This window comes from Silene latifolia, chromosome 6, assembly GCF_048544455.1.
Source record: "Silene latifolia isolate original U9 population chromosome 6, ASM4854445v1, whole genome shotgun sequence".
Taxonomy (NCBI): domain Eukaryota; kingdom Viridiplantae; phylum Streptophyta; class Magnoliopsida; order Caryophyllales; family Caryophyllaceae; genus Silene; species Silene latifolia.
In genome coordinates this window covers 135,234,007-135,306,095 of record NC_133531.1, presented here as the reverse complement: position 1 = coordinate 135,306,095, position 72,089 = coordinate 135,234,007, and the positions used below count along the sequence as shown (strand labels likewise).

Below are 72,089 nucleotides of genomic sequence, written 5' to 3'. Positions count from 1 at the left end.
TTTTTGAGTGTGAGAGAGATGAAGATGCGAAGGTTGAAGATGAATAAAGAATAGAAAGGGAAATAAACATAAGGGATCCGGTTTGTCCCACAGTGAAAATATTTTGGTGCGAAGGTAATAACAAGGGTTATATGTAAAAAAACCGTTGTTAAAAGTAATAACAACGGTTATATGTAAAAAACCGTTGTTAAAAGTAATAACAAGGGTTATACGTAAAAAATCGTTTTTAAAAGTAATAACAACGGTTATATGCAAAAAAATCGTTGTTAAAAGAAATAACAAGGGTTTTAAATAAATAACCGTTGTTATAACTTTTCAACTATTAACAACGGTTCTAAAATGAAACCCGTTGTGATTACTTATAACAACGGTTTTAAAGAAATAACTGTTGTTATTACTTTTCATAGAATTGCGCCAAAATATACTAACCTGACTAACAACGGTATTACATATAATGCGTTAATATGCGTTGTTAATGGGCCGTTATTATTGCCTATATTTGTAGTAGTGGGTGAGGCTGTAAATACGGCCGTGTACTTGATCAATAGAAGTCCTACAAAGGACTTATACAACAAAACACCATTTGAAGCATGGAGTGGAAGAAAACCATCTTTGAGACACTTGAAGGTGTTTGGATGTTACTCTCAAGTTCCGAAAGCAAATAGAAGAAAGTTGGATGAAGCAAGTGAAAAATGCATCTTTATTGGGTATAGTTCAATGTCGAAAGGGTACCGAGTTTGGAGCTTGAAAGACAACAAAGTTTTGATCAGCCGAGATGTGTTGTTTGATGAAAATGCTTCTTGGAATTGGAAGAAGAAGGGTATTGCAAATGGTGAAGTTCTTCAAGATAATGATGAATCAGATGTTGAAGAAGAGGAAGAGGAAAATGGTGAAGAGGAAGCTCATTCAACTCCAAATGGGAGTCCAATAGATAGTCCTCCAAATTCACCAAGTAGTTCTTCGACAAGTACAAATTCAAGTTCAAGGTCATCTTCTCCAGGTTCAGCGGGAAGAAGGGAAAATTTGCAAGATGTGTACGCTAGATGCAATTTTTGTGTCTTAGAACCAGAAGATTTTGAAGAAGCTTTCAAGGAAGAAGATTGGAAAAAAGCAATGGAAGAAGAGATTCTTGCCATTGAGAAGAACAAGACTTGGGAGCTAGTTGAGAAGCCAAGTGACAAGGAAATCATTGGTGTCAAATGGGTATACAAAGTTAAGTTGAATCCGGATGGTTCTGTCAAGAGAAAGAAGGAAAGGTTGGTGGCTAAAGACTATACACAACAGCCCGGAGTTGATTTTAATGAAACTTTTGCACTAGTTTCTAGGCTTGATACTATTCGAGCACTCATTTCCATAGCAGCCCAAAAATCATGGAAGCTTTATCAATTGGATGTAAAATCTGCGTTTTTAAATGGAGAATTGGAGGAAGAGATCTACGTGGAGCAGCCACAAGGTTTCTTACAAAAGGGGGAAGAGAGAAAAGTGTACAAGTTGAAGAAGGCATTGTATGGGTTGAAGCAAGCACCTCGTGCTTGGTATAGCAACATTGACTCTTATTTTGCTCAAACGGGATTCGAGAAGAGCAAAAGTGAGCCAACATTATTTGTGAAGGTTGAAGGTAAATCTATTCTCATTGTTGCTCTTTATGTGGATGATTTGCTTTATACCGGTAACAATGAAAAGATGATTCTTGAGTTCAAGAAGGATATGATGAAGAGATATGAGATGAATGATATGGGCTTGCTACATCATTTTCTTGGTATGGAGATTTCTCAAAATGAAGATGGTGTGTTTATTTGTCAAAAGAAGTATGCTGAAAATATTTTGGCAAAGTTTGGGATGCTTGATTGCAATCCTACGGCAACACCTCTCATTGTGAGTGAGAAGTTAATGAAAGATGATGGTGCGAAGAAGGTTGATGCCTCTCTCTATCGGAGTTTGGTTTGAAACTTGTTGTATCTCACGGCTACAAGGCCAGATATAATGTATGGTGCAAGTTTGTTGTCAAGATTTATGCAAGATCCAAGTCAAAATCATTTTGGAGAGGCAAAGAGATTGTTGAGGTATATCCGAGACACTACAAATTTTGGCATCAAGTATGAGAAGAGTCCAAGAATCAAGTTATTTGGTTATTGTGATAGTGATTGGGGAGGTTGTGTTGATGATATGAAGAGCACCTCCGGCTATGCATTTTCTCTTGGTTCGGGCATGTTTTCTTGGTCATCAAAGAAACAAAAATCTGTGGCTCAATCATCTGCCGAAGCTGAGTACATTTCAGCTGCAATAGCTACATCTCAAGCTATATGGCTACGAAGAATTTTGGAAGATATTGGTGAGGCTCAAAAGGATGCTACTACAATTTTTTGTGACAACAAATCCGCAATTGCAATGGCAAAGAATCCAGTTTATCATAGTCGCAGTCGTCATATTGCGATCAAACATCATTTCATTCGTGAAGCTATTGAAGAAGGTGAGATCGAGCTCAATTATTGCAAAAGTGAGGAGCAAGTGGCGGACATTTTTACGAAGGCACTTCCAAGGGAAATGTTCCAACAATTGAGGGAGCTTCTTGGAGTTGTGGCAGCACATTAAGGGGGAGTATGTTGACTAATGTGCATGCATAGTATATCAAAAGTCTTGGTTGGTTCATTGAATAGTCTAAGTTCATGAATAAAGTAGTACATGTATCTCTTAATGATAAGAATTGGGATCATGAAAAGTCATTCTAGAATTTTTCTTATGTCTAGTATAAATACCAATGTAATGGTTGATGCAAAATATGAGTTGAGTAATACAAAATATAGTATTCTCTTCTACATCTCCTACTCCATTTCTCTCTATAAAATTTCAGCCACTATAATCAATATTTTTACTACCTTCCGATCCTAACAAGCAGAATAACAAGACAGTAATTTCTCTTAAATTGATAATATAATATGCAACACATTCATTTATTTCATTATTAAACGTTTAATAAGATACACTCAACTCTCGCGCTCACCACACAAAAGCAAATACATGAATACTCCACTTGATCGATTTTTTTTAACATGAAATTGAAACGAAAAGCTTCGATTGAGATGAAGTTAGTTGATCCGAGTTAAGCTCCAACCGGACTAGGAGCCACAAAACCTACAAATAAAAGTAAGTTAGTTTCAAGTTTCAACTAACATTTAATAGATTAATAACGAAGATGAGCGAAAGTAAAGAAGAATACTTGGGCACAAGGTCTCAAATGAACCGTCAATGGCACAGAAAGTGAAGAGTTCAGTGGTTTCGGCTACAAAGTCGGGTTCTTGACCAAAAGCCTCGAAAATTAAGAGACAGAAGCAAGTCCTATCAGTGGCAGCTGTAGAACTTATGTCTGCGCAACAAGTTGCAATTTCGTCAGCTGTTTTAGTTGCATCGCAATCAGTAGCGATGTCCTTCAAATTCGAGGAGCAATCTTGTGCCCATGTCGAAGTTACTAGTGCCATTATCGCCAATGCCATCATTATTGTCTTCATGTTTTCCATTCTCTCTATTTTGTGTGTTTGTTTGTTTGTATGTATGTAATTATGTTCGAGTAAGTATGTATGTTTTTTGGTTGATGTGATTTTGTAGACAACCTTCCATCTAATTTATACACTATCGATTTTGAATTAATCAAAGACATAGTGTATAGTTATGCCTTTTTTTTTTTTTTTTTAATGATCGATGAAGGGTTCTTATTAACTTGTATAAATTAATGTCACAACTTAAGTATCTAGTGGCCTTTGGGCTTTGTCATTCGCTGACATGTTCTTCGTATAATCTTTCTTAATTAATCATTTAATACTTTCCACTTTTAACTTGTTGTGTAAGGCATATCGATCAGAACGATACGTTCTACTCTTTACTTGGTAGCTTAGGGCGTGTATTGTATGTAACTAATACATTTCTTTATCCTTTCCCTTTTTAATGTTGCTAGGTGTGACGATCCGCACACTTGAACCCTTAGATTTATTTATGCTTATGTAATTTCTTTTCCCTTGTACATTTGTAGTAAGTATTTTCTTAGTAGTTTTAGAATAGGTTTCCATAAATAGGTATATCGCTATTCTGAACTAAACTTGTAAATTCAATGTTTCCTGCTACCAGGACCAAATAATCAAATTTGCCTCTTTGAGAGGTGCTAGTCAATGAAAAACCGCTTCTCATCCAAAAGCTTGTTGTTGCTTGTCGCTTGCTTTCAATAATCGTATTGCTTACTTTTATTACTTTTGTGTGCCGGACTTGATAATCGTGACTAGGATTCCCGACACAGACCGACCCGAGACCCGAGTATCGTGCTAGTGGGCGATCACTCACTAGTACGAAGATCCTTGTCGCTTGCATCTTGCCTTGAGACGGGCAAGGGTGCGCGCCACGGTCCGGCAAAAGTAGCGGACCGTGACATTTGGTATCAGAGCCCGGTCTTCGGACGGGCGTCTGCAAGCCGCATTTGTTTATCGAGATCGAGAAAATGGGCGAAACAATCGAGGACCGAGTGGATGCCTTAGAGGACGCAATCGACGTCAAGCTTCCCAAACTCGAGGACATCGTGATGCGGATGGCCGCGAGCCTCGAGGAGTTGCAGAAGACGGTTTGTGACCTTGAGACGAAGGTAGACGGGATGGACATTCGCATCCAAGCGATCAGTGGTGCGATCCCCGACGATCGGGAGGAAGAGATCAATCATCTGCACCGAAAGGTCGAGATGTTAGAGAACACTTGTGCCACGCTCGTGAAAGCGGTGGGCAATGACGGGAAATCTATGGGGAGCCATAAGGTGAAGGCACCCCCACCTCGTGCCTACGATGGGGCGAGGGATTCGAAAGCGGTGGATAACTTTATCTTCGATATGGAGCAATACTTTCGAGTAAGTGGGCTCGACGAAGACGCGGAAGTTGTCACGGCAAGCATGTATCTAGTCGACGATGCCAAGATGTGGTGGAGGGCTAGGTACAAGGAAATCGATGCGGGCACGATTACGGTGACATCGTGGGCCAACTTCAAGAGGATCTTGAAGGATCACTTCTACCCCGAGAACACGGAGTTTGTTGCTCGGAAGAAGTTGAAGGAAATCAAGCACACCAAATCAATCCGGGAATATGTGAGGGAATTCTTAGCCTGCATGCTCGAGATTAGCGAAATGTCCGAGACGGATAGGACATTTGAGTTCATTGACGGGTTGAAGAGGTGGGCACAACAAGAGGTCATGAGGCAGAATCCCAAAACTCTGTCTTCGGCCATATCGGCTGCGGAGCGCCTACTCGACTTTCACGGAGAGCGAGAGGCACCAAGAGTGGTGGCACCAACGGGGAATACTGGTGCGTCACAGAGTGGGTACAATGGACAAAGGCCACAAAACAGCGCCATTTCCGTTGGGAACAGTCGGTTCCGCTCGCAAGGAAGTCAAGCCCAATCGGCGAGCACTACAAACTCGCCCTCAAGCTCGTCTTCGAAGGCGGGAAACTCTACTGCTTCCACAACGAAGAGACCGTTCGCGTGTTTTGTGTGCAAGGGTCCTCACAAGATGGCCGATTGTCCGAACCAAGCGGAGTTCAATGCCATGTTCAAGAAGATGCCGAAAGGGGCTCAAGAACGTCTTGATGGGGCGTTGGCCGTCTATCACCAAGAGTGTAACGAAGACTCGAGTGATGATGAAGACCAACCACAGATGGGCTCACTCCAACGGATCAGCGCGATGGGGAAATACGAAGATTCCTCCGCCAAGAAATCCAACGGGCTCATGTACGTGGACATGATGGTGAATGGGAAGCACGCACGAGCTTTGATCGACTCGGGTGCCTCCCACAACTTTGTTACGAAAGAAGAAGCTGATCGGTTGGGGCTAGTTTTGCGGGATGCTAACAAACGCCTGCTGAAGCGGTCAATGGGAAAATGAGACGCGTCCAAGGAGTGGCTAAGAAGGTCGCGGTCCAAGTGGGTGAGTGGGTGGGGGAGCTCGACTTCACCACCGTTCCGCTGGATGACTTCAAGTTAGTACTCGGGATGCAATTCTTTCAGAAAGCATTGGTGGTATTGAAACCGAGTGACGGATCGATGCTACTAATGGGGTCTATCGTAGTGAAGACGGTAGACAGCGACGAAGACAAGGGGCAGCATCGAATTTCGGCTATGAGGGTGATACCGACACCGAAACAAGGGATGCGACCTTGGAGAATGCCTAAAGGTTCGGTGGAGCCGAGGGCGAACAAGACCCAGGCTAACTACGATGCTAAGTGGCCTGGGGGACGAAAGAAGAGTCTACCCCCTCACCGAGGAGTAGACAATGAGGGCCGAGATGCCCAAAGAAGTAGGCCTCGTACCATCGGGGGCCGCGTCGATGTCTTGAGTCGACGTCTGGTTTGCGGGTCAGTCGACCCAAGAGATAAGGCCTCGTACCATCAGGGGGCCGCGTCGATGTGTTGAATCGACGTCCTGGTTTGCGGGTCAGTCGACCCAAGAGAGAAGGCCTCGTACCATTAGGGGGCCGCGCCGAAATGCTGATTCGGCGTCCTGGAGATCTCACATTCCCTTGAATGCAGTCTTTGAAGTGAGGAGAGACAAAGTGAAGGTCCGTTGGAGCCGCATTGGAGAAAGCCCGAGAGAGCACTTTTCAAGCAGCGGCAAAGTGGGCGTTCCCGAGAGACAAGGAGCACGTGGTGGACTTGGAGAACATGATGTTCGGCAGCTTCTATGTCAAGGAACTCCAGCCTATCCTTGAAGGGACGAAGAGGCCAGTCATTGTTTGGGACGAAGCGCACATTCAAGCCGAGTGGTACAAGCCAATCCCCAACACTGCATGGACAGTCAGAGCTCACCGAGGATGTCTCACTGAAGCACCGTTCAAGATTTTTTGTGTTGCCGAGGGCGGCAACAGATTAGGTGGGGGAGAGTGTGACGATCCGCACACTTGAACCCTTAGATTTATTTATGCTTATGTAATTTCTTTTCCCTTGTACATTTGTAGTAAGTATTTTCTTAGTAGTTTTAGAATAGGTTTCTGATGGGGCATATTCTGCACCGCTGACCAAGTCAACATATTGAGCAAGGTCAAAGATATCCACAGCAAGTCAACGACTTAGATAGCCTAGCCGATGCAGCCCATCGGCCGGTCAGCCTGGGTCTCGGCATGACAACTTGCCAGCCGGGGCACATACCCGCGTACTCGTATCCAAGACCCCTCGGCGGTGAGTCAACAGGGCCCGCCGGCCTGCCATAGAAACCTCGGCCGAGGGTAGATCGATCTTTCCACCCGCTAGCCACTTGGCCACTTGGCCACTACGTGACAAAAGGTGAAAGCCTATAAATACTCCTCAACCTTCATTGAGGAAAGGATCCAACGAATACACAACTAAACCTAAATACACTATTCATCTGGTAATATCTTCCTTATCTCTCTACAATATACATTCAGCCAAGTAACAACTTATCCTTTAAGTTTACTGACTTGAGCGTCGGAGTGAGTACGCTTGGCACCAAGCCAAGCCCTCAGTTCGTTCATTGTTGCAGGAGAGGCCGAGGGGAACGATTAAGACCAAAGGAGAATCCTACTCAAGACATCATTCAACAAGCCACGGGTGGTAACTATACTTGCTCTGGAATTACACCCGGAACAATTGGCGCCGTCTGTGGGGATAGACACTAGAAGCTAGTCACATTCATTCCCAAACAAAAAAAAAAACAACAAAAACCCACCCAAAAAGCTAAGATGTCAAAACAACAAGACGCAGTCGTGACCGACGAAACCGCATTCTACCACGATGATACTTTCAACAATTGAGGTCGTGCGGCCCTCCACCGGCGGAGTAATCCAACCGGAGTTCGGGATGCCAATAATACGGACACACCGCCGCTACCAACCAGGTCACCATCATGGGACATGTGGTTGACATAACAAAACCGAAAATGGTCCTGGACCTAATTAGTAATACGCCTGCTCACACTGTCACGCCGACAAGAGCGGCGGAAAACGCCCAGGAGACCAGGGCCCAAAACGTGACTCCGAGAAATTTGAACGGAGCACTGGGAGAAGCTGACCCAGCCAAGTCGCCGGGGGAGCCCAAAGTGGGCGTGGTAGACCTAAGTCCTTCCCGCACTCATGGGAGGACAGCGTCCCCGCAACACGAACGAGGCTTACCCCAAAGGAACCAGAGGAGTCCGACTCAGCAGAGTTGGAGAAGAAGTCCGAGTCGGAGAAGAAGTCCTTCCCGCTACGAGGAGAGGAGCCGGATTAGGAATGCGAGGAGCCGATCGCCGCGTGTCGTTCGACACGTGGTCAGACAGCCCCTCAACGCCTACGTCCTAGAAATCCAGGTGCCAACTAAGCTCAAGTTGCCACCCCTGTCATACAAAGGAGATAGTGATCCAAAATACCACGCCGAGGCTTTCGAGTCTTACATGTCGGTATGGGAGCAGCCCGATGAGTCCAGTGCCGAGTTTTCCCAACAACTTTGCATGGGATGGCTCAAAGTTGGTACAAAGGGCTTCCCGACGGCTCGGTATACTACTACGCCGACCTAAGGGACGCCTTTCTAGCCCAGTACTCTTGCAACAAGAGAAGGGCCGTGGAGACATCGGACCTCCTAACTATCAAACAGGAGGGGGGCGAGTCTCTACGAAGCTATGTGAAGAGGTTCGACGGAAAGGTCCAATGATTCGAGAAATTAATCCCGAATTGGCGGCCTTCGCGCTGATGAAAGGCCTCCCAAGGGGAGACTTGAAAAATGAGCTCATCAAGTGCGGAGGCCTGAACTTGGACGCCGCTAGGAAGATGGCCGACCAGGCCATCAAGGTAGAGGACTATCACAAGACCTGGGTAGGCCCCAGCGAGGCCGAGCACTCAGAAAAGAAGAGTCACCGGGAGGACAACCCGGATGAGAGACGCCGCGACAACAACGGGTCACGGTCCGATGAAAGACGCCGTGAGAATAATAGGTCACGGTCGGACAAACCTGCCAGGAGACAGGACTCGACAGGCGCCGGGTGGAGTTCGGAACGTACCACCGGAGGCGGTATAAGCGATAAAACCCCTCTCGTCGTATCGCCCGCCGAGGTCTTTGCCCCGAGCAAAAGCGAGGGCCGAGAGTGGGAGAGACCCCCAAGCCAAAAAGTGACGGTGACACGAGCCAAGATCTTGTGAGTACCATGGCCACACCGCCATTTAACCAACGATTGCCGGCATCTAAAGAATGCCATTGAAGAGCTGATCCGGAAGGGGAGCCTCGGCAAGTACGTTGCCAAAGGCCAAAAGATCGACGCCGAAGCGATTCGGGTAAGAAATCCGTCTTGAACGGATAGGGTGATCCACGTTGTCATCGGGGCAACGAGAACGGAGGGTCCGCTCACGGCACAAACGGCATCTGAACGAGCTATATCAGGCCATCAACTTTGTGCCCAACACAACGATCCCCGCTTCCAACATCCCCGATATAACCATCGGAAGGAAGGACTACGAAGGAGTCATCGCTCCTCACAAATGACCCACTTGTAGTCAATTTGGACATATCCAACCACCTGGTCAAGAGGTGCCCGATTGACACAAAGCGCGTACACGAACATCATGTTCGGGAGTGCTTCCTCGGCCTCGGCACTGAAAGTCAGGACTTGAGCCCCGCACCAACCCACTATACGACTTCTCCGGGGGCCGGCTGGTACCACCAATCGATCGGACTCCGGTGACGTTCGGCGAAAAGAATGCGGCTAAGAATGTCCTAGCCGAGTTCGTGGTCATCGACGGCTCGTCCGCCTACAACGTTCTCATAGGCCGAGTCACCCCGAGCGAGGCCGACGCAGTGATGTCCATCCGGGCCCTAACACCGATGTATGTCTCGGACCGGGGAAGCGCGCATAAGCTCGTCTCCAAAGACGAGAATGACGAGGTGGTCAACGTCCGGATAGCGCGGAGGATGCAACATGAAATCCCTCAAAGTGGCAAAGAAATCGAGAAAGGGAAAAGTCTATCCTTACAACGGGAGGGCGACCTCATGGATGTAACTAGCGGTGACTAGGACGTTGTGCCTTTGATAGGCCATTAGACGCCGGTAATCTCGGGAATACTCTATGTATCGGCGGAGGTGTCCAAAACAAAGTGGGCACCCCGACGCATGTTTTTACCTAAGTGAAAAACCATCCAAGTCTTCCATCAAAACGTTCATTCTTCCCATAGTCACTAGGAAGCGATGAGACGCCGACTCACACCGTCATACCGACAAGAGCGGCAGTCTTTATCAATAAGCGAATGTCGGCTCACACTTTGTCATACCGACAAGAGCGGCGATCTCCATGAAGAAGTAGGCGCCGTCGCAGTCACCCCAAGTAGTAGACGCCACGGCATTCACCCCAAGAGGTTGGACGCCGTCGCAATCACTCCAAGTGGTAGACGCCACGGCGATCTCCATGAAGAAGTAGGCGCTGTCGCAGTCACCCCAAGTAGTAGACGCCACGCAGCCACCCCAAGAGGTTGGACGCCGTCGCAGTCACTCCAAGTGGTAGACGCCACGGCGATCCTCCATGAAGAATTAGGCGCCGTCGCAGTCACCCCAAGTAGTAGACGCCACGGCAGCCACCCCAAGAGGTTTGACGCCGTCGCAGCACTCAAGTGGTAGACGCCACTAGCCTCCATGAAGAAGTAGGCGCCGTCGCAGTCACCCCAAGTAGTAGACGCCACGGCGATCACCCCAAGAGGTTGGACGCCGTCGCAGATCCTCCAAGTGGTAGACGCCACTAGCCGCCTCATGAAGAAATAGGCGCCCGTCGCAGACACCACGAGTGGTAGACGCCACGGCGATCGAAGAATAAGAAGCGATCTTTGGCTCACACCGTCACACCAACAAGAGCGGCGACGATCGGGTGATCTACAAAATTTAAAGAAAGCATCGCATCAACATACGTCGACATGCCGAAGAGCTCATCATCGGCGGCGGATGAACCGGCTAAATCGAGCCACCGGATAGATCGATGCGTGCTTGGCCTTCTTGGCCGAAGGGCGCATCTCCTCGTCGGCCAGCGAAGCAACGGCGGTAAAAGCGTCCTTTCTCTTACGGACAAGAGGAGACCCCTCCTCCTCGTCAGAGTCATCCCCATTAGAGATGTAAACGATCTCCACCGTCTCCTTCTGAACAGGGGGGATGGAAGGTGGAGCCGATGTCGACGCCATCACCGCCGAAGGCTTTGTTTTTCGGGTATGGCGCGGCATGTTACTAACAACCTTCGCCTGGGCCTCCACCGCATTTAAGCTTTTCACCGCCGGTCCATAAGATCATTCGGCGACGTCCTACTACGGTCATGGGCCGAGCCTTGGGGTGCGAGTTAGCAACGGTTTTGTCTTTGTGCGCCCCATTCTCCGGAGGATATCCTCAGACAAGTCCCGTCCAAAGTGGTCTGCGAAAAAAAAATAAAAGCAAGAATTAAGTAGAAGAAATAAATCGAAGTTCGAAAAACAGATCGAAGTTCGAAAAACAGGAACATTAAGAGCGGTGATGGGCCTCACACCGACCCCACTCACCCTGTGCTAGGGCCGGTATGAGGCCGACATGGCAGAGCGGCTCATCCTGAAGAATGATCTGCGTTGGGGGAATCCATTTTTTCGACACCACACCCTTGTCCGCCTCAAAAAGCCTCATCGCCAGCTTCTCATCCTCTTTAAGAGGGACCTTGCTGGCATCCATCTTAAGCTTCTTCCGGCTGACCCATCTGTCATGCTCCGCCTTAGTCTCACACCGCAAATTCACTTGGTGCTGAAAGGAGAGGGGCAGCGGATAGTCATCCGGCACCTTAACATACACCCACCGATCTCTCCAGTCTTTACAAGAAGTAAGTTTGTCAACAGAGACATAACCTTTCTCCGTGTGCACACTGTACCAACCGACGCGGCCGGATCGATTGTGGTGGAGATAATGAAGCCGGCGGAATAAATTCACCGTCGGGGCCTCCCCCTTGAAGAGACAAAGCCACACAAAGCCGACTATCGTCCTCATGGCCAACGGATGCAGTTGGGCCACAGCGACGTTCATAGCCTTAATGATGGCCATGACGTACTCATTCAGCGGAAACCGGAGCCCGAACTCCAAGTGTCGCATGTATACGCCGATGGCCCCGGCGGAGGGCAACAGACGGCGACCCTCCTCGGGGATAACAATCTTGTACTCTCCGCCAAAAAAGAAATGGCCCTCGAAAAATTTCTCACCGAACAAGCGCCAACTTATGGGTCCAAGTTCGGTCAACGCGTACCTTGCGAGACGTCACCGTGATCCATAACGTCTTGCCTCACCTCTTTGGGGACGAGCCTCTTGACATCATCACCAAAATCGTCTGCGTCATCATCGACATCAGAGTCATCCTCCCATTCCTCCAAAATTCGAGGATCGGCTTCGGGGGAAGGAGACACAGGGCCCCCGTGCCTTATCGGAGGGCGTCCAACTTCTCCCCCTCATCAAGACGCGACGGGGAACCCCCCGGCGCCGGCCTACTAGGCCCGGCATCAGCAGGAGACATGTTTACCATAAAGACTTACAAAATTAAGAAATGGGAAAGTTTGTTTGTTACCTTGAAGAAAAACAATCGCCGGAGTAACAATTCTGAAAAATCGAAGACAAAGAAAACCCTTGAAAATTTAGAGAGAAGAAAATTTTGGAGAACGAAATTGGTGGCCAATTTCACGGGATAACTGCCCTATTTATAGGGAAAAGCCCATGAAGAAGGACCAATCGAGAATGAAAACGACCCATGAAGCGTCAACCAATCAGCGTGCAGACACGTGTCGGACATGCAACCACGGGATGTCAATCGTTGCAACAGTTAGACGTCAATCAATGCAACAGTGACCAAGCGTCTTCAACACGCCTATTCACATCTCTCCGCCTATTCACCTTCCTCAACAAATTCCCAAGCATCTGTTCTCCGCCGGCCACATGGTCAACCAAGCTAAGTAGCGCCGGCCGGGGGCAATCAAAAACAACCGGCACACTCAATCCTGGTCTCGGCCAGCGTCACTTTCTTTTCCACATCGGATGCCCTTTACACATCCATGCGGAGGGGGGATATGGTACGGCCTAAGAAAGACCAGGCCGAGGTAAAAGAAGCCACCGCAGAAGAAGCCGATGCAGAAATTTTCCGCAAATTACTTACGCAGAATATACGCTCAAACGTACATCGGAGCCCATACCACGGCATAGACTACGCTTGGGGCAAATTGATGGGGCATATTCTGCACCGCTGACCAAGTCAACATATTGAGTAAGGTCAAAGATATCCACAGCAAGTCAACGACTTAGATAGCCTAGCCGATGCAGCCCATCGGCCGGTCAGCCTGGGTCTCGGCATGACAACTTGCCAGCCGGGGCACATACCCGCGTACTCGTATCCAAGACCCCTCGGCGGTGAGTCAACAGGGCCCGCCGGCCTGCCATAGAAACCTCGGCCGAGGGGTAGATCAGTCTTTCCACCTGCTAGCCACTTGGCCACTTGGCCACTACGTGACAAAAGGTGAAAGCCTATAAATACTCCTCAACCTTCATTGAGGAAATGATCCAACGAATACACAACTAAACCTAAATACACTATTCATCTGGTAATATCTTCCTTATCTCTCTACAATATACATTCAGCCAAGTAACAACTTATCCTTTAAGTTTACTGACTTGAGCGTCGGAGTGAGTACGCTTGGCACCAAGCCAAGCCCTCAGTTCGTTCATTGTTGCAGGAGAGGCCGAGGGGAACGATTAAGACCAAAGGAGAATCCTACTCAAGACATCATTCAACAAGCCACGGGTGGTAACTATACTTGCTCTGGAATTACACCCGGAACAGTTTCCATAAATAGGTATATCGCTATTCTGAACTAAACTTGTAAATTCAATGTTTCCTGCTACCAGGACCAAATAATCAAATTTGCCTCTTTGAGAGGTGCTAGTCAATGAAAAACCGCTTCTCATCCAAAAGCTTGTTGTTGCTTGTCGCTTGCTTTCAATAATCGTATTGCTTACTTTTATTGCTTTTGTGTGCCGGACTTGATAATCGTGACTAGGATTCCCGACACACACCGACCCGAGACCCGAGTATCGTGCTAGTGGGCGATCACTCACTAGTACGAAGATCCTTGTCGCTTGCATCTTGCCTTGAGACGGGCAAGGGTGCGCGCCACGGTCCGGCAAAAGTAGCGGACCGTGACACTAGGCCACCAGCTGCCGAATATATTTGGGAAAATACTTGCGTTTTTTCGGAGGACGTCCTCCTTACACACAAAAAAGTAAGACTAAAATAGGAATTAAATATTGTAAAATCCTCGTTTACCTGTTGCATACTAGCATGACCTTTCTCTGAAGCACAAATTCTTATTTAAGAAAAACATATCCGTATTATAGTTAAACGGGTTCAATCCTATCTTGCGAGTACTTTAAAAAAAGTACATTTAGTGTTATTGTCTATTTTTAGTTTAGTTTTGAGAATTCATTATTTATTTTAACGTAAATAATATCGAGTGTCCTTTTAAATTTAGTCATTTCAGGTTTCTTTTTTCAATTAGAGTTGTGTTTTTATCCGTCATTTTCAGGTCTGGTCAGTCCCGGGTCAACAAAGCTTTGGTCATGTTCGGGTCGAGTCGGGCTTCTGATCACATTCAAGGGTTGTAGGTCGGGTCAATTTCGGGTGTTGGGTTAGCCTTTTTGGGTCAGGTTGGTTTTACCAAGTCTAGTTGCAACCTAGGCATAGCCAGTGCCGTGCCGACTTCTTCCGGCCTATGCAAGCAAGACTGGGGCTGGGCCTCATTTGCATTTTATTTTTTCAGTGTTAGTCCTAGTCGACCTAAAAATGTGAGCACTAGCCGGGCCGGAGGGGGAAGCCGGGCCATGTCGAGTTGTGTTATGGATTGGCAGGGTTGGAGTTTCATGGCCAGAGTTGCGACTTGGGCCGAACTTGCACACGTCTACAACTCTACCACCAGCTACTTAGTATTTTTTTGATATAAAAGTACATATCATAGTAGGGTCTATTCAGGACCACTTCATAAAGTATTCTATGTACAAATAGAATTTGTTTATGGTTGATGAATGGTTCTTCGATTTAGAGATATTATCATTCTGTATAGTCATTAGTACTTTGCTTCCTCTTATCCCTATTAACGGCGATAACTCACCGACAAGTTAATATATGTTGAAATCTCTACGCATAGACCTAGTTTTATATGAAATGATCTTCGTATAAGAAAGTTAATTTAGAATAGAAGCTTTATTTTCATTAAAAGAGAACAACCGTATTTATACAAGTTGAGATGTAGAGCTTATCAACAATAACCTAGTTAGATAGCCTAATTTACCAGTTAAGGAAATTAGGAAACTATAACTTAACTAGATGATATGTTAGCTAAATACAAGGGAGAAATATCTAAAAGATTACTAACGAGATATTAACAATATTATGTAATCTTATCATGCCTCCGCAAGACGAATGACTTGTTAAAGAGACCGATCTTGGCTAGTAACATTTCGAGTCAAGCACGAGGCAATGACTTAGTGAGAGCGTCAGCCAATTGATCATCATTGTGAACCGTAGTGACGCACAAAGAACTAGATTTCACCTTTTCACGAATAAAATGAAAGTCGAGAGCGAGGTGCTTCATTTTCGAACTAAAGACGGGAGGCTCTCCCACATCATCACAAAATATGACAGGTGGTAGGTAAAATTACTAGGTGTCGTAATACTAGAATTAACTACCAAATTAACAATTTATAAGCCTAACTAAACTCTACTAACTTCGATCAAGCAATAAGGTAGTAAATTGGCAAGTTAGGGTCGAACCCAAGGGAAGGACTTTTGAACTAAAGACTTGAATTTTTAACTATATAACAACTAATTAGGACTCTATGGATTAATCAAGACACTAACCACAATCAAGACCTACTAATTATGGTTATCAATAAACAATGATTATGAACAATGATTAACATGTAGTATGACATAAATGGAGCAAGTTTGGTTTTAAAGTAGCATAAGAAAAAGTAAAGATGCAATTTTTTATCATAAAAGCAAAACAACAAACACTAGATATGCAACAATCAAATATGGGAAAGAACTTGATGTAATTCTCTCTTAGTAATCCAACAATGATAAAGTTTGACTATTTTCTCTCTATTGTTATCTATCCAATACTATCATCTCAAGAAATTGAAACACACACAACTAAACCATATATGTGAGTCCTTCAACTCCAACCACAACTCATTAAACCATGAATGAAAATTAGAATTGAGCATGGAGCTTTTGCCAAGAGATGTAAGCTAGAATCAAATCTTACTGGATTAAACCATGCTAGCAAGAAAAGACATGTAATTTCCTACTTGAAATATGAATCCTTTAAACCAAATCAACATACAACAAGTTTGCTCCAAACAATTCTAGATAGATTAAACCATTTCTCTAGAATTTGCAATAGTTAGGTAAATAAGATGCAAGAGTGATCAATTCATACATTCATCTACTCAACATAAAAAAATTTAAGAACAAAGGAAAGAACAATAGATAAATTAAGAGAGATTTAAGAGTCTTACAACATCAAAGTTGGATACTTTGATCAAATTACACCAAGTAAAGAAAGATTAGCCTTCCATAGTTTGCTTACAACCCATAAATTGAAGAAAGATTAACATGAATTAAGGAAAGATTAAGTTATAATTATTACAAGATTAAAGCCAAGTATGAGATATTAATGGTAAGGAGGTGGTTTTTAGATCTCCAAACATGGGGGTATTTATACCCTTGAATCTCCTTTTTAGGTCACAAACAAATGGGCTTTCGGAAATAGGAAAAAAGGAAAACCCGTCGTAATGATCAGGGGAAAACCGCAGGCTCCGGTGGCCACCGCAGGCTCCGGTGTGGGTCGCAGGCTCCGGTTGGTTTTAGCTTGCACCACAATCTCGCGAAAGCCATATCTCCCTTGCTCCGTAGTCAAATAAAGCATGAGACCTACCGTTGGAAAGCTAAGATCACAAGCTTTAACCTCCACTTGACCTTGCGTCGATACGAGGTCTAGAACTCGAGATATACTCATGACCCTTGTGAAACCGAGTTTTCAATTCTTCATTTTGGCTTTTCTTTGTGCATTCCAAGGCTTCATTTTCCTTTTATTTGCTTCTCTTGACTTTGCACTTATTCTCTTGGCTTACTTTTGGCTCTCCTTCTTCACATTGGTTGACCGTGGCTCGGGTTTGACTTCTAATTCGGTTTCTACATAACGGTATCTTCACCTCACCTTATCATCATGAAACACTTGAACTACCCTTGAGATGCAAATGTCAAAAACAAGTTCAATTGACTCAAGTTACAACCAAAGTGAATTGGCCGGGAAATATAACGATTAACACTCAAAACCGGCTTCACAACACATTTATACAACTAAAGTTACCTAATTAAGCCGACACTATTTGACTCTTTCAAATAACGCATAGACAGCTTAATTCGGCGTTAAAGGAGTAAACTTTCGAGCCAACCAATAGCGATCAATGGTGCGTTGCCTCTTTGAGCTCCAAGGGACGGGATTGCACCCTAGATACACAATATAAGCACCCGTGGACAGATAATTATCACGATCACCAGTCCGGTCCGTGTCGGAATAAGCATGAAGAGTAAGCGGAGAGGAGCGATGCAGCTTAAGACCAAAACGGATTGTACCAGCAAGATAACGAAGAAGACGCTTCAGGGCAGCCCAGTGAAGAGTAGTTGGTGAACTGAGGAATTGAGAGAGCTTACCAGTAGCATATGCAATGTCAGTCCGTGTCCAACCGAGATATTGTAAGCCTCCAACAAGAGTACGATATTGAGAAGGATCAGTAAGAGGCTCACCACCATCGAGACCAAGCTTTGTCAAGAGATCAAGAGGGGTCGACATAGGCTTAGAGTTAGTCATGGCATCACCGCGATCAAGAAGGTCGAAGATATATTTATGCTAACTAAGAACCAAACAATCAAGTACCGAACACACATCAACTCAGAGAAAGTAGGAGAGTGGGCCAAGATCTATCAAGGAAAAACATGAAGCAAGAGGTGGATATAAACGCAGCAACAGTAAAAGGAGCCGGACCTGTGACTATTATATCATCAACATGAATAAGAATATAAAGTGGGTTAGCATCCAATTTAATAAACAGAGAGATATGGACACCGAGTTAGTGAACCCAAGGTGAAGCAAGAAGGTGCACATCTCAGTATACCAAGCTCGGGAAGCTTGCTTAAGGCCATAAATGGCTTTATGAAGCCTACACACATGAGACGTTCGATCTTTATCGACAAAACCAGGAGGTTGCGCCATATAGATCACCTCGGCCTCAGTATACTCTTGTTGATGATTGCACAAGAGCAACCTGAGTATATTTGATGGAGAGAGAGTCTCAAATTCTTGGTTAAATCAAACAACATTATGAATTTGGTAAAACTCATTTCAATTCAAAAATTAAAATTCTAGATCTGTGGTGTCTTGATTTCTTTGCTATGCATGGCATCATTCATCATAAAAGCATGGTGGACAGGCCTCAATAAAATGGCATTGTAGAGAGAAAGCATATATAGGCACCTACTTGAGATTAGTAGGGAACTGAGTTTTCAAGCTGGCTAGCCATTGGGATATTGGGGAGACTGTGCAAAGACTATAGCCTACTTGATTAACAGGCTGCCTTTACCGGTTATCAAAAATAGGCCCCTTTATGAAGTGTTGTTTCACAAGGTCCCTGAATAAAATTCGATTAAGAGTTTTGGATGTCTAGGAATGGCATATAACCGTGACAGAAATAATGACAAACTAAAACCCAGAGGTGTTTCTTGCATTCTCATTGCTTATCGTTCACATCAGAAAGGATATCTAATAGAAGATCTAAACAGTAAGAAAATATATGGCACAAGGAATGTGGTCTTTTAATTTTTGAACACAGCTTCCCATACAATTCTGCTAGTGATGACAAGATAATAATACCTTGTCATGTTCAGATGCCAGGTGATAGCGGGTAGAGGTCGTCGTACCCGATCAAACAATTTAACTCGACTAGTAAGGGTAGTCGAGGTCGAACCACAAGGAGATCAAGTTTGAGTATTAGCTTTGTCTTAGATTATAAGTTAGCTACACAAATCATGAAATTGGACTAAATTAACTAACTTAGACTACTAAACTAAGTAAACAAGTAATGAAAAGTGATTTAAACAATAGAGGAAAGTCTAGGATCCGATCTCACCTCCGACATGTTCATTTACTATATCATGATCCCGTTATTTAGTTATTGAGGTAATGTGTAAGGAGGAGATGTCTCTAATTCGCCAAGCACCCCCCTCTCGAGTTCGCACTTGGACACTAGCTATCCCTACCAACCCCCCTCTCGGGTTCGAAGGTCGGTATCCATAGTTTAACACCCGACTACCCAAAAACATGCATATTCCCAAAGTAGTCTAACATTAACTAAGGTCATTAGGCCCACATCAAATTCCGGGTCATGCTACTCCTTCTCTCGAAGGCCGATTTCAAACCCAAGACTAGAGGTGCCCTCCTTTGGCTCTCCCTCTCGGTCTCAACCAAAGTTGACAATTAAGCTTAAACAAGGTAACCAAATTCCCAACCTAATTGGTTCTCACCAATAAACAAGGGTTAAGAATTAACATTACCCACAAATAAACCATCACAAATAGTCAATCCTCTAGTCAACCCTTACTTATTTCCCCAACAACTAATTAAAATAGGATTTAATAAAGTAACTTATACATGTCGGGGTTAAATCGAATCCTAGTAAAAATACTACTCACTAAACATACTTAAACTAACACAAGAGACATTTATAATTACTTTAAACATGGTATTAAACAAAGTAAAGTGATAAAGATTGAAACTTTAACAACTAATCTCAAGACTAAACATAAATAAATTAACACTAATCATAGTAAGAGTAATAAAGACTACAACTTGACTAATTAAATTGACTAAATTAATTAAAAAACAATAATGATAGAAATGACAATGAAAAAGAGAAGGGAGAGAAATAGTTCATACCAACTTGAAGGAAATTGCATATGAAAGCTAGGAAATTGTCTTACAAACCCAAAAGATTGAATCTTAGAGTATAACTAATCTAATCTAAACTAATTTTAGGGAAGAAATTTAGGAGAATAATAAGACTAAAACCCTAATTAATTTCTGAAAAATGGGGCTCCTTTCACTCGTCTTCTGCCCAGCTCTCGTCTCCCTTCTTCTGTTCAGCCTCCAAAATGAGAGCCGCCTTTCTGTCTTGTGCTCTCTGCCGACCGACCAAAACAAAAATGAAGAGCTTCCCTTTTCTTTAGGTCTTTGGTGGGCTAATGGTTGACTTTTCTAATTCTTTTCAATTTGCTAGAACCCAATTTGGAGGGTAATGGGCAGTCACTTGACAAAAGCTACTAGGCCCATAATTGCAACAATCCACCTGATTGCTCCATTTAATATGGTTTCACTTGGCTCACTTAATTTGCTCTGGTTCCGCTTCGTTTGTACCTATAAATACAAAAAATACGAGAGCAATACAAAAATACTAACAAATAACATTAAATAACTTTATTAAAAACTAATCCGCTACTGTACGATATAATACTAAAATGGGTCGATAAAGCTAACTCAAATTATTATTTTCAACCAAATAAGAGATAAAATGTGAGGTAAAAACGAGTAAAATAGAGTGTTATCAGCAGACAGGGAAGATGATAGGGAAATCTCTAATCCCGACCTGTTATTGTTAGAATGTGAAACTTCTCCACATTTAAGTCTTGAAACTTATGTTTATTTACTAAGTTCATGCATTAGGTAGATGAACCCGTAGAATAATAAGTTTAGAAACTTATCTCATTCATTACTTTTGTAATTGTTTACAAGCGTTTAAAGTGCATGATCACCTATAAATAGTGCGCATATGTATTGCTAAGATTATCAATTTACAAATAAATCAATTAATATAAATCATCTTCATTCAATATCCTTAAACTAATTATCATTTCTAACAAGTGGCATCAGAGGCACAAGGATCTTAAGGGCCAAAAATAAATAAAAATATGGCTTCCGCATCAAATACAATTTCAATACCAACAGCTCCTATGTTTGGAGGAGAAAATTATGATTATTGGTGCATAAAAATGAAGCTCTTTTTAAGAGCAAATGCACTATGGGAAATTGTCGAGAGTGGTATACAACAACAAAAACAAGACGTTGTGTACACCGAAGCACAATTAAAAGAAATAAATGAAAATGAATTAAAAGACACTAAAGCCCTCTCTTATATTTTAATGCTGTCACGGAGGTAATATTTCCTAGGATCATGCGAGCAATAACCGCAAAAGAAGCTTGGGATTCACTCCAACAAGAGTTCCAAGGAGATATTAAAATACGAACAATTTGACTCAATATCTTAAGAAAGGATTTTGAGAATATGAAGATGAAAGATGATGAAGACATCAAGGATTACACTTCAAGACTCATGGAAGTGGTTAATCAGATAAAAATATATGGAGAAGATATTACTAATATAAGAATTGTGCAGAAAATTTTAGGAACCTTAACGAAAAGGTTTGACACAATTATAACAGTAATCGAAGAGTCCAAAGATATATTAAAACTTGGTGTTTCTGAGTTAACAGGCTCATTGCTCGCACATGACCAAAAGTTTAAAAAATTAGAAACTTCATATGAAAATGCTTTCCCATCAAAACATAAATCGAAGACATTCAATTCCAAAGGCGGTTGGAAGAAAAATGCTTCAAATTCAGGTGCTTCTTATAAAACTGAAGCTTCACAATCAAGAGAAAAATATCCTTCTTGTGACACTTGTGGAAAGACAAATCATGGCGAAAAATATTGTTATTTTAAAGCGAAACCTCAATGTCGCCATTGCAAAAGATTTGGACATTTTGAAAAAGATTGCAGGCAAAAGGCAAGAGAGTCAAAACCAGAGGAAAATTTTTTAAGTAGCAATCAAGAAGAAAATTATTTATTCTATGCACGCCAAGCATCAATTTCCAGTCACAAAGAAAAATGGCTAATCAGATAGTGGTTGTACAAACCACATGACAAATAATTCAAACATTTTTTGCAAATTAGATACATCGGTGAATGTTCCATTTCGGATGGGAAATGGTGCCATTGTGAAATCCAAAGGCAAAGGCACGATTGCAGTTACAACCAAAAGAGGAACAAAGTACATAAATTATGTCCTCCTTGTTCCCGATCTTTCTGAAAATTTATTCAGTGTTGCTCAAATGGTTAAAAATAGTTACTCACTTGTTTTTGAGAAAAACCATTGCACCATATACGATCCTGACAAAAAAGAAATTGCGAAGGTTATTCTGGAAAATAAAAGTTTCAATTTGAGATGGGACTCTCCCGAGAAAAGTTCAAATATAGAGCCCACATGGAGGATACATGGTTGTGGCATAGAAGTTATGGCCACTTTAATTTGCGTGCCTTAAGTGGCCTTCACAAGCAGAATATTGTGCGCGACTTTCCTTCAATTTGTGTCACTAATGATTTGTGCGAACCTTGTCAACTTGGAAAGCAATACAGGCTGCCATTTCCAAAAGGGCAAGCCTGGAGAGCCAAAGAAAAATTAGAGCTCGTGCATACTGATGTATGCGGTCCCCAAAGAACATTATCCGTTAACGGAAACAAATATTTCATCTTGTTTATTGATGACTTTACCCGCATGACTTGGGTATACTTCATGAGAAAAAAATCTGAAGTTTTTCAAATCTTTAAAAAGTTTAAGGCTCTTGTCGAAAATCAAAGCGGGTGCAAAATTAAGATGTTAAGATCTGACAGAGAAAAGGAGTACAATTCATCTGAGTTTGATAAGTTTTGTGAAGACGAAGGCATGGAACGCCAACTCACAGTCGGGTATACGCCTCAACAAAACGGAGTCTCGGAGAGGAAAAATAGAATTGTTATGGAAATGGCGAGATGCATGCTAGCAGAAAAGAAAATGCCGAAAAAATTCTAGGCTGAAGCCGTGTATACAACCGTCTATTTGTTAAATAGACTCATTACAAAAGCACTTCAAGGAAAAACTCCAGTTGAAGCTTGGAGTGGTAAAAAACCCACGGCAAAACATTTAAAGATATTTGGTTCAGTTTGTTATGCTCATATTCCACCTTAAAAAAGAGGTAAGCTAGACGAAAAATCAGAGAAAGGAATTTTCATTGGATATGATTCAATGTCAAAAGGTTACAGAATTTTTAACCTTGAGACGGAGAAGATCACAATTAGTAGAGATGTTGTTTTTAATGAAGATGCGATTTGGAATTGGGAGGAGAAAAAAGTGGAAAAAAATGTGATGCTACTTCCTGATCTCACTACCAGCAACAAGAGCATAACCAAACGCGACCAAATGGTGATGGTATGAACACGGAACCAAACACGCCTGCTACTTCCCAAATACCAGGAGAATTATCTCACTCTGCTGCAAATTCAGACATCGCCACGGGCCCCCAAGGTAAAAAAAAAGGTTGTCTGAAATATATGATAATTGCCCAATAATTCATTTAGATCAAGAAGAGTGCGAGAGATGTCATTTCGCAGTTGAAGAACCAAAAGACTATGACGAAGCATCTCAGTACAAAGAATGGCAAATTGCCATGGAAAATGAAATAAGCATGATAAAGAAAAGGGTAATTTGATAACTACTACCTACTATAATCCAACTTTTAAGAACTACTACCAAAATAATTCTGACTTGAAAACTACTACCACTTTATTTGGTTCGGATTAATTTCACTGCCAAATCTTAAAAAAACCCAAAATAACCCAAAATTTGACTTGAACGGACTTTTATGCCCCCCCAAAATAACCCAAGGCTCTCTTACTTCCCTCATTATCTTCATCTTACGTTAGAAATTCAATTTACTGGGTAAATTGGGGAAAAAATCAATCTCACATTCAATCAAATCTTATTAACCTATTTTACCTAATCAAACTTCAGCAATTACTACATGTAAATCACATCCACTTATTAACCTATTTTACCCAAATTAGCGATCCTTTTCACCTTCATCCTTCCAGACTCCGTTTACAGTTTACAGGTGCGTTATTCTTACCCTTCTTCTTTAGTTATTTTGATTGTTGTGCTTAATAATTTATTGGGGTAATTAAACCCTATTAAAAAATGATTTTGATTGTTGTGCTTAATTATTTATTGAAGCACTATTAGTTTAACCCTAATTTGCGAATTTTAAATTGATTTTGAAAGTTACAGCCTTTGTTAATTAATTATGCTTCAAATTGTATGATTGGCTGATTATAGTGGGTGTTATTTATATAGGATGGAGATTCCTTATAAAATTGATGTCAGACTTCATTGTGGTGGTAAATTTGAAAGTATTAATGGGGAAAGTCAGTATACTGGTGGAGTACTTATACTTCTACCTGATATTTTGAGTAGTAAATTGAGTTACTACATGATAATAACTGAAGCAAAAAAGGTAGTGGGGCAGAATGTGAGTGTGTTTATATGGTTCAAAAAGCATGGATTCAGTTATGATTTTGGTAGGACAATTATTCTTGGTGATAAGGATATGGGTGATGTGTTAAAGTCAAGGGATAAAGATGATAAGGTAGACTTGTTTGTGACTACAAGACCTATACCCTTTGCAAATGTACCTGGTCATAACAGTAGGAGCCTTAACTTCAATTGTAGGACAACAGTTGGGGAAACCAAAAAATCCAGCCCTAAATTGAAACCCATTCATACAACACCCTTAAGAAAAAGCCCAAGACTGAAAAAGCCCATTCCTTATGAGGAGCCTTTGGTGATTGAGCCCCTGGTCATAGAACCATTGCAGACTATTTTGCCACCTTCAAAGAAACCAATTCCTTCAAAATTGCCAGTTAGAAGAGCTAAGAGTGGATCTGTGGCAGGTGGATCTGGTAAGGGTGGTTTTGTGGCAGGTGGATCTGTGGAGGGTAGGTCTGTGGTGGAGGATTTAGAGGGTAAGGGAAAGACTGTGGTACATGGTAAGAATGTGGTACAAGAGAAAGGGAAGACATCAGTGAATAAGAAGGGTAAAAAAAAAGAAGTGAAGAAGTATAACAAAAAAAACAGTGAAAGGGAGGGGGAAAAAGAAGGTGGTAGATGAAGAAGAGTTGGAGGAAGATTTTCATGTAAGTGAAGAGGAATCTGAGGTTGATGATTCAGATTTTGAGGCAGATGGGGAAGATTTGGTAGCTGAAGAGTTGTTTGAAAGTCCAGAATATGAGGGTAAGGGAAAGGGTAAAATATCAGTTGACTTTGTTGGGGCATTAGAGGAGGAAGAAGGTCAGTCTGATGATTTGAGAAGCTTAGATGGTTCAGATAATGAGGGAGATGGGTATAATATCTTCAACCCTGATACTGATTTGAAAAGAAATGTTAAGTTGGATGCTGGGTTAAAGTTCTCTACAGTTGAAGTACTAAGACAAGCCTTGAGGGTACATGCTATAGAGAACAGGTATGACTACTACTTTTTACATAATGGTAGTACAAGAGTGATGGTATCAAGCTATACCTCGCAAGTGCACGATTTTATCGTTGTACACTATTAAGGATCGATCCCACAAGGAGTTGAAAAGATTACTAATTGTTCTAATCCGATCGTTTAGCTAAGTCGAAAATAAAAGATGATGATTGTTATACTAATGCTACCTAAAACAAAATGAAATGCAAACTTAACAAAAGTAAGGAAAATAAGCAAGAATGAAGGATAAATTGTAATTCAAATGATTAAACGGCCTAAGACTCGGTTCTTCCCAAACAATTCGCAATTCCACATAGTTAAATCTCTAGGCTAATCACAAGGGTAGTTAGGTGAGGAGGTGACGGCTCTAATTCGCCTAAGACCCCCCTCTCGGGTTCGAAATAGGACACTAGCACTACCCACCAACCCCCCTCTCGGGTTCGAAGGTCGGAATCCCTAACTCAATACCCCACTACCCCAAAAACATGCATTTTCCCGAGGTAGTCCGATATTTGCTAAGGTCATTAAGCCCCATCAATTCCCGGGTCATCCCACTCCCTCTCTCGAGGGTCGATTTCAAACGCTAATTTAGAGGTGTCCTACCCCGGTTCTCCCTTTCGGTCTCAACCGAGGTCAACAATAGGGTCAATTCTCGGGTATCCAAATCACAACCTAACCAACTCTCGTTGGTGGTCAAGGGTCGTAAGTCGACACTACCCAAAAGTCAACCCATAAACCAAGTCATTCCTCTAAACTACCCTCACCAATTTCCCAAATAATTAGCCTTTATGAAATTCAACTAATGAAATTACTCATGTTAGGTCAAACCGAGCCCTAGTGGAAGACTACTCACTAATCATGGTCCTAATTGCAAAATAAACAATAAAGATGGAAACTTTGGTCATAAACATGGTGAGAAGATGAAATTCACTACTAAACATGCAACAATCTAGCAATGGGTGTAGGGTAAGATGATTTAATCTAATAATGAGAGTGATTAAACCTAAAGACACAATCTTTAACCAAATCAACTCAAAGATTAAGTCTTTGAGGACAACTACCCAAGGATGAACAAAAGAAAGAGAAACAAAGGAAAGATCAACAATGAAAAGATAAACAATGATGAAATTAACAACAACAAACAAACAACACCAACAATCTTAACATAAACAATCAAACAAACATAAAAGAAGAACAAAAATGTAAACAAATGAAATTAGGGAGAGAATTAATACCAACAAAATAGTGAAAGAGGAATTTGGATAGAAATAATAAAGAAGGAAATCCTTCAATCTTCTTACAAACCCAAATTCAATCACTAATTGATTGAAGAACTTCTCTAATTAAGGAAAGATTAACAAAGAGATTAAGAAAGTTTAAAGCTTGAAAGGGTAAAAATTCTGGATCTAGGGTTGTGTGTAAAAAGGGTTTAAGGAGAGGGGTATATATAGGTTATACAAGGATTAGGACCGAAATTGGAAATGGGCTTGAAACACGTAAATGCACTCCCGGCCGGTCAACCGGCCGCCGGTCCTTTGACCGGCTGGGAGTTTCCTGGATTTTTGGTTGAAGTTTTGAAGTCATCAGGTGTGCACGGCCGGTCAACCGGCCGCCGGTCCCTGACCGGCGGGGGCTACCTTGACTTCAATCTTGACTTTTGGCCTTTTGAGGGACTCCCAGCCGGCTAGCCGGCCGCCGGTCATCTGACCGGCTGGGAGTTTCCTGTAACTTTCTTCATTTTCTTCGTCTTCAAACTCATAGTGTCTTCCCAGCCGGTTAGCCGGCCGCCGGGCCACCGGCTGGGGATGCTTCTCCAACTTCCTTCATTCATTTCCTTGTAATATGTACTCCCAGCCGGCTAGCCGGCTGCCGGCCTACCGGCTGAGGGTACTCCTCAGCATAATTCCCTTCATCTTTCATGCATAGCTTAGAAATCCCGTCTTTCTAGCTTCGTTTCGCCCGTTCCCGCCTCAATATCTGCAAGGGGGCCAAAGTGTCATAGTAAAGGGAATCGGGACTAGAAACGAGAGTAAAGGGGGCACGAAACCGCCTTAAATGGGGTCGAACAAGCATGAAAATAGAGGGAAAAAGAGTGCAAAATGGTCCTATATCAAACCTCCCCACACTTGAACCTTACTCGTCCCCGAGTAAGTCCTCAAACCAATTGCGCAAAGCATTATTATGATGGATATGGAGAGTGGATGCACAATATAAGCATCACTCAACTAAACTACTACTTAAGCCGATCGAGTATTAGCGCACTCAACGCCCCTTCAACTCACAATTTGACACCCATGAGGGGAGAGTGCCCTATTGCAAGGCAAGTTGGGTCTTGCTACAAAACTTTTGACACATTCATCATGAAAGCACGTAATCAACAAATAGAATGCATCTAACAAAATGATCCACTTTCCTCATCTAAGTGGTCGGATTTTTCAAACAACAAAACATGGTCTCGGTCGGGGGTACCGTCTCAGGAGTGCCAATTGAGGTGCCAACCCCCTAAATGTGACAAAAGCAACCCTTGTGTGACCAATGCTCAAGAAACAAATTCAAGAGCGGGGAAAGGGAAGAAAGGGCAAGTCCGCCGAGAATTATAAAACCGACACAAGATTCAACCAAAGGACCCATGACTAAGGAGACCAAGGCAACGACATCCTCACGGTTTTCACTCGTCACTCAATGAAAGAACAAGGTGATTTTTGAGACAAAAAGTAACCAAAATCACTCAACTAACTCGACTAGCGAAAACGTGCCCGCAATCTAATGTGTAACACCGTCCTATGTCCAATGAAATGCAAACAAAGGGAAAAATGCACAAAACATGAAGCAAGGGTTACAATGGGGCTAAGGAGAAGGTCGAAACGGGATTGGTGCAAGCGCCGTTTGGACATGTGGGGTTCAAATCAAGAATCGTCGACACATCACGTCCCATCTCTTATTGCAACACATGAGACACGTCTATGCCCTAACATAGCATTGATGACCAAAACCATGCAAAAATTGCATAAACCCAACTCAAGTAGGAAAAATTTGATAAAACTCCTTTTATTTCAACAAATGGTAACGTCTACACCGTAACAACGACTCGGTTTCCCAAGTTATGCAAAAATTGTGTAAACCCGACTCATTTTGGAAAAACATCAATTTGCCCCTTTTTATTTAGCAACGGCTTTTTCTACCCCTCTAAATGATGAGTAGGGGTGTTGCTTGCCTTTTTCTTTTTCTTGACAACAAACAAATATATACAACACAACTAACTCATTTTTTTTTTGGATTTTTCATGACCCCCTTTTTTTTCACTTTTCTATTTTGTTTTTCATTCCTTTTTCAAAACCTCTTATTTATATAAAATGCCAAATCATACCAAATTCCGACCCAAACGGAGATGTATACTATCCGCCACTATGCCCCAAATCACCTCCTACAACACAACTACAAAAACCGACCAATTCTTGATTAAGGAAGGGTGGTTATGGAATGTAGCTATTTTAGTGGGTTTGCCAAATGAAAAGGCTAAGCTCAAAGGGGGTGAATCAAAAAGGGAAACAATGTAGGGAATAAAACAAGGCTATTTGGCTATGTGAGGTTCATATAAACTGATTTTTGCTTCAAATCATATGCACAAAAATGTAATGCAATTTCATGATCTAAGGACGATGCGACACACTTGTGCGTAGTGATGTGACATGCCTCGCGAGGAGGCCTACTCTCAAACCTAGATGAGGGTGGGGTATGGATGTACCCACCCTAGGAGGCTCTACCCTTACCTTTGAGTAGCTAAGTCGAGCCAAAGGTCTAGTCTACGGCCCTAGGTCTCACAAGGTTGGTCTAAACTCTTTGGTCAAGCCCTCCTTCCTCGGCTAACTAAGAGGCCACGGGTGCGAGTCACGAGGAGGGGAAAGGCACTATTGGACACATTAGTTCATCATGGGGGTACTTGGTTCCCTTCCTTTGACCATGTTCTTCCTTAAAAGCTTATTTACAAACTCAATGCAAAAGAAAGAAATGCAACAAGTATTTACATGTGAACAAATGCATGCGGAAATTCAAACAAACATGAAATGAAACGTGCAACAAATTGGCTAAACCTAGCAGCACATCAACACCAAAATTCCAAACGGTCTCCCAAGGAGACACCCAAAGCAACAAAATTCCCATCCTCCTTCAAAATATCAAAGATACCAAAAAGAAAGAATAGTAAAAGGAGCAAGGGATAGGAAGGATTATACCAAGCGGTCTTCTAGCTCCTTTTTGCCTCAAGAGGTCAATGTGCCAAGCCAAAAGGTTAGACAAAACATATATATACAATGCAATTTTTTTTTGAATTTTCAGAAATTTTTAAATTTTTAGGCATTTTATCTAATTTATAAACATTTACAAATATAAACAAATATGCACAAGAGTGGATATTTCCCTCCCCACACTTGAGATGTACATTGTCCTCAATGGACAAAAGCATAGGGAGTGAATAAGGAAAAGAAATGAACATATTTTTTTTTGATTTTTGATTTTTCAAAGGGAAAATAACATATTTTTGTGATTTTTGGTTTTGAAAAATTAAAAAGACATATTTTTGGTTTTTTTTTTTTGATATGAGAACTCCCTCCCCACACTTATTTATTTACATTACTTCCAAATGGAAATAAATGTGTGGAGGGAATTCAAATTAAAAGCATGTTTTTGTTTTTTTTTTTAGGCCCTCCCCACACTTATTTATAGACATGGGAGGGCACATTAGTGAAATAAATTAACATGTTTTTGGTTTTTTTTTTGGTCATTTTTCAATTTTTAGTTGGTTTTTATTTTGAAAATGCAATGCATGCTCTATTCTATATGCTAAATTGAAATGACAATGCAAATTAGGCTAAGTGAATGCAATTACTAAATGTGACAATATATTACAAAATTGAAATCTAATGCAATCCTATATGATGCAACTAAATGATTTATCAACTAAATGCATGCGAAAAATTTAAACATGAATGAGAAATTTGGATAAAAGGGAGAAATCATACTTGTCATTTGGATTGAAAAGGGGAGCATACCGACGGCTTTGGATTGGAAAGGGAAGAAGAAGTGGAGCCCTCATTACTAGGCTCTACTCAAAGTCATCATCACCCTCACCTTCTCCATCATCATCATTACCATCACCATCACCATCACCTTGAACTGCCCCGAACTCGGAGTCACGGATGAAATCGTCCGTGTTCAAGTGGACATCCGAGCTAAAATCCTCCATGGCTTGGCTCATACCAACAAACATCTCCGGGTGCCCTCCGGCACCACTAGACCCGCCCTCTTGGAAGATTGAAGGGGCACCCCCGAACCACCTCGCGTCATGTCCCTCCCCTTGGGTGGTAGGCGGGGTGGGAAAGACCGGGGCACTAAAATAGTCGGGCCGCAAGTTAATATCTCCGTACTTGAAGGTCCCATCTTCCGGATGTCCACCATCCGGGAATAAATAGTAGGAGGGGTGAAGGCCGGAGGGGTGTTTGTATTGGTTCCTCATACAATCATCATAGACCGGGAATTGACCAAGAGAATGGTCATAGTAAATCCGGTCAAGCCTTTGTTGAAGCCCATGCCGCTCATGTGCGGCGTTTGTCATATTAATCTTCATCTCCGCCATGAAGGAAATGAGGTCGGCATGGAGAGGGGGCGATTGTTGTTGTTGTTGACTGGAGGACCCCTCTCCTTGTTGGAAGGGCCCGGGGACAAATGGAGTAGTCGGTGTGGCATACCGCAAGGTAGACCTTGCGGGAATGATGGGTCGGCCACGAGTATACCGAAGATTCGGGTTGATTTGTTGTGGGATAGAGGGGTCTTCGAGATTTTCAATCTCAAGCAAATAGTACTCCGAGTTGGGCACCACTTTCATTTTGTCGGGGTTGGGAAGAGGGATAGAATTTCGATCAACTCCATCCACCCGAATTTGCCAATAGTCTAGGCCATCATTCGGGTGGGTCTTCAACCAACCGAGGTTGTGGTGGATATAGTTTTTGAAAAGCATCGTATCACCAATCATTGAACGCATGCCACCCAAGTTGACCCTCCGATTGAGCCTCTTCATCAAATGGGTGATGAGTCCACCCACGACAACGGCCGTATTAGAGGCCGGAGAATTGCTAAGCCTCTGTAATGTAAGGGCCAAGTGGTGGGCAATGTCAATTTTGAAAGTAGTGGGGTTGGAACGAAGATAAGAGCCGAGAATTTCCAACTCTTCCGTTCGGAAGTTGTGATTCTCCTCACGGCCGAAAACAGTCCACCCCATGAACCTATGCCAAACCCGGATAGCCGCATTATGGACAGTGTTGGCGGCTCTCTTGACCCCCTTAACATCATCTAAACCCGTAATAGCCTTCCATAAGGCCCCATGGTCAAATGTCTCGGGTGCCTTGTGAGGAGGGCTAGAGTCAAGCCCAAAATGGGAAGCAAAGGTTGCAAGGGTCAAGGAGTAGTCCTTGTTCATCAAATGAAAATGCAAAAAGGCAACCTTTTGGGTTTGGCGATGCTTGTCAAGGCGGAGGGAACTCAAAAATTCCCAAGTAAGACGGACATAGGTCCGCTCATGAATTCCATACATCATCTTCATTCCCACCCCATCAAATAATTCAAGAGTGACTTGATCTAATCCTAATTCCCGCATGGATTGACGATCAATAAATCGGGTAGGGACAATAGGCCGTTTCTTGAATAAGACAAACTTACCTTTCATTGTGATTGAAGCGAATTGGATGTCCGGGAAGTCGGGATCGGAGCTCATGTCGGTCGCCGCCGCCGCTACCGCCTCCGCCTGCTGAAGGGCCAAGTCTCCTCTCCTCACTCTTTTCTTTGGGGCCATTGTTGTGATTTTGATGGTGGGTGAAAGGTTGGGAAGGAGGTTGGGGAGGTTGTAGGTGGTTGAGGTGGTGGTAGGTGGTGGTGGGAGAGGTCGTTGATGGGAATGAGGGAGGGGGGGTTAGGGTTAGAGTGAGAGAGGAGGGAGGAAAGGTGTCAAAAATTATGAGGGATTTTGGGCGAAATTGGGTTGAAAATACGATCAGAAAACTCCCAGCCGGTCAGGAGACCGGCCGCCGGTCACCCGGCTGGGAGTTCGGGTGATTTTTCAAAATTCCCAAAAAGTATCAGAAAACTCCCGGCCGGTCAGGAGACCGGCCGCCGGTCACCCGGCTGGGAGGACACCCATTCCCCATTTTCTTCAATAAATGCATTCCCAGCCGGTGGGCCGGCTGCCGGCCTGCCGGCTGGGACTTCCCTTCAAACCATTTTGCTATATTTCCAATTGTATACGCACTCCCAGCCGGTGGACCGGCTGCCGGCCTGCCGGCTGGGACTACTCTTCCTTGTGTTTTCGTCAAAATTCCATTAAATTTACAGGAACTTCCCAGCCGGTCAGAAGACCGGCCGCCGGTCACCCGGCTGGGAGTCCTTTTCATCATGTTTTCACCAATAAACCCATATTCCTATTCCCGTCATTTATTGGCCTCAATTTCCGCGTTTTCGACTTTCAAACCCGACTCGGGACGTCGGATAAAGGCCAATAAATGGTCAAACGCTTGTTCATCAAACAAAAACCCCAAATCTTCAACAATCATGACCGACAACAATCAAATTGACAAGTAGTATCCATCCAAAATTCCTCAAATTCTTCCTAAATGCATGATATATACAAAGATGCATGGGTTGCCTCCCATGAAGCGCCCTTGTTTTATGTCGTAGGCTCGACGGAGTTATGAATGACAATCAATAATTTTGAAGGTAGGTAGCAATGGAGCTCACACTCTTGATGATAGGGGTTCCGGCAATGTAGTGCTTTAGCCGTTGTCCATTTACCTTAAATGTTTGGTCTCCATCGGATACCTCAACCGACCCATAGGGGAAAGCTCGGACCACGGTGAAAGGCCCCGACCACTTTGACTTTAGTTTTCCCGAAAATAGCTTGAACCTCGAGTTAAAGAGGAGAACCAAGTCCCCCTCCTTGAATTCCCTCCTTATAATAGCTTTGTCATGGAATCGCTTGGTCTTTTCCTTGTACAACCTAGAGCTCTCATAAGCCTCTAGTCGAAATTCTTCAAGCTCATTGAGGTCAAGTAGCCGCTTTTCCCCGGCGCTCTTCAAGTCAAAGTTAAGTCGTCGGATGGCCCAATGTGCCTTGTGCTCCAACTCAACCGGTAAATGACAAGGCTTACCGTACACCAACCGGAACGGTGAAGTTCCTATTGGTGTTTTGAAAGCGGTCCGGTAAGCCCACAATGCATCATTGAGCTTGGTAGACCAATCTTTCCTTGACCGGCTCACGGTCTTTTCAAGGATCATCTTTATTTCACGGTTAGAGATTTCGGCTTGGCCGTTAGCTTGTGGGTGATAGGCAAGGCTCCGCCTATGTTGCACCCCATGCTTCTTGAGTAAAGCATCAAGAGTCCTCTCCCAAAAATGAGTTCCACGGTCACTTATCACAATTCGTGGAACTCCAAACCGTGGGAATATGATTGTCTCCATGAGTTTGGTTACTGATTTTGCGTCACAAGTCTTTGTTGGAATTGCTTCAACCCATTTGCTCACGTAGTCCACCGCAACAAGAATATACTCATTCCCATTTGATGAGGGAAAAGGGCCTTGATAGTCAATGCCCCATACATCGAATACCTCCACCTCAAGCATGTAGTTCATTGGCATTTCATGCCTCTTTGAAATGTTACCACTTCTTTGACACTTGTCACACTTCTTGACGTAGGTGGCCACATCGTGAAATAGGGAAGGCCAAAAGAATCCACATTGGAGCACCCTCGCGGCGGTTTTTCGTGAACTACCATGCCCTCCACTTGGCATGTCATGGCAATGAGAGATTATGGGTTGGACTTCTTCATTGGGGATGCATCTTCTAATTATCCCGTCGGCACAAGCTTTGTAGAGGCACGGTTCTTCCCAAAAATATTGCTTAAGGTCATGGAAGAATTTCTTTCTCTTGTGGGAATCATAACCGTGTGAGATGACCCCGGATACCAAATAATTTACATAGTCCGCGTACCACGGGGTATCCATCAAAGCTAGTGCGAATAGTTGATCATCCGGTAATGTGTCGTCAATTGGCAATCCATCCTTATCCTTGACATGGAGTAGCCGAGAAAGATGATCGGCTACCACATTTTCTACACCTTTCTTGTCTCTAATCTCGATATCGAACTCTTGTAACAATAGTATCCACCGAATCAAGCGGGGTTTTGACTCCTTCTTGATTAGCAAGTGTCTCAACGCCGTGTGATCGGTGTGCACAATTACCTTAGAGCCCACCAAATAAGAACGAAACTTGTTCATGGCATATATGACCGCCAAAAGCTCCTTTTCGGTGGTAGTGTAATGTGATTGAGCTTCATCCAAAGTCTTGCTTGCATAATATATGGCATGGAGTTTACCATTCTTCTTTTGTCCTAGCACCGATCCCACCGCCACATCACTAGCATCGCACATCAACTCAAAAGGTTCTCCCCAAGTGGGAGGTTGCATGATTGGAGCGGTGATGAGAGCTTCCTTCAACCTATTGAATGCATCCAAACACTCATTAGTAAATTCAAACGACACATCTTTTCCAAGCAACAAAGTTAAAGGTCGGGCAATCAAAGAAAAATCCTTAATGAATCTCCGGTAAAAACCGGCATGCCCAAGAAAACTCCTAATTCCTTTAACATTAGTGGGAGGGGGTAGAGTTTTGATCACTTCAATCTTGGCTTGATCAACTTCCAAGCCCTTACTTGACACTACATGACCCAAAACAACCCCGGATGTCACCATGAAATGACATTTCTCCCAATTCAAGACTAGACCACTCTCTTGACATCTTTTCAAGACCTTACCCAAATTAGCTAGACATCCATCAAATGAGGTGCCTACGACCGAGAAGTCGTCCATAAACACCTCCATGATATTCTCAACATATTCGGAAAATATAGCTAGCATGCATCTTTGAAATGTGGCCGGCGCATTGCAAAGCCCAAAGGGCATGCGCCTATAAGCAAAGGTGCCGAATGAGCACGTGAATGTGGTCTTTTCTTGGTCATTAGGGTGAATCGGGATTTGGAAAAACCCCGAAAACCCATCAAGGTAGCAAAAGTGAGAATGTTGGGCAAGTCTTTCCAACATTTGGTCAAGGAAAGGGAGGGGGAAATGGTCTTTCCTAGTTGCCTTGTTGAGGCGCCTATAGTCTATACACATTCTCCACCCGGTAGTGACTCTCGTAGGAATTAGTTCATTCTTATCATTGGTGACTACCGTGACCCCGCCCTTCTTCGGCACAACATGCACCGGGCTCACCCATGCACTATCGGAGATAGGGTAAATTATGCTTGCATCATAGAGCTTCAACACCTCCTTCCTAACCACTTCTTTCATAGCGGGGTTAAGGCGGCGTTGAGGCTCAATGGAAGATGCACTCTCATCCTCCAAATGAATGCGATGGGTGCAAAAAGAAGGGCTAATCCCCTTGATATCATCAATTGAGTACCCAATGACATCTTTGTATTTTCTCACAACATCAAGTAATTTTTGAAGTTCGGTGTCATTGAGTGCACTATTGACAATAATAGGGTAAGTATCATTAGGGCCAAGGAAAGCATGTTTAAGAGTAGAGGGAAGAGGTTTCAACTCCACTTGAGGAGGCGTAGATCTCTCCTCCTTTTTACCATCTCCTCTCAAGCTTTCAAATTCTTTGTCCGGGTCTTCTTCAATTGTTGCTTCCATAGCTAAAGCATACTCCCGGTGCTCCTTGCAATCCTTTACCTTGCCCTCAAGGAACCCTTGCAAACCCTTGTCTTCATCAAATTTCTTCATATCAACCCATTCTTCTACCACATCAATCATATAACAAGACTTTTCTTCCGAAGGCTCTTTCATAGCCTTGTTCAAGGAGAATTCAACCTTATCTTCACCCACTTGCAAAGAAAGCTTCCCATTCTTCACATCAATCATGGCACCCCCCGTAGCAAGGCATGGGCGCCCCAATATGATGGGAATATTTGAGTCTTCGGGGATGTCCATTACATAGAAATCACACGGAAATGCAAGTTTCCCCACCTTGAGTGGGACATCCTCCACAAGACCAATAGGGTATCTTACCGACCTATCCGCAAGTTGGAGAGAAACCCTTGTTGGTGAAAGCTCATAACCTTTCAACTTCTTAAAAATTTTGAGGGGCATAAGACTAATGCTAGCCCCCAAATCACACAAAGCCCTCTCAATGTGCACGGTCCCAATCTTACAAGGAATGGAGAAACTCCCCGGGTCTTCAAGCTTTTGAGGAGCCTCATTCATGAGAATTGCACTACACTCCTTGGATAAGTTCACCGTGGTTGTCGGGCTCAAGGAGTTTTTGTTAGAGATGAGCTCCTTCAAGAACTTGCCATAGCTTGGAATCTCCTTTACGGCATCAATGAAAGGCATAGTAATGTTGATACCCTTCATCATATCCATGAACTTCCCATACTTTTGTTCAAGTTTGGCTCTTGCCAACCTTTGTGGAAAGGGAACCGGTGGTACATAAGTTCTTACCACTTGTTGTTGAGGCTCTTCGACTACCCTTGTTGGTTCATCAATCACTTTTGGAGTTTCCACAACAATTTCCACGAGTTCCTCTTCTCCCTCCTTTTCTTCAATTACCTTAGGAGGTTCAACCACAACTTGAGGTTCAATGACATTACCCGGTCTACTACTCTTCCTTTTCTTGACAAATTCCCGGTCTTCCAAATCCCTACCACTCCTCAAGTGGATAGCATTCATAGTTTTCGGATTTTCCTCGGTTTTACCCGGGAATTTCCCTTGGGAGGCTTGAAGTTGGCTCATTTGAGTAGCCAATTGGGAGATTTGGTTGTCCGTCATCCGTTGAGAAGCTTGCATTTGGGTCCTAAGTTGGTTGATGGATGAGGTTGTCTCGTCATGTTTTTGAGTGGAATGGTTGATGAATTGTGTTTGAGTATTGACAAGTTGGTTTTATGAAGTCATCAATTGTTCCATCATGAGTTCCAAGCTTGACTTTGGTTGGGTGGTTTGTTGGAAAGGTTGGGTGGTTTGTTGGAAAGGTTGGGTGTTTTGTTGAAAAGGTGGGTTGGTTGGTGGGTTGAGTGGCTGAAATTGTTGTTGCCTTGGTTGGAAGGTTCTCCCTTGGAAACCCGGTGGACCTTGGTTGAATGTAGTGTTTTGTTTTTGAGTTTGGAAGTTTGGTTGTTGTGATTTTTGTTGGAAGGTTGGGTTTTGGACATTTTGAGAGCCATAGGAGAAGTTTGGGTGGGCTCTCAATCCGGGGTGATATTGGTTGTTGTTGAATGCTTGCTTGGCCGGACTAGACTCCCATATCCCGTTCACTTGCTCCATACAACTTCCATCTCCAACCACCAAAGGACACTCATTGGGTGGGTGTCCTTGGTCTCCACAAAGCTCACAACTATAGACTTGGTTCCTCATAGAAGAATTGCTAGATGTCTTGCTTGAGCTCATCAAGGCTACTTGTTGCTTAAGCTCTTCTATCATCTCTTTCACTTCCACATTGTTGGCCGACTCGACCGTTGACTTCCCCTTCCTCTTGTGCCTATCATTGTTCCAATGAAAGGTACGAGAAGCCATTTCTTCAATAAGTTCTTTTGCCGTCTTGTGATCTATCTTATCCAAAGCTCCCTTCCCCGAGCCGGAATCAAGGTTCATCTTCATATCATTGTTTAACCCTTCATAGAAATTGTTGATGAGCTCATCATCTCCAATACCGTGGTGAGGACATAGCCTTTGGAGGCCCTTGTACCTCTCCCATGCTTCATAAAGGGTCTCATCTTCATGTTGGGTGAACCCTTGGAGCTCACTCTTGATTCTTGCGGTTCGTTGGGGTGGGAAATACTTGTTGAGAAAAGCCTTAGAGACATCGTCCCAAGTCCGAAGAGAGTCGGGTTCACAACTTTTAAGCCACTCCTTGGCACTCCCCCTCAAAGAGTAAGGGAAAAGCCTAAGGCGTACGGCATCTTCCGTGACTCCATTGGCCTTGAACATGTCACAACTATCCAAGAACTCGTTGAGATGCTCGTTGGGGTTTTCGGTGGCTCCCCCTCCGAATTGGTTCCCTTGGACAAGTTGTAGCAAGGTGGCTTTCACATCAAAATTGTTGGCTTGAATAGGTGGCTTCACAATACTCGGATTCACCACCTTTTTCGGAGCCAAGTTATCTCTCATAGGGACCGCGGCCATTGTTACTTCCGTTTCCGGTGTTGCAAAAGGATTTTCGAAAGTTTCAAAGACCCGTGGTCCTTCTTGAAGGTTCTCAATTACTGGATTATCTTGAGGAATCGGTGTTTCTATAAGCCCTCTTCTACGGAGTGAATTTAGTCTTCTCGCGGTTGCTTCGATCTCGTGGTCAATCGGTCTAATTGGTTGACCTCTTCGATTTCTTCTTCTCATGCAAGAAGTCCTACACACTCAAGAGAGAGATTAGTAACAAAAGACTTAGTCTAAACAAGAATGAAAACAATTAATATCTAGCCGAACTCCCCGGCAACGGCGCCAAAAAACTTGATGGTATCAAGCTATACCTCGCAAGTGCACGATTTTATCGTTGTACACTATTAAGGGTCGATCCCACAAGGAGTTGAAAAGATTACTAATTGTTCTAATCCGATCGTTTAGCTAAGTCGAAAATAAAAGATGATGATTGTTATACTAATGCTACCTAAAACAAAATGAAATGCAAACTTAACAAAAGTAAGGAAAATAAGCAAGAATGAAGGATAAATTGTAATTCAAATGATTAAACGGCCTAAGACTCGGTTCTTCCCAAACAATTCGCAATTCCACATAGTTAAATCTCTAGGCTAATCACAAGGGTAGTTAGGTGAGGAGGTGACGGCTCTAATTCGCCTAAGACCCCCCTCTCGGGTTCGAAATAGGACACTAGCACTACCCACCAACCCCCCTCTCGGGTTCGAAGGTCGGAATCCCTAACTCAATACCCCACTACCCCAAAAACATGCATTTTCCCGAGGTAGTCCGATATTTGCTAAGGTCATTAAGCCCCATCAATTCCCGGGTCATCCCACTCCCTCTCTCGAGGGTCGATTTCAAACGCTAATTTAGAGGTGTCCTACCCCGGTTCTCCCTTTCGGTCTCAACCGAGGTCAACAATAGGGTCAATTCTCGGGTATCCAAATCACAACCTAACCAACTCTCGTTGGTGGTCAAGGGTCGTAAGTCGACACTACCCAAAAGTCAACCCATAAACCAAGTCATTCCTCTAAACTACCCTCACCAATTTCCCAAATAATTAGCCTTTATGAAATTCAACTAATGAAATTACTCATGTTAGGTCAAACCGAGCCCTAGTGGAAGACTACTCACTAATCATGGTCCTAATTGCAAAATAAACAATAAAGATGGAAACTTTGGTCATAAACATGGTGAGAAGATGAAATTCACTACTAAACATGCAACAATCTAGCAATGGGTGTAGGGTAAGATGATTTAATCTAATAATGAGAGTGATTAAACCTAAAGACACAATCTTTAACCAAATCAACTCAAAGATTAAGTCTTTGAGGACAACTACCCAAGGATGAACAAAAGAAAGAGAAACAAAGGAAAGATCAACAATGAAAAGATAAACAATGATGAAATTAACAACAACAAACAAACAACACCAACAATCTTAACATAAACAATCAAACAAACATAAAAGAAGAACAAAAATGTAAACAAATGAAATTAGGGAGAGAATTAATACCAACAAAATAGTGAAAGAGGAATTTGGATAGAAATAATAAAGAAGGAAATCCTTCAATCTTCTTACAAACCCAAATTCAATCACTAATTGATTGAAGAACTTCTCTAATTAAGGAAAGATTAACAAAGAGATTAAGAAAGTTTAAAGCTTGAAAGGGTAAAAATTCTGGATCTAGGGTTGTGTGTAAAAAGGGTTTAAGGAGAGGGGTATATATAGGTTATACAAGGATTAGGACCGAAATTGGAAATGGGCTTGAAACACGTAAATGCACTCCCGGCCGGTCAACCGGCCGCCGGTCCTTTGACCGGCTGGGAGTTTCCTGGATTTTTGGTTGAAGTTTTGAAGTCATCAGGTGTGCACGGCCGGTCAACCGGCCGTCGGTCCCTGACCGGCGGGGGCTACCTTGACTTCAATCTTGACTTTTGGCCTTTTGAGGGACTCCCAGCCGGCTAGCCGGCCGCCGGTCATCTGACCGGCTGGGAGTTTCCTGTAACTTTCTTCATTTTCTTCGTCTTCAAACTCATAGTGTCTTCCCAGCCGGTTAGCCGGCCGCCGGGCCACCGGCTGGGGATGCTTCTCCAACTTCCTTCCTTCATTTCCTTGTAATATGTACTCCCAGCCAGCTAGCCGGCTGCCGGCCTACCGGCTGAGGGTACTCCTCAGCATAATTCCCTTCATCTTTCATGCATAGCTTAGAAATCCCGTCTTTCTAGCTTCGTTTCGCCCGTTCCCGCCTCAATATCTGCAAGGGGGCCAAAGTGTCATAGTAAAGGGAATCGGGACTAGAAACGAGAGTAAAGGGGGCACGAAACCGCCTTAAATGGGGTCGAACAAGCATGAAAATAGAGGGAAAAAGAGTGCAAAATGGTCCTATATCAAAGAGTAACATGTCACTGCAGATACAAATGTAAGTGTGAGTGGGACAAAGTTAGAGCTAAGATCAGGTGTGTTTGTAAACAATTTCTCTGTCCATTTAGAATGTATGCTACTAAGAAGCCAAATGAGGATTACATAGTTATTAGATCATTGAATTTGAAGCATTCTTTCTCTTTCAAAGGATATACCAAGAAACTGTCTTCTCAATATTTAGCTGAAAAATATCTAGAAGAGTGGAGGGAGAATCCTACTTGGTTGTTAAGTGTGTTTGTTAGGCGTGTTTATAGGGATCTAGGAGTAAATATTAGCTATTCCCAGGCCTGGTTAGCTAGGGCAAGAGCTAAATTAATGATTTATGGTGATGGAGATGATGAATATGGTAGAGTATGGGAATATGCAGCTGCTTTGACAAAGTATAATCCAGGCTCAACAGCTATTGTGGTTGTTGACAATGTTGAGAATCCACCCCCACTTTTCCAAAGAATGTATGTTTGTTTAAAGGCTTGTAAGGTTGGGTTTTTGGCTGGTTGTAGACCCTTCATTGGTGTTGATGGATGCCATTTAAAAGGGGCATATCCTGGGATGTGTTTGGTAGCAGTTGCTATGGATCCCAACAACAACATATACCCAGTTGCATGGGCTGTTGTAGAGGTTGAAAATAGAGAAAGTTGGACTTGGTTTTTGAGCCTTCTTATGGAAGACCTAGAGAAGGAGGATGGTGCTGGGTTAACAATAATGTCTGATAGACAGAAGGTTAGTAATCAACTCTTATCTTTTTATTTGTTCTACTCACTTGCAAAATTTTTTTAAACTGTTTTGTTATTCTATTGTAAATTGTATTTCTGTTATTTTTGTTAACATCAGGGACTACTGGAGGCTTTCAACATTGTCACTCCTAAGGCTGAGATCAGATTTTGTGTAAGGCATATTTGGGCGAATTTCAAGCAACAATTTAGTGGCCCAGTTTATAAAGAGGCCTTCTGGAAAGCTTGTAGAGCCACTTCTATTGCAGAGTTCAATAGGGAATTGGAGGGAATCAAGTTTTTGAGCACTAAGGCCCATGCTTATCTGACATCAATTCCTGCCAAACATTGGTCAAGACATGCCTTCTCCACCACAAGTAAGACCAATTTTTTAATGAATAATATGTGTGAGTCATTCAATGCTGTCCTGAAAGAAGTAAGAGATAAGCCAATAATAACCCTAATGGAGTGGATAAGAAGGTATGTTATGAAGAGACATTATGAGAAAAGAGTTGGGGTTGTAGGCTATGAGGGAAGAGTAATGCCATTGGTAACCAAGTATCTACAATGGGCTGATGATGAATGTAGATTGTGTAGCTTTGTCCATTCTATAAGTGGTGAGTATGAAGTAACTCACAGGGGGGCTCAAAAAGCTGTGCATTTGGAAAGGAGGAAATGCTCTTGCAAAAACTGGGAGTTAACTGGTATGCCATGTCCACATGCCATAGTCTGCATAATGGATCAAAGAGAGGAAGTGCTTGACTATGTTGATGAGGCTTATTCAAAGGCCATGTATACTAAATGTTTTGAACATGCTATAGCAGCCATGCCTGGCTACCAGGACTGGGAGAAGGTTGGGCAGGTAGCTCCTCTTCCACCTCCATTTAAAAGGTTACCTGGTAGGCCAAAGCTCAAGAAAAGAAGAAGAGAGGCAGGTGAAGAAAGTAGTGGGGCAACAAAAAAAACGAGGCAAATAAGAGCTTGTGGTAAATGTGGAGGGATAGGGCATAATATCAAAACTTGTAAAAACCCTCAAATGACTAAAGAGAAACCAAAGGTGAAAACCACCAGATCAACTAGCACCTCAGCATGGAGCAACAAGGTGAGAGATGCAGTGGCAAGAAGGGCAGCAAAAAGACAGCATAATGCAGCAATGGTACAAGAGATTTCTGGACCCAGAGGTGGGCAACACTTGCAACATCAAGAAAGCCAAGCAAGTGCAAGCAATGCTCTACCAACTCAAACTTCGAGGAGAAGGCTGGGATTTGAAGATTAAAGTTGTATAAGACAATTAAATTTCAGCAGCAATTGTAGCTTCACATTTGTAACAAGAATGTGTTAATTTGCTGCAATTACAAAGACAATGTTTCTTTCATTTTGGAGTATCATTTTGCTAAGACAATGTATCTTTTATTTTGGTAAGACAATGAGTTAGTTTGTAGCAAAATGGAAACTTCTGTATGACATTAGCTAAGTTGTGTTAATTTGATGCAAGAATTTGGGGTTAATCTGCTCCTTTATTAATACTTCCGAGTGTTACATTTGAAAATTGCTCACATTACATTTTCATGTCTTGAGCTTAGCTTAGCTATTACTAAAGAGCATTGCAATCCCTCCTCAAAGCTTTTACACAATCAAAGCTTTGTCACAATAGTTGCAAATACTATTACTACAACACAAACAAACATAAACCATCTAAATGACAAACAAGAATTAACCCTAACAATCCCTTCTTCTGTTTCTCCACTTGACTCGAAATTCCTAAGTAATTCATTAGCTTCTTTAAGCTTTTGACAATGATCCTGCAAATGTGAATTTTCACACTTAAGCATCTTCAAATCGCACTCAATAACCTTCTTTTCTAATATCAGTCTATTGATTACATCCTTCTGCCACTGAACTTGCTCTTCATCATACCACCTAAAAAATCCACAACCTCGATCTTTTGTAGCTGGGTTTGAAAATTTGCAGGTGAGAAATCTTCTCCCTGGATTATCAACAGTCCACGACTTCAACAATGCCAATGGAACAACACACTTAAATTTACCAATAACAATGTTGCTGCTGCTCATTTCTGAGATCAAACAAAAAAATAAAACCCTAATTTGAATTAAGAAAGGACAAAAACAGAAACAACAAACTTTTAATTGAAACAATAAACACAGAAATTTGGACGGGATAGATATTTCTTCGATAAGTTGGAACAATGGACATGAGATTCAAAAAAATAAAGAACAATGTTACCTGATTGGTGAGGAGTGATAAAGAGAGAAGAAGAAGAATAAGAAGAAGGGGAATGCTGGGAGTGTGTGTTTATAAGGATGGGAGTGTGTGTTTATAAGGATAATAAGGGGTAAAATAGGAAAACAAGTTGGAACTTAACTTAGAAATTCAATTTTAATGAGTTTTTTTAAGATTTGGCAGTGTAATTAATCCGAACCAAATAAAGTGGTAGTAGTTTTCAAGTCAGAATTATTTTGGTAGTAGTTCTTAAAAGTTGGATTATAGTAGGTAGTAGTTATCAAATTACCCTAAAGAAAAATGAGACATGGGAATTGGTTGACCGACGTGACAATCGAAAAGTGATAGGGGTAAAATGGATTTTTAAACTCAAATTGAATCCTGATGGGTTAGTCAACAAACACAAAGCCAGATTGGTTGTTAAAGGTTACTCACAACAAGCCGGAATAGACTATGGCGATACTTTTGCTCCGGTGGCTAGACATGATACTGTGCGAACTCTTATTGCTTTGGCCGCACAAGAAAAATGGAAAATATATCAATTGGATGTCAAGTCCGCATTTCTCAATGGCGAACTCGAGGAGGAGATATACATAGAGCAACCTCCAGGTTTTGCTGGCAAAGAAGATGAAGATAAAGTGTGCAAACAAAAAAAGGCCTTGTACGGTCTAAAACAAGCACCCCGGGCTTGGTATAGTAAGATCGATTCTCACATTACTAAACAAGGGTTTGAAAGAAGTAAAAATGAGCACGCCCTTTATATAAAAAGGAATGGTGAAACTGATCTGCTCATTGTTTCACTTTATGTTGATGATCTTTTAGTCACAGGCAATAACTCAAAAATGGTGACTGAATTTAAGGAGGAGATGAAGAAAAAATTTGAGATGACTGATTTAGGTCTGATGAATTATTTTCTTGGCATGGAGGTCGATCAGTCAGAGAAAGGGATCTTCATTTCTCAAACAAAATTTGCTGAAGACATTCTGAAAAAATTTAAAATGCAGTGCTCTAAAGCAGTGGGAACTCCTTTGGTTCAAAATGAGAAGTTCTCAAAGAATGACGGTCAAAAAACGGTTGACCCAAAACAATTCAGGAGTTTGGTTGGTAGTTTATTGTACTTGACAGCTACTCGACCGGATGTAATGTACGTATGCTGCAAGCCTCTTATCAAGATTTATGAATGAACCTAGTAAAATTCACATGGGTGCTGCAAAACGGGTTCTAAGATATTTAAGAGGTACTGCTAATTTTGGTATCTTGTACCAACCATGCTCAAGCCCAAAGCTAACTACCTACTCTGATAGTGATTGGGGAGGTTCTGTTGACGATATGAAAAGCACTTATGGTTATGCTTTTACTCTTGGTTTAGGAGTGTTTTCGTGGATTTCAAAAAAGTAGAAAGTTGTAGCAGAATCTACTGCAGAGGCCGAATATGTTGCTGCCTCGGCCGTTGTTAATCAAGCCAAATGGATGAGAAAGATATTTGCAGACCTAGGTTATAACCAAAATGAAGCCACATATATTTTGGTCGATAACAAGTCTCCAATAGCCATTTCAAAGAATCCAGTTTGTTTCACAAAAACAAAGCACATGAAAATCAAGTTTTATGCTGTTCATGATGCTCAACAAGAAAAAGAAGTGAAACTCATTTATTGCCCAACGGAAGATCAATATCGGCAGATATTTTCACAAAAGCCTTACCCAAACCACGATTTGAATATCTAAGATTACAACTCGGAGTAATGGGAAGAAGTCTCACGGAGGAGTGTTAGAATGTGAAACTTCTCCACATTTAAGTCTTGAAACTTATATTTATTTACTAAGTTCATGCATTAGGTAGATGAACCCGTAGAATAATAAGTTTAGAAACTTATCTCATTCATTACTTGTGTAATTGTTTACAAGCGTTTAAAGTGCATGGTCACCCATAAATAGTGCGCATATGTATTGCTAAAATTATCAATTTTCAAATAAATCAATTAATATAAATCATCTTCATTCAATATTCTTAAACTAATTATCATTTCTAACAGTTACCACCCTGTGCAAGTCCCTAGCAGTCCACGTTGAAATATCTGATATTTGAGATCCTACTTAGGTCTAAGGACTAGCAGGACACCCAACATGATGTTGTCACTAACCTGTTACCACCCTATGCGTGCTTAACTGTGGAGTTCTTTTGCATGGATAACTAGAAAAGAAAGTTCACTTTGTCTATATGAGTAGTACTCTGAATATGTTTAAGCACTAGTTATTTAAGCTTATCAATAGACCTCTTCAAGGGGGTACCCAACCTGAATAACGTCTTCAGTTCAGTGGAGGATTACGGGTGCATGTTGCAAATGTAATGACCAAAGCTTTTGGAACTGAACAACGTCAATAGTTTGCTCGCAAGCTAGGTTTATGTCTCAACATTATTGATACGGCTGTAGCAACCTATCGAAAATTTAACAACTGGTCTCTAATCAATATAGCTGGGGAAGTTGGGATCGTATCCACTGGGAAGCTAATTGCGATCTATTTGTCAATCTAAATCTGTCTAAGTCATAAATGGGGTTTATTTGATTTTGTACTAAACTAATGCAATAAAAAATAAAAGTTTAAAGAGAGAAATTAAGTCGAGAAAAATATAAGGGAAAGGAGCTAGGACATACTTTCACCATGGATTATTACGGGTCATAGGTAGGGTCAAAGGCCAATCTCAATTAACGGGCTATAGGGCACTGGAAAGGTCCTCTCGGTCCGTTATTCGCCCTAGAATGCTTTTAGCGGGCTCTCGCAACTTACTAAGGCACTTTAATGTTTGTGACGGGTCTAACCCTTAGCGGGCTTTCGATCTTAGGTAGGGGTTTACCAATTCAATTAATCAATTACGTCGACTTAACCAATTAATCACAATTAAATGTCACAATTGACAACATAGACCAATTACGTCAACTAATCTAAGCACCCAGTTAAGACCGTCTCAATTCATGACTCCTATAAATCCTAAAAAAAGGAATTTAGCTACTCATAACGAAATTTTCAATATTAATTGAATTAAACGATAAAGGGAAGGAGTTCATAATGAAATTAATTAAGAGATTAAATAGCATAAATTAAACTAATAATAAGAAATGATAAATAAATAAAATTAACATAGAAGAATTACAGAAATAGAGGAATTAAAATTACCGATTGAAACCAATAGAATAACAAGAAAATAATTTCTATTATTGATAATATAATATGCAATACATTCATTATTAAAGGGACAATAAGATACACTCAACTCTCACGCTCACTACACAAAGGAAAATACATGACTACTACACGAGTAATCCATTTTTTTTTAACAAGAACTTGAAACGAAAAGCTTCGATTGAGATGAAGTTAGTTGATCCGAGTTAAGCTCCTACTGGACTAGGAGCCACAAAACCTACAAATAAAAGTAAGTTAGTTTCAACGAACATTTAATAGATTAATAACGAAAATGAGCGAAAGTAAAGAAGAATACTTGGGCACAAGGTCTCAAAAGAACCGTCAATGGCACAGAAAGTGAAGAGTTCAGTGGTTTCAGCTACAAAGTCGGGTTCTTGACCAAAAGCCTCGAAAATTAAGAGACAGAAGCAAGTCCTATCAGTGGCAGCTGTAGAACTTATGTCTGCGCAACAAGTTGCAATTTCGTCAGCTGTTTTAGTCGCATCGCAATCAGTAGCGATCTCCTTCAAATTCGAGGAGCAATCTTGTGCCCATGTCGAAGTTACTAGTGCCATTATCGCCAATGCCATCATTATTGTCTTCATGTTTTCCATTCTCTCTATTTTGTGTGTTTGTTTCTAGGTATGTAATTATGCACGAGTATGTATGTATGTTTTTTTGTTGATGTGATTTTGTAGACAACCTTCCATCTAATTTATACACTATCGATTTTGAATTAATCTAAGGTATAGTAATAGTGATGCCTTATTTTGTTTTATGATCGATGAAGGGTTCTTATTAGCTTAATTGTATAAATTAATGTGACAACTTAAGTATCTAGTGGCCTTGGGCCTTGTCTTTCACCGACATGTTCTTCAGTATCTAGTGGCCTAGGGCTTTGTCATTCACTGACATGTTCTTCGTATATTCTTTCTTTATACATTACTTAATACTTTCCCCTCTTTACCTATTGCGTACTTGCATGTCCTTTCTCTGAAACACAAATTCTTATTTAAGAAAAACATATCCGTATTATAGTTAAACGGGTTCAATCCTATCCTACGAGTACTTTAAAAAATAAATAAAAGTAAGTTTCTTCAACGAACATGTAATTATGTACAAGTATGTATGTTTTTTGGTTGAAGTGATTTCGTAGAAAACCTTCCATCTAATTTATAAACTATCGATTTTGAATTAATCTAAGGTATAGTATAGTGCAGGGTTACCTAATTCGCTAACATAGGGTGCGTATTGCGAATTAATACGCGCGTATCAATTGGCAATACGTTTTCGAATTAATTCGCACTAATTCACGAATTATATATAAAAACTAGCGAATTCTAAAAGTTTAATTCATGTATTGATTCACACTAATTCGCGAATTATATACCAAAATTATATATAATTCGCGAATTGCTTTTTTTTTTTAATACTTTGCGTATTCAATTTCCTATTTTGAGCGAATTGCGAATTCGAATTATGTGTATTATGAATTCGGCAACCCTGGTATAGTGATGCCTTGTTTTGTTTTATAATGGATGAAGAGTCCTTATTAACTTGTATAAATTAATGTCACAACTTCTAGTAGCCTTGGGCTTTGTCCTTCGCTGACATGTTCTTCGTATAATCTTTCTTAATTCATCACTTAATACTTTTCCCTCTTAACTTGTTGCGTACTTGCATGACTATTCTCTTAAGTAGGGGCGTATTAAAGTAAATGAAGGCCCGGTACATCATAAGAAAATGAGACCCTAAATATGAATGTATAAGTGTACTATACATCGAGGTTTGTATTGAATTTTATCCAGTATAACTTATAAATTCAGTGGTCAAAACTGGAGGCCCGGTTTCACTGCCCATGGTCGCTCGGGATATTAGACATCCCTGCTCTTAAGCACGGATTCTTATTTAAGCAAAACATATCTGTATTATAGTTAAATGGGTTCGTTCAATCCTAATATACGAGTACTCATTTAGATAATTGAGGACAAAAGATAAATGTTTGGGACGGCGATAGTGTAAGGGCGTATCACGATGAAAGATTCTACTCCTTACTCTTTAATTGATTTTGAGCAAAGACTATTCTCACGTGCCAAAAATATAACCCTTGAAATTCATTGATGCTCCAAGCTTTTCATATTTTGTAATACACTGGGTGTGGTATTTCGGTACATGGGCAATTTTTTCTTAAAATGATGTTAGTTTGAAAGTATATCTACGTAAGCTCGCACTACAAGGATCCAACTAGCAATAATAGTCACAAATAGTCACAAATATTTTACCCTTAGTGTGCAAAGTGTCCTTAAAAGCATCCAACTAGCAATAATAGTCACAAATAGTTTACCAAATCTTCCGTAACTTGTCGAGTATGATGTGCAATGACTTTTCAATCAATTTTCGTTGTTAGAAACCTGAATTTGCGACAGGGTTGGGGCCGAGCCAAGCCAACTAAGTAATGGGCCAGGCCGGATTAGTGTTGGGCCTCATTTACTTTTTATTTTTCCAGTGTTGGACTAGACAGGGCCTCAAAATGTGAGAACTAGCCCGGCCTGAGGAGGAAGCCGGCTCATTTCGGGCTATGCTATGGGTTGGTTGGGTTGGAGTTTTGTGGCCCAAATGTGCTGGCTGGATCGAGCTGGCTCGCATCGCTGACAAGTGACAAGTTTACCACCAGTTACTTAGTATTTGTTGATAAAAAAGTACATAATATAGTAGCGTCAATTCATACGATTTCATAAACTATTTTATATATACAAATAGAATTAATTTATGATTGATGAATGATTCTTCGTTTTGGAGATATTATCAGTATGTATTAGTTTGCTTTCTCCTATCCTTATTTAATGGCGATAGCTCACCGACAAGTTAATATATGTTGAAATCTCTACGCAAGGACCTAGTTTTGATTGAAATAATCTTCGTTACTTTCAAATTAAGCCCAATGTATTATGAAAGATAAGTTTAGATTCGATCCCTAATTTGTAACGCTCTTATGGTTCATTTGACACTAAAAATAAAATAAAATAAAATAACAGACAAAAATCAAACAGGACCAATTACTCATCGGAAATTACTCATAGGACCTTGGTTTGCTGACACGATTGCCAAGCACTTTTGAGAAAAGATACAATTGCGAATTATAGAAATTTTATACTCTGTATTTGAAACTTTATACCCTCTTGTGTAATTTGGATCCTCTCGATTACTTTCACTCAATAAGTAGGGACCTCAATAATAATGAGTGTATGTGAGAGGGTGACACCGAGATTGGGCGCGCCCTATACATTAACACTCTTCCAACTTTCAAGTAGAGTAGAATCTGCCATCGTATATGATTTATATTTCCTTTCTCCCGACCATTTATCTTTTACCTTTTATTTAAAATTTATTTTAATCGAACGTAAACAAAACTATTTGAACAAAGGAATTAGATAAGAATTTGTCTCACAACAAAATTTTCATACCCGCATCTTTATATTAAGAAAGAACCCATGATTCTCGATGTTTGAGTCATAGAGAGATACTCTAGTAGAAGTGAAAGTAGTAGGATCCTAGTGGAGTGTTAATGAGACGAGATAGCTAGCGAGCAATTCGTGATTGGCTCGGTCAAAACTAGCTCGACTCGGGCTCAGGCTCGGCTCAAAAGCTTAACGTGTCAAGTCAAGAAATCGCTGGCTCGACTCGAAAAGCTTGCGAGCGGCTCGAACTTGTGTGATTAGATAAGATATTGCTCATTTGTTATAAATATATCATGATTATATATTTGCATCACAAATATCAAATGTCTTACTGCTTTTTCAAATATCTTTACATATAACCTTCGAGCCTTCTTATTGAAAATATTGGAAGAAAAAAAACAAAAAAATTAGCAATTACATATAATCTCGATTTTTGCTCGAACTTGCAAGCTTGATAACGAGCACATTTTTTTCAAACACGAGTAAGCTGGAGATAGGCTCGAGCTCGAGTTTTGGTTCTTGAGCATAAGCCGAGCAAGGCGAAGCTCAAGCTCGACTCGGCTCGTTAACACCCTAAGATCAGACGACTCCAAATCTTTCCTATTAATTGATAATCTAAAGATGTTTCCATACTCGTAATTACTTAGAGTATGACCCTAGAGTCTTGATGTTTGAGTTGTAGAGAGTTCGACAAAACTTACAAAAGGATATAGAATCATCTCCGTTGCCATTATTCGTGGATAAATCTTTCAAGATATGACATGATGGCAAGTATTTGAATGATAATTAGGTTCCCTTACGATGAATATATCGGTTTTATTATTTCAACGGGTCAAATACAAGTCCGTTGAGATTAACCGGATTTTTATTTTTTTATTTTTTTTTTGAAATTGTCATCTCATTAATAATCAACTAAGCGTAGGTTACAATGAAGATAACAAATAGACAAAGGAAAATCAAGATTGCTAACGTAAAAAATACATTCAAAATAACTATCTAAATATCGGTAATGGTGGCGCTCTCAAAATCATAAATTTCTTGAATCTATGAATAATCGATGTCTTTGCATCCTTCTTGATGGAGGGAAACAGTGTAGCCGTCTTGATGTATTCATCCACGAAACAAATCTGATAATCTCCCCGTCGATTAAAACTTATTATATTGATAACAATCCCACGAAAAAATGGAAAAACCCCGAAAGAAGGGACGGAACAACAGATCTCACCAAAAAGGAAACTATTATTGAAAATAAGATAGATCTGCATAATATTAGTTGTTTAAGAAAGCTTTTGTGGGGCTTACCATCGATGGATGATCGATGGAAGCCCCCGAATAAAAATGGAGGCTAGGTTTTTAGAGAGGGTTTTTTTTTAGAGAGAGAGATGAAACGAAAAAGGCCTATGTTTGACCCGTTTTAACTACAAAAAGGCAAATATTAGTATTATATTGAAAATCTTCTAAAACAGAATAAGGCATCACGATACCATAGATTATTAAAAAAGGACCTCAGTTTTAAATCTTCATATCATTAAAAATCTGTATAGCCAATTCATTAGTACTCCGTCAAGTATTGTACTTCATTTCGTATGTACGCTTACATGTCGGTGAATGAAAAGGTCCAAGGCCCCTAGATACGTAAGTTGTCATCAGGGTAAGACGGATATATTGAAGAACATGTCAGTTAATGAAAAGGCAATTGTACAAGCAAAGAACATGTCAGTGAATGACAAGGCTCCTAGATATTTGATATTTCGGTTGTAAATCTGTATAGCTATGAACTATTCATCAATCGTAAAACAGAATAAGGCATCACGATACCTTTGATTACTTCAAAATCGGAAGTGTATAAATTAGACCGAGGGTTTGTCTACAAAATCACAACAAACATACATACATACATACATACACACACACAAAACAGAGAGAATGGAAAACATGAAGACAATAATGATGGCATTGGCGATAATGGCACTAGTAACTTCGACATGGGCACAAGATTGCTCCTCGAACTTGAAGGAGATCGCTACTGATTGTGATGCGACTAAAACAGCTGACGAAATTGCGACTTGTTGTGCAGACATAAGTTCTACTGCTGCCACTGATAGGACTTGCTTCTGTCTCTTAATTTTCGAGGCTTTTGGTCAAGAACCCGACTTTGTAGCTGAAACCACTGAACTCTTCGCTTTCTGTGCCATCGATGGTTCTTTTGAGACTTTGTGCCCAAGTATTCTTCTTTCCTTTCACTCTTCATCATTATTTTCTGTTTTCTTTTCAATATTACTACTCCGTATTACTCCGTATTACTTTATTTAATGTTCGCTAAAACTAAATTATTTTATTTGTAGGTTTTGTGGCTCCTTAACTCGGATAAACTAACTTCATCTCAATCGAAGCTTTTCGTTTCAAGTTCTTGTTAATAAAAGATCAAGTGGATTATTGATCATGTATTTGCTTTTATATAGTGAGCATGAGATTTGAGTGTATCTTAATAATGAATGTATTGCATATTATATTATCAATAAGAGAAATTACTGTCTTGTTATTCTATTTATATTGTTGCATTTTCGTTTATTTGCCAAAACTTTCATTTCAATTGGAGTACTACAATTTAAAACATTTCATATTTTCATTTTTCCTTTCTTTTAAAGTATATATATTTTCTAACTTTTACTACTTCAAGAAGAAATATTAATCTATTTTGTTATTATAAACGGTTCTATCTTTTTTTTTTGGTTAAAATGGACAAAATAACATTAAAAACGAGAGTTCAAGTACATCAAGGCGGAGGGTCGGGGGAAGAGGCGCACATGCCGTCATTGGGTATTTTCAAGGGTTAAACGGTTCTATCACGTCATTGGGTATTTTCAAGGGTTCATTGCGTCCAGTTAAATTGGAAATTAACCCAGGGTTCATTAATTTTTAAGCTAACATCAAGGTTATATAAGATCATGTTACTGACTAAGTCATGTTGGCTTGTGAGTAATGAGGAATTTTGTTTCTAAAATGGTGTTGAATAACAAATAATTTATTGAAATGAGGTTGATTCGAAATAACAAATGCTATTACGTTGACTTGGATTTGCTATCCTATGGTCTTAATTAAGATCGCTTAGCGATAGAGCGATTTTTGGTTAAGTCGTTGGCTACCTTATCGACCTTAGTAACTTGTAATTAAACAAAAAAGTGATAATTACGTTATTTACGTGCATCCCATACCTAAAAACTTTCACTTATAGCTCGCTTGTATGCATATTCATGTTTTAATCGCTCTTAATGCTCATAACCAGTCATTTTGGTATTTGGTTCGGTTTTACTTGTTTTGGTTGCCTTTGAAGGAAGTATGGAGGCCTAGCCAACATTACACCACCTTAGGAGAGGCTCACAAGCCAACCACATGACCCATGACCCAACAAATGAAGGAATAAAGACCCAAAATGAAGAAAAACAAAGTCTAGTGTGGATTTGAAATTAACGCGACTTTGGATGCTCCTGTTTGTGATGAGGAGATGAGAGCGGCGCTTTTCGATATGCATCCAAATAAGGCTCCGGGGCCTGACGGTATGCATGCTCTATTCTATCAGCGGTATTGGAGTGTGGTTGGTGGTGATGTGTGTCGAATGGTAAGGGAGTGGTGGGATGGTGGGGGCGACATGGACGCGTTAAATCGAACATCAGTCGTGCTTATTCCAAAATGCCAAGACCCACGCAAGGTAACGGAGTATCGCCCGATAAGTCTTTGTAATGTGTTGTATAAAATTATTTCGAAAACTATTGCTAACCGATTAAAGGGTTTTCTTAATGATTTTATATCTGAGAACCAAAGTGCTTTTACGCCGGGCCGACTCATTACCGATAATGCTCTGGTGGCCTTTGAAATCTTTCCCACTATGAAGAGGGGAGGGGAAGGACGGAATGGTAATGTGGCGCTTAAACTCGATATGAGCAAAGCATATGATAGGGTTGAGTGGTCGTTCTTGGGGGATGTGATAGAGAGGATGGATTTTTCAGGGGGATGGCATGGTAGGATTATGCGGTGTCTTTCAACGGTCTCTCAGTCCTTCTTGATTAATGGGCAGCTGGTTGGAGGGGTTAAACCGAGTAGGGGGTTAAGGCAAGGGGATCCTATTTCCCCCTACCTTTTTCTTCTTTGTGCCGAGTCCTTTTCTCGTATGCTCTGTAAGGCGGCGGAGAGGGGTCAAATTCATGGAATGCGGGTTTGTAGGGGGGCTCCTCGGATATCTCATTTATTTTTTGCTGATGATAGTATCCTTTTTATTAAAGCAAATGTTGAGGAATGCTTGAAGGTAGCTAATATTATTAGCCAATATGAACAAGCACCGGGACAGAATATTAATTTTGATAAATCGGAAGTGGTCTTTAGCAAGAAGGTAGGGGTCCAAAGGAGAGATACGATTAAGGAGTTGTTGGGAGTTCGGGAGGTGGATAAACATGAAAAGTACTTAGGCCTTCCGACCATTATTGGAAGGTCAAAAAAAGTAGTTTTCACTTGCTTGAAGGAGAGAGTATGGAAAAAGGTTAATGGGTGGAAGGAACGTTTACTTTCGAGACCTGGGAAAGAGGTTCTTATCAAAGCTGTAGCCCAAGCGATCCCAACATATATGATGAGTCTTTTCTCAATCCCGGAGGGTGTTATTGATGAAATCCAATTCGGTTTTGGCGCGCTTTTGGTGGGGGTCCTCGGAAGCTCATCGAAAACTCCATTGGATGCGTTGGGAGCGTTTATGTGAGCCTAAGGCGAATGGGGCGTTTGCTAATCAAACCCGAGTCTCTTGCAGGGAGAGTTTTAAAAGCACGATATTTCAAACATGACACCATCCTCGAGGCGAGAAGGGGGTATGATCCGAGCTTTACATGGCGAAGCTTATGGGGGTCGAAATCACTTTTGCTTGAGGGTTTGAAGTGGAGAGTGGGAAATGGGCAGGACATTGGAATATGGGATGAGGCGTGGTTACCTGGTGTTTCTGCGGGAATTGTACCTACGCCGAATATCAATGCTGATCCGGGAATGCATGTTGCGGACCTTATTGATGCTGAACGGGCTTGTTGGAACATGGAGGCGGTGCAGACTGTTTTGACGGATGCTGATGCGAGTTTGGTTATTAAACTACCACTGAGCAGTAGATTGCCTCCTGACGAACGGTATTGGTGGCCATCGAAAGATGGATACTATTCGGTCAAATCGGGTTATTGGCTTGGGAGGAGGTCGTGTATTGCTCCGACTGATGTTAGCCATAATGGGTTCTCTTGGAAGGCACTATGGAGTCTCAAAGTCCCCCCAAAACTCCTTCATTTTATTTGGAGGATTTGTGCTAATATCCTACCTTGCGGAAAGCTTTGTTCAATCGTCACTGTGTCCCTACACCGGTATGTAATTTTTGTGATATGGATGAATGCTGCGATCATGCTATCTTTAGGTGCGCATGGACGAGAATACATTGGGATGGGAGTGGCATTTGGGAGGTTATTGAGGCTGCCCCAAATGGCTCGTGTATGGAGAGAATGGTGTGGATTTTGCAGCAGCTCGATGTGGGTGAAAGGGGGAGGTTTCTGGCAATGATGTGGTCCATATGGACCATCAGAAATCAGCGTTTATTCGAGGAGGCTCTTCCGCCGGCAGAAGCTGTTTGTTCGGGGATTGTGAAGATGGTAGCCGAGTATCAAGGGTATGCAGACCGGGTTTTTGGCAAGACAATTATGGTGACAGAGGTGGGTGGATGCTCGTGGACTCCTCCGGCTGCTGGTTTCATAAAAATCAATGTCGATGCTCACGTTGTCGGGAGTGGGGTGGTTGGGCTGGGTGTGGTTGCTCGGGATATGGCTGGCCGTGTGGTGGGGATAGGGTGTAGGCGTGTAGAGGCTGATTGGGATGTGGAGGTGGCAGAGACACGGGCTGCTAACTTTGGGCTGGATTTAGCGAACCGTCTTGGTTTCTCGAACATTATTCTCGAAAGTGACGCGCTTAATGTGGTGTTAGCCGTGAAGAATGAAGTTGTAGCAAGATCTCCCTTTGGGCTCTGTGTGAATGACGTCTTGTTTAGTTTGCGTTCTTTTTCGTCTAGTAAGTTTATTCATGTGAAACGTGGGGGCAATACCGTGGCACATTGTATTGCAAGGATGACTGAGTTTGAGGGAAGTGAGTTAATCCTTGTATCTGATTTTCCGCAAGTTGTTATTGCGCTTGCGAAAATTGATTTAATATAATATCGGCCCTATGTTTTCCTTCAAAAAAAAAAAGTCTAGTGTGGATCTTGGAAGCAAAGTGCGCATCTCATTCAGGGAAGAAGGAACTGTGCCAATCTCACCGTGCCTTCCTCAAGTGGTCAGTGCGCACCGAAAGAGAGTTAATAGGCGAGTTAGAGGCGTTTTTCCCTAACTAATTACCCCATGATGACTAGTTGACGGAATTAATTTGTTAATTATGATTGTTTGTCGTTTAATCACGCCCTAGGCTTTTTATCAATCAAGTAAAACCATACTAATTTGTTTGCCGCTTTATTTTAGAATTTAATTAGTTATTTTATCTCTTGCTCCTTAGTCTAGCCATTAGCTAATCAACCAACTTGTTTTATTAAACTTAGCTAAACACAAGAATTTAGACAATTAATAATCACCCATGCTCCTTGTGGTTCAATCCTTAAAAGTGCAACGTATCTCGTTCACTTGCGAGGTTAAAACTTAGACCATCAAGTTTTTGGCGCCGTTGCCGGGGAGCATTGGCTTGATATTGATTGTTTTGTTCTAGTTTAGACTACGTTATTGTCACTTTTGCACACCTTGGTGTGCCATCTATCTTGGTAACCTATTCACTTGAGTGTATAATGGCTTTTGAAAACTCATTTGCAAATCCGGAAACCGACATAATGGGTGATCCGGTGCCAATTCGGGACCACATGGCTCCAAAACGCATTGTTAATCCTAGTATTCAAAGACCAAGGGTTCAAGCGAATAACTTCGAGATAAAGAATGCCTTATTACTCAATCTTGTTCAAGATAGCCAATTTAATGGAAGTCTTTTGGAGAACACAAATAACCACCTCAATGATTTCCTTGAAAATTGTGACATGTATAAGATGAATGGGGTATCTGATGATGTGGTCCGTCTAAAGTTGTTCCCTAGACCACTAAAGGGAGTGGCTAAGGATTGGCTAAAAATTGTGATCCCGACTCTTTCAAAACATGGGATGAGCTCTCATCGGCCTTCTTGAAAAAATATTTTCCTCCTTCAAGAACGGCTAAGGTAAAGAATGAGTTGCAAGGGTTCACTCAAGAGGAAGATGAGACTTTGTACGAGGCTTAGGATAGATACAAGAGGCTACAAAGGCTATGCCCACATCATGGCATATCCAAAGCCGAATTGGTGAACAACTTCTACAAAGGATTGACTTAAGACCTTAGACGACTATCACTTGATGCGGGCTCGATCGGGAAAAGGATTTTTGGATATTTTGGGTCATAAAGCGGCCAAAGAATTGATTGAGGAAATGACGTCAAGAACTATGGATTGGGGGAGTGATAGGTAAATAAGAAAGGACAAGATCAGAGACCCTAATACGGTGCTAAATGTTGAGGTGAAAGGTATGCTTGATGAGTTAACTCAACAAGTGGCATTGTTGAATTCTAAGCCTTCTAACTCCGACATGAGACAAATTTTGTCATGTGATTTTTGTGGTAAGCAAGGCCATAGTCCAATCGGGTGTCCTTTGATTGCACTCATTCAAGAAGAGTGTTATTCGGAGCAAGTCAATGGGGTTTATTTGGGAGTCTACAAATGCGAGGCAAGGGTTCAACAAGAAGCAATTTGTTAATGGGAAGAGGGTTCACCCTCTCTTGTCATGTGCCTCACAAAATGTTCAAAATTCAACCTCTTCATCCATACCTTAACCACAAAGATTAAACCAAAACCAACAACTCCAAGGGTTTAACCAAAAGTTTCAAAATCAACAAATACCATCATTTTGGGGATTCCAAAACCGAAATCAAAACCAAGACTTTAACCCAAGTTACCAAAATTTCCAAGTCCAACAAAACCAAAAACCATCTTGGGAGCAAGCCTTTGAGCAATTGGTGATTGCCAACAAAAAATCCGGCTCCAAACTTGATAATCACATTGCTTCACAAGGTCGGGTTAATGATGAGATAAGAGCATCTCAAAAGGCCACAGAAACTCATGTTGCCCAAATTTCACAACAATTGAGTCAAATGACTCAAAATCCAGGCAAGTTTCGGGTAACACGAGGAATCCAAAGCAAATGAATGCGATATTCTTGAGGAGTGAGAGGCAATTGGAGGAGGTTGAGAAGACTCCAAAATGGAAGAGGAAGCAGGCCTCTAATAGAGAAATGAAAGAGCAACCGGTTGAAGTTGAAATTGAAGTGGAAAAATCAAAAGAAGTTGAAATGGTTGACCCACCAAAGGAAGATGAACCGATTCCAACAAAAGTCAAAGAACCTACTCCACCTCTAAGGAAGTATGTTGAACCTATCCCATTTCCACAAAGATTTGCAAAGCCAAGACTTGATAAAAAGTATGATAAATTCATTGATATTTTGAAGGGTATGAATGTTACAATCCTTTGACATGATCACCGAAATCGCTAATTATGGAAACTTTCTAAAGGAACTTGTCACTATGAAGAGAAAGAGTGAAAGGATAAAATCCGTTAACCTCTCTAAGGAATGTAGTGCAATCCTCACTCACAAACTTCCTTGCAAACTTGAAGACCCGGGAAGCTTTTCTATTCCTTTTTCTATCCAAAGGGGTGAAGATAAAGAGAGCTTTGTGTGACTTGGGAGCTAGTGTTAGCTTAATGCCTCTTTCCTTGTTTAAGAAGCTACACTTGGAAGATTTGAAGCCTTCAAGGATGTCCCTACAACTAGCCGATTGTTCGGTTAAGTATCCCCTGGGTGTGATTGAAGATGTTCCTTTGAAGGTTGGAAAACTTGTGATCCTGACTTCTTTGTCATGGACATGCCCGAAGATAGCCATGTGCCAATCATTTTGGGTAGGCCTTTATTGGCCATGGGAGGTGCTATGATAGATGCTAAGAATGGAAAACTCTCGCTCCAAGTGGGTAATGAGAAGATTGAGTTTGAACTCAACAATTCCATGAAGTCTCCTCTTATGGGTAATTTTTGTTGTAGGGTGGATATGGTGGAAGATAACTTGGATGAACCTAATCTAGAGCCTTCATTTTTGGACCTATTGGAAGCTTGCTCAACAAGTGAGAAGGGAAATGTAGGTGATCTTGTATTGAGAGTTGATGTGAAATGAGATTTAGGTGAAGATGACTCAAGAGATGAAGAATTTGAAGACCAAATTATTGATGAGATTGAATTTTATTTGACTCTAAATCCATGATTTAAGCTCTTTTGAAAGTACACCTTGGTTGAATAACTCTTCAAGTGATTGGAAAGCTCAATTTGATGCCTTGGAGGCGGCTCTCAATGGAAATAGTTCGGTTCAAAAGGATCGTCAAGAAAATTGGGATATGAACGATAGCATTATGAACCTCAATGTTGAGAAGTTGACCCCTCCATCTACTATTCCTTACCGATTTCCTTGCTTTGATAACCATGAACAGATTTGCCCAACAAGTGACGCTTATAAGATCCCGTTTCTCCTACCGCCTAGTTACCATTCCAAGATGAAGGGTTCTACCCATCAAAAGGACCCAAGAAAGGGAGCCAAGGAGGGTAAGATGAACCATGAGAAGAAGCATTGCCTTCTGAATGTCATTGCAAATTCTATCCAGACAAAGGGATACCTTTGCAAAATTCCGAAATTTACAGAGGGCTTATGGTTAAGTTTATTTATCTCACTATAACTAGAACTGACATTGCTTTCTCCGTGTATCTGTTTTGTACAATAATGCCCCACTGCAGATCACTATGAGGCTGAAAGAAGGGAACTGGGATACCTTAAACATGCCCCTGGTCAAGGAATATTGTTTGCAAATGGCTCATCTCACCTTAACTGCCTACTGTGACTCAAATTTGGCATTAATGTTATTAAAATGAAAGTCTAGTAAAGGAAAGGAAGAACCACAAGCAGAATAACGAGACGATAATTTTTCTTAAATTGATAATATAATATGCAATACATTCATTTATTTCATTATTAAATGTTTAATAAGATACACTCAACTCTCGCGCTCTCCACAGAAAAGCAAATACATGAATAATACACTTGATCGATTTTTTTTAACATGAAATTGAAACGAAAAGCTTCGATTGAGATGAAGTTAGTTGATCCGAGTTAAGCTCCAACTGGACTAGGAGCCACAAAACCTAGAAACAAAAATAATTTAGTTTCAACGAATATTAAATAAATTAATACGGAGTACTACAGAGTAGTAATATGGAATAATAGATGACAGTAAATAATGAAGAAGAGAGAAATAAAGAAAGAAGAATACTTGGGCACAAAGTCTCAAAAGAACCGTCAATGGCACAGAAAGTGAAGAGTTCGTTGGTTTCGGCTATAAAGTCGGGTTCTTGACCAAAAGCCTCGAAAATTAAGAGACAGAAGCAAGTTCTATCAGTGGCGGCTATAGAACTAATGTCTGCGCAACAAGTTGCAATTTCGTCAGCTGTTTTAGTGGCATCGCAATCATTAGCAATGTCCTTCAAATTCGAGGAGCAATCTTGTGCCCATGTTGAAGTTACTAGTGCCATTATCGCCAATGCCATCATTATTGTCTTCATGTTTTCCATTCTTTCTGTTTTGTGTGTTTGTTTCTATGTATTCGAATGTATGTTTTTTTGGTTGATGTGATTTTGTAGACAAACTTCCATCTAATTTATACAATATCGATTTTGAATTAATCAAAGTGTTGTGCGGAAGCGTGAATATCCCCGTGTCGGGCCTCTGCTGCATCTGTGTCCACAACCCATAATAGTACGATATTGTCCGCTTTGGGCCAAGCCCTCACGGATTTACTCTTGGGCTCCTTCCCAAAAGCCCTCGTACTATTGTATTTTGTAGACACTTATAAAGATGATCTTCCATCTTTATTCTACCGATGTGGGACAAGGGTTTGCACCCTAACAATCATCCCCTCAAACCAAGGACCATCATCTTGACTCGGACCTTGACCTACCTGGAGAACTCCCCCACTCTACAGCCCCAACTTCTAGACACCCGAAAGAAACATCACAAGTCTTGATAACCTCCCCTTAGCCGACACACCATGCTACCATGAGCCATGTCTTGCACCACATGTCACCGCCTGGTCAAGTGAGTGCCCCCACATGCTTCTGAGTCTGCATGTTCATGTGCCCTTCTTGGGAATTTGCTACACATGCATATCGAACATCCTCTGCATCCAATATACCCTGGACCGAGTCCGTCACTTCAAAAGTCCTAGAACACAAACGGTCTCTAGCATCCAACCTGTAAAGGACCCACCAGACCTGTGGCACCCAATCTGATAAGGGTCTACCTGATCAACAGTTCTAGTACACAAATGGTCTTTGTCCCACAAGACCTATGACGCCTTTCATTCATTTAGCCCTGGACCGGGCTTGCTCAAGGACTCAGCCCGAGCTAGGAGTTCCATGTCTTACAGTGTAGAACTTCAAGTCTTGGGCCTGCTGATGCATCCTCGTGTCTAGCCTAAGCCGAACCTTGGGCTCTGATACCACTTGTTGTGCAGAAGCGTGAATATCCCCGTGTCGGGCCTCTGCTGCATCTGTGTCCACAACCCATAATAGTACGATATTGTCCGCTTTGGGTCAAGCCTCACGGATTTACTCTTGGGCTCCTTCCCAAAAAGCCTCGTACTATTATATTTTGTAGACACTTATAAAGATAATCTTCCATCTTTATTCTACCGATGTGGAACAAGGGTTTACACCCTAACACAAAGGTATAGTAATAGTGATGCCTTGTTTTTTTTTATGATTGACGAAGGGTTCTTAATAGCTTGTATAAATTATTGTCACAACTCAAGTATCTAGTGGCCTTGGGCCTTGTCTTTCACCGACATGTTCTTAAGTATCTAATGGCCTAGGGCTTTGTCATTCACTGACATGTTCTTCGTATATTCTTTCTTTATACATTACTTAATACTTTCCCCTCTTTACCTATTGCGTACTTGCACGTCCTTTCTCTGAAACACAAATTTTTATTTAAGAAAAACATATCCGTATTATAGTTAAACGGGTTCAATCCTATCCTACGAGTACTTAAAAAAAAAAAGTAAGTTTCTTCAACGAACATGTAATTTTATGTACGAGTATGTATGTTTTTTGGTTGATGTGATTTCGTAGACAATCTTCCATCTAATTTATACACTATCGATTTTGGATTAATCTAAGGTAAAGTATAGTGCAGGGTTACCTAATTCACTAACATAGGGTGCGTATTGCGAATTAATACGCGCGTATCAATTCGCAATACGTTTTCGAATTAATTCGCACTAATTCGCGAATTATATATAAAAACTAGCGAATTCTAAAAGTTTAATTCATGTATTAATTCGCACTAATTCGCGAATTATATATAAAAACTAGAGAATTCTAAAAGTTTAATTCATGTATAAATTCGAACTAATTCGCGAATTATATATCAAAATTAGCGAATTTTACAAGTTCAATTCGTGTACTATAACATAAAAATTCAATATAATATGATCAACTTTAAAGATCATCAAAGGGAAAGGAGAAAATGTATTAGTATACTAGCAACTTAATCTTATTTTGATGTTTTGTCTGGTTTCGTCACTTTGTGTTTACTTAATAAACCAGAAAAATATGATCAGTAGACTTATTTTGGTGGTTCCGTCACTTTGTAATGCTAAATTGCTGATTTTTATGCAATGAACCTTTTGTTTTTTTTTTGTTATTATCATTAAATAAATGAAGCGTATTAGTAATTATGAATTCGCGAATTGCTTTTTTTTGTCATACTTTGCGTATTCAATTCCCTATTTTGAGCGAATTGCGAATTCGAATTATGTGTATTATGAATTCGGCAATCCTAGTATAGTGATGCCTTGTTTTGTTTTAGAGTAAATTATCAATTACACCCACGTCAAATGCACATTTTTACATTTACTCCCACGTCAAATTTTTTTATTAAATTACACCCAAGTTAATAGCTCAGGTTTTGTCTAATTTGATCTTATGTGCGGAGGTTTTGTCTAATTTGATGTGTAGGGCGGTTGAGGCGGGCTCACTTCATGGGCTGCGGGTTGCGGCACAGGCCCCGGTTGTCTCGCATTTATTATTTGCCGATGATAGCATTTTCTTCGTTAAGGCGAGTGAGGAAGAGGCAGACGAAGTAATGAATATTTTGGAGCGCTATGAATTGGCTTCGGGGCAGAAGGTCAATTTGGATAAGACGACAGTTTCTTTTAGCCGTGGGGTGTCGGAGGAGAGGAAGAATAGTATTGCTGGGAGATTGGGTGTCCGTGTTGTGGAGGAGCAAGAACGTTACCTTGGCTTACCTACTGTTGTGGGACGGTCGAAGAAGCCAATCACGGATATTGTACGCAATAAGCTCTATAAACGTTTGCAAGGGTGGCGTGGGAAAATATTGTCTAAGGCGGGTAAGGAGGTTCTTATAAAGGCGGTTGCCAATTCACTCCCTACCTATGTGATGAGCGTGTTTAAACTCCCTGCTTCTTTTTGTGATGAACTTAGAGCGATTGTGTCGAGGTTTTGGTGGGGCCAAGAGGAGGGTAAGAAGAAGAAAATCTCATGGGTGTCGTGGAAACGTATGTGTACTCCGAAATGCATGGGGGGTATGGGTTTTCGGGATTTCAATGCTTCGAACCAGGCTCTTTTGGGTAAGCAAGCTTGGCGGTTGTTGATGGAACTAGAGTGCTTGTGGGCTCGTATTATGCGTGGTAAGTATTACGGGGAGGGTGATTTCTTAGCTGCGGGGTGTGGCAATAATCCGAGCTATACGTGGCGTGGGATTTTAGGAGCTCGGGATGTGGTGATTCGAGGCTTGCGACGGTGTATTGGTAATGGGCAAGGGACTATGGTGTGGAGGGATGCGTGGATAGGGGTACTCAGACGGGGAAGGTCCTTTCACCGCGGATTGAAGGAAGAGAGGAGATGAGGGTGGCGGAGCTGATGACGGGTGATGGGAGTGCGTGGAACATGGAAAAATTGGAGGAGTGTTTGTTGCCTTTTGAGCAGGAGCGAGTTTCTAATATTTGCTTGGGTCGTCAGGGGTATGAGGATTCGTGGTATTGGAGCTTGGAACGGGATGGCGAATACACTGTTCGTTCGTCATATAAGCTGCTTGTCGGGGAGGATGTTGAGACTATGGAGATTTCGAATTGGGAGAAGAGCAAATGGCTTTGGAATAATTTGTGGAAGGTCCAAGTGTGGCCCCGGATCAAGCTATTCTTTTGGCAATTGTGTAACGACGCTCTAGCTACAAAGGTAAATTTACATAATCGAGTCGGTCATGATGATGTCTTGTGTCCGTTGTGTCAGTGTCATGTCGAGTCGGGTCTTCATTTGTTTCGGGATTGTGGGGTAACAAGGAGTGTGTGGGAGGAGGTTGAGCTGCTGGGTGAAGAGGGATGGGGAGCTAGCACGGTGCGAGATTGGGTGGAGGGGTGTTGGCGTGAATTGTGGAAGAGGGAGTACGGGTTAATGATGGTAGTCTGCTGGGCGGTATGGGAGGCGAGGAATAGGATTGTTTTTGAGGGAGGACGGGTTGAGGTGGCTGAGGTGGTGAAAAGAATACAACGGGTTGTGGAGGAGATGGAAGGGGAGTCGTTGGTGCGGGCTATGAGGGGTGGCGGGCAGCAGCTATGTGATGGGATGTCGGGGGATGGTTGGAAAAGTCCTGATACGGGATGGGTGAAGCTAAATGTCGATGCGGGGGTAAAGGATGGCGTGGGTGTGGGCATTGGAGCTGTATGCCGTGACAGTGGAGGGACGGTGCTTTGGGGCATGGCGCATAGTCGGAGGGAAGTTTGGGAGGTACATGTTGATGAGTTTATGGATTCAAGTACCTAAGAGGGGGAGGGGGTGAATTAGGTACTCTTTTAAAAAATTTTAACTTCAACTTTATTGGATTAAAGTAAGTTAAGTAAACAAAAGAGATTAGATGATACTTTGAATAATATTGAAAGATTGAACAAGTATCACGATGAATGTTTGCTGAAGTATGAAAGCAACAATCGTTCTGACTGTATCTATTTGTCTCAGTTTGTAGAGTATTACTGCAGGCCAAATACGACAGTATGATGAACTGTTGCTTCTAAGTTTAAGCAAAACGAAACAAACAAACAAAGAAAGTAAACAGCGGAAATAAAGTGATAAGCAATGAATACGAGATTTTTGAATTGGTTCGGCAAATACTAAAGTGCCTACGTCCAATCTACCTTTTTATTACTTTCCTTTAGTGATCTACTCCGACAACTAAAAGACCCTTGTAATAAAAGACGCCAACCTACTCCGGTTGCAAAGCTAGTACAAGAACTACTCCGTTCTATGACAAGCTAACTCGCAATCTACTCCGATTGCCAACTCACAACCTACTCCGGTTGTCAAGAGTAAAAGACTACTCCGTCCTAAACTCTTCTAACACACTTAAAATGTAAAGGATCAAGTTTCCACTAACACATTCTTAACAAAGAATAGAGGTGGACAACTTTTACAAGATCAACACTTTTAAGCAAGAGAGTTTAGTATAGAGAAGCAACAAAGTACACGATCGTAGAAACCGAAAGACACTTGAAGACTTTTAAAAAGATTTTGCAAATGAAACACGATTTTTAAGCTTTAAAAATACTTTGCAAATATGGAAGAATTAAATCAGAAAAGTCTTGGGGATTTATGAAGAGGGAGCACGGTTTATATAGAGGAGGTGAGTGAAGGGGGTTGCTAGGGTTTTGAAGGGTCAAAGACCTCACATGTGAAGACCATTTGCAACCACCTAATAACTTGCACCAAAAAGGAGTCTTTTGTAAAGGTAAGAATAGAGAAAGAAGGTTTGAAAGACAACCTTAAATGCTCATGCTTTTTCAGAAAAACAAAGGATGTGAGACAAGTCACATGATGACAAGTTAGCACCAAAATGGCAAAAAGCAATTTTTGTTTTCTTAAAAACCAAAGGATTGAATTTGCATAAAGAGGAAACATTTTGAATAATTCAAACCACTCTTTATTGAATACTACCTCCTTAATAAAAATCTGATATTTATCTTTGAAAGAAGAATCACGTGAAAGCTTTTGAAAGATAAAAAAGAAGCTTCAAGTTTCTACGAGTTGTGGCAAAGTCCACTCAGCTGTTTGCGTGTGAAAGCAACAGTCATCTGGACCGTTTCTATTACTCTGCTATACTCTACTTTCTCACTTGTACATTAGATGACACACGACTAATTACAATGGGATTAGTAACAACTTCAACACTTCTTAATCCAAGCTTGATTACATCATTAGTCCTGAAAAGGTAAACTAAGATAGCACAAATCAAATGGGCATGTTATCATCAACATAAGGAACCCAACAAATTCCCCCTTTGATGATGACAAGCCCCAAACGAATGTATAAGCAATTTTAAGCACCTTGATTCAAGATTTTTAACAAGCAAGATCCAATGATAGAGAAGGGACAATATTACCTTACCAAGGGCAAAAACTAGAATCAAACTATCAAGACAAGTTTACGTTGCCTCAAACAAGAATCAAGCTAAGAAGGTTAGACAAGCCATTAGTTTAATCAATAAGCAAGGAGATTTAGAGCATGAGTTTACCTTTTCCCCCTCTTGACATCATCAAAAGGATAGGGATGTCACAAGCATTAGAGTGCAAATAGTCATAAGAAAACACAAAAAGACACATGTAGGTGTGACAAGGTAACAAGGTCAACATCAACAAGGATTAAGCATAAGTTAATCAAAGTTCAACAAAGCTAAATAGAGTTTAAAGTACACCACCAATTGTTCAAAATAACAAGCAATAAAACATAGTCTTAGAAAGGCACAACCAAGGTGGAACAAAATGAGGGGATACGGGTAAAAGGTTAAAAGGGCCGAGAGGAAGGAGGAAGGCTAAGGGGAGGAGGCTTGTTCACCATCCGAGCCACTACCCAACGGGTCATCATCCACATGATCATCACCGACTTCTTTTGTTGACACAAGAGTGGAAATGATGTCCACCTCTCCACGGATGAGATCCATTGTGGAGGCAAGGGCCGAGATGGCCAAGTCCTTCTTACGAGCATCTTCCTTAAGCCACGCACCTAACTCTGCCACGGCATTGAGTACTTCCCTCATACCACCCGCATTCACTTGACTTGATGACCCAACTTCCGGGTCCTTTTTAATTTTCACAGAAATCAGCTCATCATTCTCAATTTTGATCAACATCTTTCCCATTTGCCCATCACTCATCACATCACACATATCCAACGAACCCAAGCTAGTGTTTACCAACACCCCTTGTGCCTTGAGCACAACCGATAACCACATGCCATAGGGGAGGTAAATTATACTAGAAGAAGGTCGACGAAACTTGGTTGAAATAAGGTGAAATCTTTTAAACATCAAACCAACTAGGTTCACCTTCTTATGGGTAGCAATATGATAGATTAAGTATTGTTGGGCTATGGTGAGCTTTCCTCTATCACCCGAAGGATAAATTGAGCGACACAACATGTTAAAAATGATTCGAAGAGGAGGTGGGATTTGGGTGTTGCTCACGGGTCCGGGGGAAACAGTTTTGGGACAAACGGTTTGAGCAATGCTAAGAGGTGAGGCATAAGACAAAGCCACCCAAGTTTCGGAGGGGAGTTTGTCATAACCTCCAACGGGAATACCAAGGGCGGTAGCGAAATCAGATTGAGACAGTTTAAGGGGCTTACCGTTCACCTTGGCCGTAAGAGTTTCACCAGATTTATCAACCCGTACCGTAGCAAAGAATTGAATCACCTCACTAACAAACACCGGCTCTCGCATTTCCAACGCTTTTCCCAACCTTGAGCTAAAACCATATCTCGGGTCGAGTGAAAGGCGGGGCGGGTCAAACCACGTTTGAGTGTAAACCCGAGGGGAGTGAATAGCTTTGATGTTCATTAACCTCTCACGCTTTTGTAAATTGAAGTAGGGAGATCAATACTCTCAAGTTGATCCCAAACCACGGCCAAGTCCCATTTCGAGATAAGGGACACCGGATCTGAGGGAGCAAGGTAGACAAGCTTTTTCTTTGAAGGTTTCGATTTTTTCTGAGGGGGTTCATTTGGATTTTCAATTGGGGTATCAACAATCGGGTTATCAACATTGCTTTGCTCGAAAGTTTCTGAAATTGGGGGTAATTGAGAGGAGGAGGCTTTTCTTTTCTCTTGTTGTTCTTTTTCGCCGAGTCGGGTCGACTCGCTGGACTTTGATGGGTTTTCATTCAAATCAAATTCGGTTTCATCTTCAACATCTTCAACCAATACCGTCACCGGTTCGAGGAGGAGCTCGGAACAGTGGAGCTCTTCTTTCGAACACCTCGCGTGCGCCGTCCTACCATTGAGGCGATGGGTATGTCGTCGGATGATGGAGGGTTAGTGGGTTTTGGTGATGGTTGAGGGCTAGGTGGATCTGGGTTTGTCGAAGGTGATGGAGTCGTGTTTGATGTTTGAGGAGGGAATGCGTATGAGGTTTTGGTTGAGGTCATTGTTGGTGTAGTTGATGTCGGTGGGTTGGATGTGACAGGTGGTGAGGTAACTTTTGTGGGTTTGATGGGTATGGGTGTGTTAAAGGAGGTTTTTACCATTGTGGATTAAGGGTAGGATAGCTATGGAGTTAATGGATTTGGGAGATGGAAAGGTTAGTGGGTTTAGGCGGATTGGACGGGTAGGTGTAGGTTTTAGTTTTAGAAGTTAATGGCCCATTAAATGTGACAAGTGAGGTGGTTGGCCCAACTAGACAAGTTTAATTACTCGAAATAAAAACGCAAGGTAGCATATAATAAACGTAAATTTAGATATGAGGTTGAGTGATTACCGACTCACAAATACGGTGTCAATTTTTGGTCTAATCATGAATTCAATGCACTTAGAACACTCAATAACATATGTCCAATTTTAATTTAATCAATTAAGGAATTGTGTAAAACTCACAAAAAAAATCACATGCTATTAATTAACCCAATTTCTAATCTAAATTTCTCAAAATGTTCTCTTGCAAGTGGCTTAGTAAAAATGTCGGCAATTTGATTTTCGGTCTTGCAAAAGATAAGTTTAATATGTCCTTTTTCCACATGATCTCGAATAAAATGGTGACGGATATCAATATGCTTGGTTTTAGAGTGTTGAATAGGATTTTTGGAAATATTTATTGCACTCGTATTATCACACATTAAAGGAATGGAGTCAAAAATAATACCAAAATCCAAGAGTTGTTGTTTTACCCAAAGGAGTTGAGAACAACAATGTGCCGCGCTAACGTACTCACTTTCGGCCGTAGAAAGAGCTACCGTGTTTTGTTTCTTTGAAGCCCAAGAAGTCAAGCAAGGACCCAAGAACGTTGCAATTCCGGAGGTACTCTTTCTATCCACCGTGCACCCCGCATAGTCCGCATCCGAAAAGCCTATAAGATCAAAAAGACAATATAAGGGGTACCATAGGTAAAGATTTTGGGTTCCAATCAAATACCGAAGAATTCGTTTAACGGCTTTGAAATGTGATTCTTTCGGATTTGCTTGGAACCTAGCACATAAGCATACACTAAAGAGAATGTCGGGACGACTTGCGGTCAAGTAGAGAAGTGAGCCTATCATACCTCTATACACCTTATCACTAACATTCTTACCGAGTTCATCTTTGTCCAATTTGGACCCGGCTACCATGGGTGTATCATGAGGCTTACCATTAGTCATCCCAAATTTCTTAAGCATTTCTTTAATATACTTTTGTTGATGGATCATGATTCCATCCTTTGATTGTTTAATTTGGAGCCCAAGGAAGAATCCTAACTCACCCATCATGCTCATTTCAAACTCCGATTTCATTAGTTCCGAAAAATATAAGTAAAGGAGTTCATTTGTTGCACCAAATATAATGTCATCAACATATACTTGTACAACCAACAGTTCGTCTGACTGTTGCTTCAAGAACAATGTTTTGTCAACGGAGCCTCTTTTAAAACCATTTTCAATAAGAAATTTAGACAATCTATCATACCAACATCTTGGTGCTTGTTTTAAACCATAAAGAGCTTTGTCTAATTTGAAAACATGGTTAGGCAAATCATTGTTCTCAAAGCCCGGTGGTTGCTCTACAAAGACATCTTCTTCCAAATATCCATTTAAGAAAGCGGTTTTGACATCCATTTGGAAGAGTTTAATGCCTTTGTGAGCCGCAAAAGCTATAAGCAATCGTATGGCCTCAAGTCTAGCTACCGGTGCATAGGTTTCATCGTAATCAATACCCTCTTGTTGGTTATAACCTTGCACCACTAGTCTAGCCTTGTTCCTTACGATTTCTCCCGAGTCATCAAGCTTGTTGCGAAAGACCCACCTAGTACCAATGACGGTACGATTAGGCGGTCTAGGGACTAAGTGCCATACCTCGTTTCTTTTGAATTGATTGAGCTCATCTTGCATGGCAAGCACCCAATCCGCATCCGTCAAGGCGATTGTTACATTTGAAGGTTCAATTTGAGAGAGGAACGCATTGTGGGCACAATACTCATTGAGGTGAGCGAGATTGTTGAGAGATGATCTTGTCCGAATTCCCGAGTTGAGATCACTTGTGAGATTAGTAAGTGGATGAGAGCTTTGATGTTTCCACTTCTTTGGAACAATAGTTTCTTGTTCCCCCTCACCGCATCGCCTCGATGGCCGTTGCTATTGGCCTTAACGGAAGGTTCTTCATCCTCACCGTTTTGGTTATCTTCGATTCGAGGTAGAAGCAACGATCGTTGGTCTGTTGCTTCCAGAGAGGAATCGGTACTCCGTGTTCCCCCGAGTTGCTTGCTCTCCTTTGAAGGTGACAGTCTACGTGTCTGTTGCAATTCAATCTTTGGGAGCTTCTTCATCCGTGAACACGAAGTCTTTTCGAACAAGACCAATCTCAAACTCATCGTCATCGTCCTCATCATCATTGTCCATGTTTTGTACCTGTCCAAGCACACTAGATTCATCAAAAATGACATGGATGCTTTCTTCAATTAACAAGGTTCGTTTATTGTAGACTTTATAGGCCTTGCTATGATCGGAGTACCCAATAAATACTCCTTCATCACTACGTGGATCGAACTTACCCAAATTGTTTTTACCATTGTTGTGAACAAAACATTTGCTTCCAAAACATCTAAAATATGAAATGTTGGGTTTTCTTCCACGCAATGATTCATAAGGGGTTTTATTTAAGATACTCCTTATCATGACACG

The 72,089-nt window shown here is 41.5% G+C and overlaps 3 protein-coding genes and 1 non-coding gene across 4 annotated transcripts; all 4 read left to right on the top strand.

Annotated features, from left to right (window-relative positions):
• Window positions 1-1,983: 1,983 nt before the first annotated feature.
• LOC141588753 (secreted RxLR effector protein 161-like) lies at window positions 1,984-2,592 on the top strand. The gene has a single exon (XM_074410179.1). The coding sequence runs from the start codon at window positions 1,984-1,986 to the stop codon at window positions 2,590-2,592; it is 609 nt and encodes a 202-aa protein (XP_074266280.1).
• Window positions 2,593-38,224: 35,632 nt separating this feature from the next.
• LOC141589287 (small nucleolar RNA R71) lies at window positions 38,225-38,331 on the top strand. Its single transcript, XR_012520233.1, has one exon. It is a non-coding gene; the product is annotated as a small nucleolar RNA R71 (small nucleolar RNA).
• A 2,872-nt stretch (window positions 38,332-41,203) lies between these two features.
• LOC141588752 (uncharacterized) lies at window positions 41,204-43,120 on the top strand. Its single transcript, XM_074410178.1, has 2 exons — window positions 41,204-41,854; window positions 41,966-43,120. The coding sequence occupies exons 1-2, from the start codon at window positions 41,204-41,206 to the stop codon at window positions 43,118-43,120; spliced, it is 1,806 nt and encodes a 601-aa protein (XP_074266279.1).
• Window positions 43,121-55,481: 12,361 nt separating this feature from the next.
• LOC141588751 (uncharacterized) lies at window positions 55,482-56,944 on the top strand. The gene is made up of 2 exons (XM_074410177.1): window positions 55,482-55,882; window positions 56,158-56,944. Exons 1-2 carry the CDS (start codon window positions 55,482-55,484, stop codon window positions 56,942-56,944), a joined length of 1,188 nt encoding a protein of 395 aa, XP_074266278.1.
• Window positions 56,945-72,089: the final 15,145 nt, after the last annotated feature.

Bases quoted from the DNA above. Each gene is read 5' to 3' on its own strand.
- LOC141588751 (XM_074410177.1), top strand. From the start codon at position 55,482: ATGGGGCGTTTGCTAATCAAACCCGAGTCTCTTGCAGGGAGAGTTTTA. The intron at 55,883-56,157 runs GTATTGGTGGCC...TGCTATCTTTAG, and splicing joins AGATTGCCTCCTGACGAACG to GTGCGCATGGACGAGAATAC.
- LOC141588752 (XM_074410178.1), top strand. From the start codon at position 41,204: ATGTATGCTACTAAGAAGCCAAATGAGGATTACATAGTTATTAGATCA. The intron at 41,855-41,965 runs GTTAGTAATCAA...TGTTAACATCAG, and splicing joins TAATGTCTGATAGACAGAAG to GGACTACTGGAGGCTTTCAA.
- LOC141588753 (XM_074410179.1), top strand. From the start codon at position 1,984: ATGTATGGTGCAAGTTTGTTGTCAAGATTTATGCAAGATCCAAGTCAA.